This window comes from Malus domestica, chromosome 13, assembly GCF_042453785.1.
Source record: "Malus domestica chromosome 13, GDT2T_hap1".
NCBI lineage: Eukaryota > Viridiplantae > Streptophyta > Magnoliopsida > Rosales > Rosaceae > Malus > Malus domestica.
Window position 1 is genome coordinate 9203720 of NC_091673.1, and position 72089 is coordinate 9275808.

The window sequence follows — 72089 nt, forward strand, 5'->3', positions numbered from 1 at the left end:
GTTTTTCCGGTTTATGCATTGGGGATTTTAAAGAGAGGGGGATGGGGAAGAAATTACAGAGGGAAGAAGGAAGGTGGGGAAAGGTTGGGGAGACTGGTGGTGAAGGAAGGTTGGGGGGAGGGTGCGGGTTGCAGGGAAGAAGGAAGGGAGGGTTGGGGGAGGAAGAAAGGAAGAAGAAGAAGAAGAAGATAGAGGGCGCTCAGTCATTGTCTGAATGGGCGCCACATCATCATTTAACAGGAGACTTAACAATTTGACTAACGGATGTATGAGACTGTCCTAAAATTAACACTTTAGGTATGACTCTGGGACGAAAAAAACTTGATGTACCAAATGTTGAAAAACACGAAACATGAGATAGTAAACGGAGTTTAACCCAATTTTTTATGTGTATATTTCATATTGGAACCAGATACAACAGAAAACATATACAAGAGGAAGGATTAAGGAGAACAAGGTGCGTTTTTTTTTTCTTCCCCTTCTTAATTATTAGCTAAATTTTTGTTTAATTAGTCAGTACTTGGTTTCTCATTGTGATTTATTAAATGATTGAGCTTTGTTGTGCAGGCGGATAACGTACTGAAATTTGCTTCAGAACGAAACTCCGGCAAAGCTGTAGAAGCAGCATTAGCCGTCGACGCACAACTTACTCCTCGTCCAAGCGGGCAGCAGCAGAAGCAGCTTATGGATCCATGTTAGTCTCACTTTCCCTAAACAAGTTAGTATTGTTTGAGAACAATTCAGAAATAAACAATATAACAGAAATAAACAGAACTTGAAATTCACAATTTTATTTCACAAAAAGTACTTGTTATACAGAATGAAAAGTATACAATAAATACAGAAATTAATATAAGAATATTAATAGTACTAACTTGATTACAGAAGGTAGAGGCTAGCGTAAAAGCTATGTCCTTCGAACAGTAATTCCGTCCCACTCTTGTGCTTGTGGTTCTATAACGTCTGCTCGACCAGGATACAACTACCTAATCTTACAACCCGCACTGGATTATAGAATTCTAGCGAATTGCTTTGTGTGTTTACTCTCTCTAGAAAGTTTGTACAGAAGAAAAGGAAGAAGAAAAGATGAAAGATGATGAACTGAGGACTCCAGTTATATATGCTCTTTCATACCTCTTCAAATACCTTTTGGATGTATCTGAAGCTTTACAACTCTCTACAAAAGGTTGTATCTTTAATCAAAACGTTTTTAATTAATTTAATTAAAAACTTAATTCGAAATTAAAACTAATTGATCAGATTAATTTTAATTCTTGATTAATTAATATTAATTAATATTAATATTATGGTATAATCATCAAGCCCAATCCACAGAAATGGTGGCCCAAGCCTCAATTCCCATTCCAAGTGGTCAAACACATAACTAATATTATAGAAGACAAAACATATATAAAGGTACTTTGGAATCTTGTTTTCACTAATGTGGGACAAGAGTCTCAAAACTTCCAACAATACCCCACATTTTGAGACGACTATTAAGTCCTAGATAAACTAAGATACGAGAGTAAACAATAGATGTGACAAACATCAGGAGAGGTGTCTTTTGGACTTGAACCTACCTTAGTATATACTTATCAGATTTACTAGATGACGCAGTGAATATAAAATCTTGAACTGTTCATCTCCGCAGTAAACCAAGACAATAAGCAAAACATATGCCACACCAACACATCGCAAATTCATACGTTTGTGTTCATTTTGGTCCTGAACAAATCCTGGACTCATGAGAGCTTTAGAGAATGTAGCCATATAATTCTCATAAATGCGACCCCACATTTTCTCTCATATAGGTGATATTGATTAAGAATAGGCTGCTACTATTCCACTTGACTTACAAGTATCAATATCATTAAATTAATGTATCTTATACTCATCAACAGTCACCACACTTCTTCCATCATAGGAATGGGTATGTAAGTGTGTTTCTTCTTGAATCTAGCCAAACCAGTTTGCCTATTGAACCTAGACCATGGGATCTCCAATCAACTAGGTTAGGTTTCCATTTGGCAGTTTCATTTTACTCTATTGGCTTTAAACCCATTCCCCTCGATGTATGCTTAACTTGCTCTCTAGATAAGCCTTTAGTAAGCGGATCTGCAATATTATCTTTTGACTTGACATAGTCAATAGAAATTACACCACTAAAGAGCCATTGCTTTATTGTATTATGCCTTCGTCTAATTTGTCTAGACTTCCCATTGTATACACTATTTTTAGCTCGATATTGTGCAGCTAAACTATCACAGTGTATACATATTGCCGTTACAGGTTTAGGCCAGATGGGAACATCTTCCAAAAAATCTCTTAGCCACTCAGCTTCTCCTCCAGCCATATCAAGAGCTATAAATTCCGATTCCATAGTTGATCGGGCTATGCATGTTTGTTCGGAAGATTTCCAAGATATTGCTGCTCCTCCCAAAGTAAATACATATCCACTTGTGGATTTCGTATCAGTACTATCCGATATCCAATTCGCATCTGTAAATCCTTCAAGCACGGGAGGATACCTCGTATAATGCAATCCATAATTCATTGTATGCTTTAAGTATCTCAAAACTCGAATTAAAGCTTCCCAATGATCATGCCCAGGATTGCATGTATATCTACTCAGTCTACTCACGGAGTATGCTATATCAGGCCTTGTACAGTTCATAATGTACATAAGGCTTCCAATAACTTGTGAGTATTCACGTTGAGATATAGCATCACCTTTATTTTTCTTAAGTTTGCTATTGGCATCAAAAGGAGTAATTGCATCTTTACTTTCCAAATGACCATATTTCCTAAGTGTAGCTTCTATATAATGGGACTGAGTAAGAATATATCCTTCTTGGTTTCTTTTTATTTTTACACCAAGAATCACATCAGCTAGTCCAAGATCTTTCATATCGAAATTTGATTTCAATATCTTCTTCGTCCAATTTATTATCTCTTTGTTAGTTCCCATTATAAGCATATTATCTACATATAAACACAACATAACGCAAGCATTATTTTGAGTTTTTGTGTAGACACACTTATCACACTCATTTATCTTAAAACCGTGTGTGATCATAACATGGTCAAATTTTTCATGCCATTGCATAGGAGCTTGTTTAAGCCCATATAGCGATTTCACAAGTTTACACACTTTGTGTTCTTTACCTTTAACTACAAACCCCTCGGGTTGTTCCATATATATTTCCTCATCTAAGTCTCCATTTAAGAATGCAGTCTTTACATCCATTTGATGTATTTCCATGTTATGGAGTGCAGCTATAGCAATCAATAGTCTTATTGAGGTAATTCTCGTTACAGGTGAGTATGTATCAAAGAAATCCAAACCATGTTTTTGACGGTATCTTTAACTACCAAACGAGCCTTATATTTGTCAATTGTACCATATGGTTTTAATTTCTTCTTAAAGATCCATTTGTACCCAATTGGCTTATTGCCAGGGGGCAAATCGACTAATTCCCATGTATGATTTTGCATAATGGAATCTATCTCATTGTTAACTGCATCCTTCCAAAATGGAGCTTCAGGAGTAGACATGGCCTCCTTGAATGATTGAGGTTCTGTCTCGGTTAATAAGGTCACAAAATCAGGCCCAAAGTCCTTTCGATTTTTTGACCTTTTACTTCTTCTAGGTTCAAGTTCTTCTTCTTCTTGAACTCTAGACGAGGTTGAACCATCATCATGTTCTCTAGGTTCGTTTGTAACCTCAGATGCATCATCATGTAATCTCTTTTTCAATAAATTAGACTTGCCTATTTTGTATGGAAAAATATCCTAAAAAAATATTGCATTTATAGATTCTATAATAGTATTGACATGTATATCACTTACTTCGGAATGAAAAACTAAGAATCTATAAGCTGAACTATTAGATGCAAAACCAATAAAAACACAATCTATAGTTTTAGGCCCTAATTTTGTTCTCTTTGGCAATGGAACTTGTACTTTTGCAAGGCAACTCCACACTTTAAGCAATTTAAACGTTGGAGTTCTTCCTTTCCATAATTCATATGGTGACTCCTTTCTCGTTTTAGGTGGAATTCGATTCAAAATTTTATTTGCAGTAAGTAAAGCTTCGCCCCACATATTGTATGGAAGCCCATAGCTATTCAACATGGAATTGATCATGTCTTTAAAAGTCCTATTTTTCCGTTCGGCAACACCGTTTTGTTGTGGTGTATAGGGGGCTGTTGTTTGATGAATTATGCCATGTGTGGCACAAAATTCAGCAAAGGCATGAGACTCATATTCTCCTCCCCTATCGGACCTTAAGACTTTAATCTTCTTGTTAAGTTGATTTTCAACTTCTGCCTTATATGTCTTAAACATATTCAAGGTCTCATCTTTACTATGAAGTAAATAAACATAACAATACTTACTGAAATCATCTATAAATGTTACATAATAGTTCTTTCCACCACGAGTTGGATATGATCTAAAATCACACAAGTCACTATGAATTAAATCTAACAAATCATTGGATTTTTCATGCACTGATTTAAAGCTTTGACTTGCAAATTTCAATTCTGTACAAGTTTCACATTTAACATTATCTAGATAATCAATTTTGGGTAGCAAACCTAAATTATGCATTCTAAAAAGAGAACGGAAATTTACATGTCCTAATCTAGAATGCCATAAATTAGAAGAATCAACAATATAAGCAGAAGCATTATTTATTTCGTTCATAGCATTAGCAAGTACATTGAGTTTGAATAATCCATCAGCAAGGTAGCCCTTTCCCACAAACATTCCCCCTTTAGTTAATACAAACTTATTGGACTCAAATACTAGTTTGAATCCCTTATTACTAAGGATAGGACCAGAAACAAGATTCTTCCTTATATCGGGGACAAGCAGCACATCAAGAAGGGTTAATTCCTTTCCAGAAGTGAATTTCAGAACACACTTCCCTATTCCAGCCACAACAGATGCAGATGCATTTCCCATAAACAGCTGCTCGTTTCCCTCGATTTTCTGGTACGAAGAGAACATATTTCTGTCACCACATACATGGCGAGTTGCACCAGTATCTATCCACCAATCAGCGTGGTCAGATACAAGGTTAATTTCAAAAATCATTGCAGCCAGTGCATCCACATTGTTTTCAATCAGGTTTGCGCGGTTGTTGTTGCCTTGATTTCCAGGACCTTGATCCCTTCGATGGCGACATTCTTGAGCCCTATGGCCTTGCTTTCCACAAACCCAGCAACTTCCCTTGATTTTCTTGAAGTCTTTGCCTTTCGCACCAGGGATAAAGTGGCTTTCCTTCTTCTTAGTTTTCTGGAATTTTGGCCTTTGCTTTGATGAACTTCCTTCAACAACATTCGCCTTGGCTTCCATACTCAAAACCAGGCCCTTCTCATTCTTTCTGTTATCTTTCTCAATTCTCAACCTTACAATGAGATCCTTAAGGGTCATCTCCTTTCGTTTGTGCTTGAGATAACTCTTGAACTCTTTCCAATAAGGTGGTAGTTTTTCTATAATGGACGCCACTTGGAAAGACTCATTGATTACCATCCCTTCAACATGAATGTCATGGATGATTTTCTGGAGATCTTCAGTTTGAGAGACAACAGACTTGGAATCCACCATTTTGTAATCCAAAAATTTGCCCACGACAAATTTCTTTGAACCAGCATCCTCGGTTTTATATTTTTTCTCAAGTGATTCCCAAAGTTCCTTGGCTGTTTTGCACACCACGTAGACATCATACAATGAATCATCTAATGCATTAAGAATATAGTTTCTGCAGAGGAAATCATTATGTTTCCAGGCATCTATAGCCGTCAAAGTTTCTGCAGAAAAAATATTTTCTCCATCTGCAGTAAGTTCAGTCTTGCGCAGAACATTAGCCAAATTCAAGGTTGTAAGATAAAACAGAATTTTCTGCTGCCATTGTTTGAAGTCTTCGCCCTTAAATTTCTCAGGCTTCTCAGAAAGAGGTTTAGTTCTTGATTGTTCCATACTGTTTGAAGATTGTTTGAGAACAATTCAGAAATAAACAATATATTAGAAATAAACAGAACTTGAAATTCACAATTTTATTTCATAAAAAGTACTTGCTATACAGAATGAAAAGTATACAATAAATACAGAAATTAATATAAGAATATTAACAGTACTAACTTGATTACAGAAGGTAGAGGCTAGCGTAAAAGCTATGTCCTTCGAACAGTAATTCCGTCCCACTCTTGTGCTTGTGGTTCTATAACGTCTGCTCGACCAGGATACAACTACCTAATCCTACAACCCGCACTGGATTATAGAATTCTAGCGAATTGCTTTATGTGTTTACTCTCTTTGGAAAGTTTGTACGGAAGAAAAGGAAGAAGAAAAGATGAAAGATGATGAACTGAGGACTCCAGTTATATAGGTATAATCATCAAGCCCAATCATCAAGCCCTTGTCTTGATTAATTAATATTAATTAATATTAATATTATGGTATAATCATCAAGCCCAATCCACAGAAATGGTGGCCCAAGCCTCAATTCCCATTCCAAGTGGTCCAACACATAACTAATATTGTAGAAGACAAAACATATATAAATGTACTTTGGAATCTTGTTTTCACCAATGTAGGACAAGAGTCTCAAAACTTCCAACAAGTATTTTAAGCAAGTGTCCTTACGTATTTTATTTTTATGAATAGTGCAGATCTGCCAATTTCTCGTTCTCTTTCATTGAAAAGGTTTCTCGAGAAACGCAAAGAGAGGTAAATCCACACACGAATTTCTTGTTTTGTATGTTTTAAACAAGTATAAGCACTTAGTAAATCTGAAAATAATAATCCATCTTTGGTTTTGGATATGATTTACAGGTTGAAGTAGAAGAAGGAGAGGAGACTGTGTGTCTCGTATGCTTGCCAAATATTATTCAATCAATTATTATTTTTAATTTATTAGGATTCTTTTACTTTGAAGTTCGTAGCTTTTGATGATCATATGGCAAAGTGGTCGAGGACGAAGAGCTTGGCAAGAAAGTTCATCTCCAAGGCGAAGCAACGCTCTTCAGTTTCTGGTTGACGCTAATATCAGCCCTAATCAGTTTAGTTTTATTATTAGTGATTTGCTTTTGTGTTACAGAAAATTACTTCTTGGTATTTTCTGTTTTATTTTTAGTGTCACTTACAACTTTATAAAGAAAACCGTTATATATGAGATGAGATATGTTACACGCATCTTGGTGATTTCTAAACGTATGTAGGTGATTTTAAACCATTGATGCATGTGAGATTGGATACAATTCATCTATACTCAAATTTCACTCAAGCATGTGCCTAATGCTGGCAATATTGGATTAGTTTAAGATCCCATTACTATTGCTCTAATGAATTTTACACATCAATAGTCAATCATATAACAAATGGAAAGTTTAAAACACGAAAAAAAAATTACTTGGAGATGAAAAGGCAAATTCAATCTATACTAAAACTCAAAATCAACTGTGTTACTGTTCATAAGCACAGTGTGCTTCTCATTTTGCCCCGGCCAATTTTATGTTACCACTTCTCTTGCCACTGCCTCATAAAATATATATACGCTTTATATTTTTTTCTTCCTCCTTCTCTCTTCCCTCTCTCCATTCTCCCCATTCTCCCCGTCTTCGACTAGCCTTCGAACGAAAAACCCAACTTTCACATGTTTTCTAGTGGCGGCTGGCCCGCAACCACAACTATTTAGTTCAGGACAGTCCTAACAACATCATTCGAGCTTTGCATGCTCAAACCTACCCATTGATTGAAGAGTTCCATAAGCACAGCTTGCGGTGTTTTTTCCGAAGAGAATCCGATTTTATTTTGGCCAATTTCAGGCCTTTCCGACCTTTTATGGGTCCGGTGAAGGTAATTACTCTACACCCTCGAATTAGCTAAGGTTGTGAGTCTCTATTTTCCAGCAAATACCCCTTTTTCGCAATTCTTTTCTTCATTTTTGCATACCCCTTTCTCAATTGAACTTTTTTGTTTGTTTTTGATGATTTTTTTTTTGTCAATGTTGATTTTGAAATTTCGTTTGAAGTTCAATTTTTTTTTTCTAGGTAATGTTTCCAATTATTTTTGTAATCTTTATATTTTTCAGTGTATTTTTTATGACTAAATTTTTTATCTTTTCGTTTTGCAGTGGGCACTGAAGTTGGGTGGATGAAATCCTTTTCCTCCTCAGATCACCACCACCCCATGTTAGGTTTTTGTTATTACAGGTATGCTATTGTTTTACAAATAATATATACTGATCTTTCTTATTTATTTCTTTTCTTTCTTCTTTGTTCTCTCTCTTCACTCTCGCTCTTCTCTCCGTGACTCTGCTAGCGACGACAGCGAGCTATTGCCATCCGAACGCCTGTGAATTGGACCTCATCGTTACCGCCAATTGTCTCCCGTTCATCTCAGGAACAAGAAACAATTGTTGCATGCCTCAAATTGTTACTGTTTCGATGAGGGTTAACTTAACCCCAATTGTATTTCGATCTCTCTCTTTCTACATTTTCGATAGGTTACAATTTTTTATGTTCTATTGAAAGCACATTGATTTTGTGTTAATTTGAGTCTTTGCGTTATGAATTCTGATGTTTTGCGTTCAATTTGGGTTTTTGGAATTTCGAATTTGTACCCTTTGCTCTAATTAATTTTGATTTCGTCTGTTATTGTTGGGTTGGATTAAATTTCGAACCTTTCGTTTTTGTTCTCAAAGTTTTTCAGTTCTATCTATTAAATGTTTTCGTTCTCAAAATTTTTGAGTTCTATCTATTAAATATCTGTTAAAAGACCCGCATGCATTTACAAAATTCCAATACAGTTATTATGTATTTCATTCTAATTTTTGTTTGATTTTTAACAGTGTTATTTCAAATATGCTATTAGCCAGGACAACATGATGGGACTAACATATTTCCGCTTCATTGATGCAGAGAGAAAATAGTGGAATGACATTGATGTTCAACATCTTCGTTTGGAAAACAAGATTTTTCCCAATTTGATGTGGAATTAATGGGAGTTGGAGAAGGCGAGTGAAGGTCAAACTCTCTAAATTCTTCTCTTTGTTTCTAATTCTTATGAAGGACTTTGATATTCTGCATTTGGAACTTAGAATCAAGGTTCTAAGTGGTTACCATATTTAAGCAGCCACTTTGCTCCAGATCTTTCCGATTGAAATTCCTCTCCTTCACCCTTTGCATGTTGAATTTCACGTCATCATCATCTCCCTGGAGTTTGGTTCATACTAAATTTAGGTGGTTTCACTTCATGAAAGCTAACTGTTAATTTTAGACCTGGAATATAATTTCTTGGAGAATGTACATTGTTGATGATAATTTTTCGAACAATACTGCCCCAAAAATTCTCCTCATGTTACCCTCAAGGTAGGCATCGTATAACCATCATTCGAACTTCTCAACCATTTAAAGGGCTCATTCCAACTAGTGCCATTTGGTTGTAGAACAGCTTTGCAACTTCTTTTTGATCTCTTATATTCTGGTTACCTTCAAGGTAGGCATCGTATAACCATCATTCGAACTTCTCAACCATTTAAAGGGCTCATTCCAACTAGTGCCATTTGGTTGTAGAACAGCTTTGCAACTTCTTTTTGATCTCTTATATTCTGATTACCATTTTACTCTCTCTCTCTCTTTCTCTCTCTCTCTCTTTCTCTCTCCCCTTTTTTTATGCATATGAATTGTGTTGATGCACAAAACCGGAAGGTCTTGGAACAACGTAAATCTGACCGTGAATCTGCAAGAAAGTAAAGAACACAAGATGTATCGTGGTTCACCCCAATGTTTGGGCTACGTCCACACTGATGTTGATATATTTCTTTATAACTGTATGTATGGATTACAAGCTCAAGGGGAGTCCCCCTGAGGAAGAGAGTGTTGTTGTGTTTGTGAGGGTATTGCCCTCTGTTGGGTTCACCGAGTCCGATTTGTGAGGGGGGAGGAGTCCCATTTTTATAGAATAAGGGGCTCCTCCTTTTACATAATTATGGGCTGGGTAATGAGGCCCAATGTGTCAAGGTCTGAGGCCCAATATTTGTGGTATCAACAGTAGTCCCCTAAGTCTTCAGTCAAAAGAGTCTTTTGGCTGGAGACTTGAAATTCAGTCCGTGTGTGGGCCGAAATAACTAGATTTCATCTAGAACTGATACTCGATATAAGGTGGTGCTCAATGTGAAATGATGCTCAACTAGAAGTAGCACATGTTGCGAGGCTGCTCGGCTTGTGGCTTATGTTGCCTTGGTTGGCTTGGCTTGCGGTGTTGAAGGTGAGGGAGTCCCTTTTATAGAATAAGGGCTCGCTCCTCAATACATAAATGATAGGCTAGAGTTGATGCTCGTGGCGAGGCGGTTGCTCAGCAGGCGGCGATGCTCTCTAATGATGGTGAGGGAGTCCATTTTATAGAATAAGGGCTCGTTCCTCAATACATAAGTGATGGGCTAGAGTTGATGCTCGAGGCGAGATGGTTGCTCAGCAGGCGGCGATGCTTTTTAATGATGGTGAGGGAGTCCCTTTTATATAATAAGGGTTCGCTCCTCAATACATGAATAATGGGTGCTCTCTAATGAAAGTGAAGGAGTCCCTTTTATAGAATAAGGGCTCGCTCATCAATACATAAGTGATGGGCTAGAGTTGATGCTCGAGGCGAGGCGGTTGCTCAGCAGGTGGCGATGCTCTCTAATGATGGTGAGGGAGTCTCTTTTATAAAATAAGGGTTCGCTCCTCAGTACATAAATAATGGGCTAAGTCCCCCAAGTATTTTTCATGAGGCCCAGTTGCGGAAGCCCAATATATGGTACATAGTGTAGTCCCCCAAGTCTTCAGTCAATATGGTATGTTGGCTGGAGACGTCAAATTCAATCCATGTATGGGCCGAAGTGGCGGTTGTTCGGAGGCGATCTTTGTATACCATGCACTGAAGCTTTGTAGGTGAAGCTTTGCAAGTGAAGCTTTGAAGCTGGAGTTTTTGTAAATGAAGCTTTTGAAGCTGGAGCTCTGTAAATGAAGCTTTCGAAAGCTGATTGACATGAGTGATGCTTATGAATGTTTATGTTGATTGACGTGAGTGATGCTCATGGATGTTGACATGAGTGATGCTCATGAATGTTGATATGAGTGATACTTATGAATGTTGACATGAGTGATGCTCATGAATGTTTATGTATGATTGACATGAGTGATGCTCATGTATAATTTTGGAGTAGTGGACGTACTTTTGATCACCTAGTTGGTGATAATAACGGCAGGCTATCGAATAATTTTGGAGTACTGGACGTACTTTTGATCACCTGGTTGGTGATAATAGTGGCAGGCTGCCGAATAGTTTTGGAGTACTAGACATACTTTTGATCACCTGGTTGGTGATAATAGCGGCGAGCTGCCGAATAATTTTTGGAGTACTAGACGTACTTTTGATCACCTGGTTGGTGATAATAGCGGCAGGTTGCCGAATAATTTTTGGAGTACTTGACGTACTTTTGAACACCTGGTTGGTGATAATAGCGGCAGGCTGCCGAATAATTTTTGGAGTACTGGACGTACTTTTGATCACCTGGTTGGTGATAATAGTGGCAGGCTGCTGAATAATTTTGAAGTACTGGATGTACTTTTTTATTTTTTTTACACATCAGTATAACTATACAATAATTGCTCCAGTTTGCAGAAGACAACTTAATAAAATATTCATCAATAACAGTGGGTATGGGTGTGCCATGCTTCCTCGGCTTTTCTCCATCTCCAGACATCTTTTTCTTTTTCATTATTTTCCTCCCTTTATTCCTTACTTTTGCTTTTTGCTTTTTCTTTTCCACCGCACCTTTCTCTGTCTCTCCCCCTGGCAGACAAAAGGAATCATGATAGAATTAATAATAGGAAGCTTATCTTTTGCTTTTCTTGATCTCCCTGCTCATTCTCTATCCACCCATGTTGCTTTGCAAGGTCATCATTTGCTTTTCTTGATCTCCCTGCTCATTCTCTATCCACCCATGTTGCTTTGCAAGGTCATCATTTGCTTTTCTTGATCTCCCCGCTCATTCTCTGCCCACCCCGCTCATTCTTTGCCTACCCATGTTGCTTTGCAAGGCCTAGTTGTGTCAATCTTTTCATCAGATTCCACTGCAGTGGCTTCAAATCCATCAACACCACCTTGGTAACTTATAATAGGCTCTCCTTCAATCGTCACAATGTAAACATCAGCTTTGCCAATAATTAAAAGGGAAAACAGTACAACAGCTGCGCACCCAAACTCGACGGCCACCATTTTTACCATTCAAGCATCCAACTTCAGTACTCCACAAGATTTGTAGAGATCCAAAGGGGCGAATCAGCAAAGGAGAGTGAGGGGACTGATGATAGTGAAGGCGATGGGCCTCGTAATCTTCCATAGCTTCTTTCAGAGGAGTCAAAGACAATCGATCGATTAAGAAGGGGATCGACTATGAAAAACCATGGATCCCGAGAGGGAATCTAAGAGCAAGCAAGCTTAAAACTGGGAGAAGATGCAACTGATTTCGATCTTTTGCACACCGAAGTAAGGCGGAAGAAGGCAGATGTTGGTAGTCTCGACAGCACCCTTTCGAGAAGGTCTTCATTAAGCTCATCTATACCAAATGTGCTTGACATACAATCATCTTGCTCTAGGGATTTTCTCTTCAGATTCATCATAAAAACTGGGCAAATGTTGTGCTCCATGGACTAGAAATTAGAAAGAACACAACTTTTCCTGCTGCGGTTGCATCAACAGTGGCGCTGCCATAAGGTCTGAGTAGAGGAGGATAGTGAGAGTGATGAAGTGAGGCTAGTGGGTCTTTGTCTCTATCTTTAAATTGGGCAGTTTTTGGGAGAAAAAGATTAAAGGAAAGAAAGGAAGGGAGAAAAAGAGCTATGGAGGAAGGACACGGCAGCTTGGTTACTTCCCATCCTGATGACGATGAGAAGATTCGAGAGAAAGAAAAATGGGTTTTGGAGGGTTTTTAAACTGCACAGAGTCTGCAAAAGTTTTTTGGAAAATCCCCAAAGAGGGAGGTTCTGGGTTCTTGGGTTGTGAAGATTTTGCAGATCCACGGCGGAGGTGAAAAAATGAAAGAGAACCGACACAGCTTTTCATGTCGTTTCCCACAGACGGGGCCAAATGTTGATGCACAAAACCGGAGGGTCTTGGAACAACGTAAATCCGACCGTGAATCTGCAAGAAAGTAAAGAACACAAGATGTATCGTGGTTCACCCCAATGTTTGGGCTACGTCCATACTGATGTTGATATATTTCTCTATAACTGTATGTATGGATTACAAGCTCAAGGGGAGTCCCCCTGAGGAAGATAGTGTTGTTGTGTTTGTGAGGGTATTGCCCTCTGTTGGGTTCACCGAGTCCGATTTGTGAGGGGGGGAAGAGTCCCATTTTTATAGAATAAGGGGCTCCTCCTTTTACATAATTATGGGCTGGGTAATGAGGCCCAAATGTTGAGGCCTAATGTGTCAAGGTCTGAGGCCCAATATATGTGGTATCAACAAATTGTTTCTTAAATATTTTTTTTATTAATCACTACAGAGCACTTCTTTTTGACATTAGGTAATAAAACTACACAAGTTCTACCGTGAACATTACCATCCCAACAATTCACAATTTTGGCTATGTAATACATTGTACAAACAAGTATCTTTTGTTCCTTATTGAATATAAAGATGTAAATAGACTTTATTCTATCCGATACGTTGAACACAGTTTTAAGATCCCGCGGCGTCGCCCGGGGGGGCTCAGTAGTAAAGGAGAAAAGTTATATATTGTTCTTTGGACAAGAAGTATAAAGGAAAACAAAACATAAAGTTGCTACTGAGATGGTTACTTTACCTTATTCGTCTTAAATCATAGCCTAGCATTCACTTCTGCGTCTGAGATCTGTAGTTCGATTTCCCACTCTTCCAATATCGCTACAGAAATTAAATAAAATTCATAACCTTGCATTTAGGAGCTGCTGATTTATCAGAGGTTTGATGTATTCAGGATAGCCATCAGTTACAACTGAGTCATTGAGCGGATCTTTCCAAGCCTCATCATACAGTTTTGGATACACATTCCCATCGTAGCATCCAAGAATTGAGCCAAGAAAATGGTCAGTGTAATTAAATGCATCAACAAGGGCAATAACATTTGGACGAACCTCGACATACAGAGCTCTAAGTTGATCATTGGCAAGTGAAGCTTGCTTGGGATTCAAGCTACCCGTGGAAATAAAATCCCCTGAATATTTGTGAATCAGATGCAAAGCATATATGTAGCAGAGGGTCTCCAATTGTTGTTTTACTCCGTTTCCTTCAATTTTCTGCTGCAATTTCTCAATGAATTTGGAGACAACGATCAACTGGCAGTGAGCAATTGCAGCCTCTACTAAATCTGGTGAGAGTTCAGAAAACCCTTCTGATGGATCTGCAAACTTGGCAAGATTTTGAGCACAAGCAACACACATTCTAATGGCCCTTGCTTCGAATACCTTGAGTATTACATCGGCTTTCAACCAGTCCTCAGCTTTTTCAACACTACAGCAATATTTGATCAAATAATGATCCATCAGAACCATATAAGCTATTGTTCCAGAAAGCTTATGAGTTTGATCAGAATGAAGAAGCTGAGAAATAGTCTTCATGAGGAACCTTGCAACCTGCAAAAGAAGAACAGTGTTGTCCCCTTCATACGTACATGCAGGTGCGAAAACAGCATATAACTCGGGAAGCCCGCTGCTATTTAGGTATCCATGGCCACCACATAGTTTCCGGCATTCGTCAATCCCATGAACAGCTGAAGATGTAGTCAAGGACTTCAAACCCGCCGTGCATGCATGAGCTTCAGCTAATGTTGAAAAATCATTCGCTTCCAGTTTTCGTGTCAAATCGGTATATAGGCTTTTCAGCCACTCACCAATGAATCTGAAAGCATAGGCAGAAGCTAACAGAGAAAAAAGTCTACTTTGCTGAGTCTTGTACTCAATCACTGGGGTCTCAACCGCAATACCATTAATCTCACGATTTTGTGAACCAAATTGTCGACGAACACTGCTATATCGAGCAGCTATACACACTGCTCTTGATAAAGCAATTGAAGAATCAACTACAATAGTTTTCCTCACATAAACCATAGTTCCATAAAGCAGCTGCCTAGGAACATTGGACAGCACATATTTTCCTTCTCTTGTGACATGTGCCACCCTCATCAGCATTTGATTTCTTGGTATTCGCACGTGATCAAATCTTAGAACACCATTGTCCACGGAATTGAAAGCTCCGCTTCCAAATTTTGTTCCTATATCACCAACTGTTATGCCCGGAAGAGGCAAGTGATCATCCAAACTCCGAATTTGGACAATGAAGCCATTGACGCCATGATCTTGGCCGTCGTGAGTAATAACCCGGGCATAGACAACAGCGTGAGTTGCAATCTTCCCCAATCCGCCAGACCACCATTTGCTCGAGGTGAGTGTAGGACTATGGATGATGAACTCGTCAGTCGTTGGATCAAATGTCGCGGTGGTCTCAATCCCTCGAACATTCGAGCCATGTCCGAGCTCAGTTTGTGCATAAGTACCAATTATGCGCATCGTGGTTGCCAACGGCAACCACTTGTTTTGCTGCTCCTCCGTGCCTGACCCTTTGATAGCGGGCACAAACATTCCCCAATGAATGTAAGCGAATGTCAGTTCGTCCACATAAAACCATAGCCATGAAGCCTCTTCATCTGAAAGCCCAAGCTCATTGATCCTTTTCCAGGCATGAGCTGCTTTTCTCAGAGCCTTTGTGAACAACTCCTTCCTACTTAGCACAGCTCTATTCTCCCGTCGAAAGCTCGGATCACTAGCCACGAGGTGAGCCATTCGATCAGAGACTCGAAACTCGTGGGAAGAACCCGCCCAGACGATCTTCATTGCCTCCACGTCAAACTTAGCCTTGCTCCTCTCATGCGCCAAATGATCTGAACAAATCATTTCATACAAACACAAAGTTGAACAGAATGCAGTGTATCCATATTATATATGTTAGCATAGAAATCACAAACACAAAGACCAAAACATGAACTACAACTTAGAGAAAAATAACCAGTTTATGTATATGAGAAAACCAGCAAGAAGAGCATACCTGCACCAGTTGCAGAACTCGAAGCCATGGCAGCAAGCTTTTAGTGTGCCTTCTCTTCTCTTGCAGATTATCAAGAGCTCGACTTACAAATAGGTTTAAGTCCAAATATGAGCGTGTGTTCTGTGAGAAGAGAGACCACTATATATATACATATAAACTTTACCATAACAAATTAGGATTCCCTATTAAAATCCATATAGGAAACAAATGCTTGTTTCCTTGTTCTAATCTTAATGCTATGTTGGATAGTGGCCAAATTAGTGGCCAAGTGAACAACAAGCCAAATGCCTTTTGGCTAGTAAACAAAGAAAAGTTTGGTGGACATCATCATGAGTAAAGACACAATGATGATGTTTGTTGAAAAGAAAAAGGAAGGTCATGATGATGTTTGTAAAGGAATGATTATTCCTTTACTTTGGATTTTTTATTGTATGCTTTTGTTTGGATAAAGGTTGCAGCTGAATGTGGGAGAGGTGGGGGAGCGGCATCAGATGAGAGCCATACCAGGGAGAACGGCTCTCCCATTTGAAACAATGCTGCTCCTTCCCATTTGTTTGAAATCCTTTTTTGTTAGTAATCCCTCAATCAAAGATGTTGCTGCTACATGTTGTGTAGCTTTTGGGAGAGATGGTATTTGATGTGTGTCCATCTTCTCCAATTGTTCTTTGTGAGAGTGGGAGCTATTGGGTGTATGTGGGATTTGGGTTTGAAAGTTAAAACTCTATTTGTAATCTCTTTTTGATATTAGTGGAATTTCCTCGTCGTCTTGGTACTGGACGTAGGCTTACGCCGAACCAGTATAAATCCTTGTGTCATTTGGATTATTTGCCTTATCATATTTTGCCGTTGTAGTTTATTGGTTTCATATTTGACGCTTCTGCACAACAAGCTATACAAAATCCCTCTTTGACAAGGATTAGCATTCCTTTTACCAACAAGACTTTTCTATCAAATTGAACACCTATAGCCGGTCCTATAACTTCTCTATCTCATACTCATATTCTTATAATATAATAATTCTAAATTCAATTGAATACACCTTAAGACCATCTCCAAAAGAGATGTCAAATTATAAGAGTCAAATTACAATCACAAGTAGAAAAAAAAAAAAAAACTATTTGCACGACAGAATTTTACGCGACGAAGCAAAATTCGTCGCTATAGGTAGTATAGCATAACGAAAAAGAGACATCGTCACGCAAAATTATCGAACATTGCGCAACGACAATTTTCATCGCAAAAATGATCTTTGCAAGACGAAAAAACAACGTCGTCACACAAACTATGGGAAAAAAACGCAGGTAAGTCCTTTTTTGGTGGCAAAAACAATGCACACGGAACATTTCCCACTGAAGTTTTTTACTCTAGACGGTCAATTATTTGAGTAAGAGGATTCAATGCCATTAAGTGAACTTCATACGTTATTTTCATGAATGCGAAAGCATGACTGCAGTCCAATTAATTCTTGAATTGTCCCATTTTTTTGGATAGTTTAAGAATGCATAGTTATGGGTCATAGTTTGCGGTTCACGAATTAGATTTCGATAAGGAGAAATTTGGTAGTATGTTTGTGCGTTCTTCGAGTGTTGCGTATGTATTTAATATATACGTGCTGCAATTGAAGAACTGTAGTGATATGCTACCAAATTTTTTCGACATTGAAATCTAATCTGATAGAGCCGTAAAATACGACATGTAGCTATACATTCCTGAATGGGATAGGACCCTTACCGGAGGCATAAGGTGGCATGTTATAATTGAAGTGTTAGTAACCATTGTGATTTTGTTTTGTTTGCAGGCGATATGGACAGACAGTGGATACACAATCCTAACAGAATTGCAGAAAAATATCTGGATGGAATAAATTAGTTTATTGATTTCGCAATGGCACACAACTAGTGTTCACCTATAATTCGATGTCCGTGTAGGAACTGTAATAATTCAATGGTTGAGAATTATGAAAATGTTCGATACCATTTAGTAAGACATGGTATGATGGAGACGTATACCACTTGGAATCATCATGGGGAACGATTAGTACATGCTTCATCTTCACATGTGAACCCATTAGTTGAGGCAATTGAATCTTATGTTGATCCAAATGAACAAATTATGGATATCCTAGAAGATGCTTTTCCAAACTCCTCGACCAATTTTGACTAGGAAGGGGGAGATGAAGTCCCTCGAAGCATGGATAGTGAAGCATTTAAAAATTATGAAAAACTATTAAAAAGTGCCAAACAAGAATTATATCCCGGTTGTGAGGATTTTTCGGTACTGACGGCTATTGTGGAGTTGATGCATGGAAAAATAAAATTTTGTATGTCCAACCAGTGCTTTGATTATTTTTTGGGCTTTTTCAAGAGGATGCTTCCAAAGGACAATTGTTTGCCTAAAGATCACAAAAATGCGAAGAAGGTGTTGAATGGTCTGGGATTGGGCTATGAAAAAATTCATGTGTGCAAAAAAAATTGTGTATTGTTCTATAAGGAGAATGAAGCGCTAGATAAATGCCCTATATGCAAAGAGTCAAAGTTTAAAATGATAGCTCAAAACAAAATGACAAAGATTCCATAAAAAATTATGCGTTACTTTCCAATAACGAAGAATTCTACCAAGAATGCTTAAAAATAGATATCTATTAAAAACTATTAAGCAAACAGACCCTTAATACAAACAGAAATCCGATATTGGTGTGGAAGCCATACTTATCCTATAGAGCTTAAGTTGGAGATTACAAAAATATGTATGCTTTAACTAATGGAAACACGCATGCAGAATCTTTTGGTTTAGGTTGACAATTAGATTATGCTAATCATTAATTGATTAAGTGGGGTTGACAATTAGATATGAATGGCCATGATTGCACTCAATTAAGTGGGGTTGAAGGATCATGTGAGCTTCTTTGGCTAACCGAAGACTGAAAGGGACTAACAATCATAGAGAGATGGAATAGCTTAGGGCATCTGTATCTCTGCCGTTGAGGACAATATGACTGATATGTGTGGGGTTACATGGAGAAAGAGAGATGGGGACTTGATGATCAAATCACACAGAAAACAGCCTCCTCATCCCTTTTCTTCTCATCCCTAAAACCCTATTTCCCTCTCTTTTCATCTTTTAGACTGCTCTTAGGGTGTCTTGATTTATGTTCTTACCTATTAAGATGTTTTAAACGTGTTTAAAAATAAAGAAAATAATATGGAATGAACAGCTGATTCAATTACATTATTGCTAGCCTATTGTGAGGTACTAATTAAACAAAAAGTACAAAAAAATAATTATTAAAAAAACAATATTAAAATGATTAAAATACCCCTACATTATTTGATGCATTATTTTGGGATGCCTTTGAAATTTTTTGTCTTGGGAACATTTTAGTCCAAATATTTTTGTTCAAGCTTGATGACACCAAAAAGGGCCACAAATAAACATCAATAGACTTACTCGGATCCTTGGTTATCAACATAGTCATCATCATATATTTTTTCTTCATGCATTTCCAAGGTGGCAAATTGTACAGAATTGTAAAGATTAATCAAGTGCTGTGATTTTGGTTTAATACCGAACGGAGAAGGACAAGTCAATGCAAGCCATTGGTTGCTAGTACAAAGTACGTTCTCTCTCTTTCCTTCACTGAGTGATGCAAATAAAGAAAAAAGGAAAGGTCCAGAGAGAGAGGGAGACAGAAAGACGTGACGAGGGATGCTTGATAAGAGACATTGATAGTGGCATATCCACCGGATTTCCATACAAAAACAATCAAAATATCTTGACTAATTTGCGGTGAAATAAAATGACTAATTATTATGTTTTTTTAATCGACTTATTGCCTAGCAATTAGCATATATATACTAGCTAGAAGACATTTTTTGAATTACAACATGTTACACGCGATTTACCGTTTTAAATGTATTTATATGCGTAAACTGACAAAAGGAAAGTCAAATATTTGAAATAAATGAATAATCTTAGATCATGCTAAAAACACCACCTCATAAACTAATTAAAGTAATTCAATCCACATAATAAAATTAGTCTCTATAGAATTTATATTAAGAATAGAGAAAATAATATTTAATAAACAACTGATTGAATCACATTATTGCTAGCCCATTGTGAGGCTAAGTCCATCCTCATTCCCCTTAGTGTAGATAATATCGTTTGTTAAAAACAATTCATTTGACAACTAATTTAATCACATTATTATCTGTGTGCGAAATATCTTTTTTATAACCGACATTACACACCTCTTAAGATGTTTTGAACGTGTTTTAAAATAGAGAAAATAATATGGAATGAACAGCTGATTGAATCACATTATTGCTAAACTATTGTGAGGTACTAATTAGAAAAAAAAATGTACAAAAAAATAATTATTAAAAAAGCACTATTAAAATGATGAAAATACCCCTACATTATTTGATGCATTATTTTGGAATACCTTTGAAATTTTTTGTCTTGGGGACATTTTTGTCCAAATATTTTTGTTGAAACTTGATGACACCAAAAAGGTTCTACATTATTTGATGAATGTTGTGAACATTCCAAGTTTAAGTATGATTGTGTAAATCCTAGATTAAATTTGATTCTAGTTATCCTTTCCTATTACAACTTGTATTACTTGGAGAAGAAGGAATATCTTCTCTCCCTTTACTACTATAAATAAAGGCACAATGTAGGAGGGATAACAACACACATTCCCCTACAATTCTACAAACACACATCTCTCTTCCCTCTCTCCTGTGCCGCCGGCCCCTCTCCCTTTTGTCAGATAAAAATAGACCACAAAACGTTATCAGCACTCTCTTACCGCTGCGCTTAGGAATCTAACGTTGGAGAATTTTTTTTCTTCATCAAACCAGTTCATCCATATCATCACGCAATCAGATTCTTTCAAAACAACGGCTTTTAACTCAATATTTTGCAAAGCCCTGATAGCATGAACATTCACCATGATGCATGACCCAACTTTACGTTTAACGTATTTTAGATTCTACATAAATTGTGTATGCCTCATAACCAAAATTGCTGCAATTATGTGAATTTGATATTTGCCATGAATTGAATCTTACATATGTACATGCATTGAAACTATTATTTTTGCATATGCATCAAAGTAAATATGTGATTCATTGAATTATATATGCATCCAATTGAATTAATGAAAAAAAGAGAAATTTTTTGCGGTTAGGACCTGGGGTTCTTTCGAACCCGTGACCACCATCCTGCAGATGGGGTCTCCACACCAAACCGAGAGCCTGCAGCTCTCATCTTCTCCAGAAAACCCACGGAGCAGAAGCTTCAAAACCCCAAACCTAGAAATCTGACACCTTTCATGGTGTCCCCGACCATGGCATGGCCTGCAGCCACAACCCTGAACCTTTGGTTCATATTCCCGACGACCTGAAGTCGTCCTATGTCGGCAATTGAACCGATATTCACCGGAATCTCGTCGAAATTTTCTCGAAAATTCGATTTCAATTTTTAGGGTTTTATAGTTGTTGAAATGTTGAGATTCTCTTATCTCCGTGATTGTCCATGACAACCATGACTCACTCCGAGCCCCAACAACCCCGACACGACCACCTGCAGTGGCGCCGTCGATCAAAACCAGTGTTCTTCCCCAGTGATACACACCCAGCACATGCTGGGGTGTTTTTTGGTTCAGACCCGAGCCCATTAGGGCTTAGATGGACACGGTCACAAACACCAGCCCTCCGGGCTTTGGTGTTCTGCTTGAAGCCTTACCATCTGGGCTCCCAGATTGTAGCCCATCCATTTGGCCCATTTTCTTGTCGGCCTGATGAAAAAAAAAACAATTTTTTTGTTTTTTCCGGGCTCGCCTGCAGCGGTCTAACTCGAAAAAAAAAAGGAAATTTTTTTTTTCTTGGACCTACCTAAAACAACCCGTGTGTGAAAAAAAAAACACAGAAATTTTTTTGCTGCCTACAGCAGCCCATTTCTCTTACCATGTCTCCCCGTGAGTCTGCAGCTCACCCATGAGCCACCCATGGGCTTTGCCCATACTTTAGGCCCCCGAGATTTTATTATTTAATATCTTTAAATAATTTGGGTTTTTATATTTTTTTACCCACATTTTTAATTTGGCCCAAAGTCCAAATAATTAATTCAATTATAATTATGCACCTAAAAGTTATATTTCTTGCATATACTTGTTGCATATTTGTTTGCATATATATTTGCGTTTGCCTGTAGGAATATATGAACCTGAAGTTCATAATTACTTTGAAACCTGAAGTTTCTTGTAAACATGCCTTGCTTGAAAACCTGAAGTTTTCACTTAAACATATCACCCATGAAAACCCAAAGTTTTTCATGCAAAAATTAAACCAATACATGTCTAATAGAACCTGTATGTTCTACTCCTATGTGAATGGATTGATTTTTCTCCATTACACTAACCACATCTTGTCCATCTATTTTGTGATAGGAACATGTCGAATTTGAACAAACTCGACTTCACCGCTTTAGAGGTCTCTGGAATGAACTACCTCAAGTGGGTTCAAGATGTGAAGTTCCACCTCACTGTAAAGAACTTGCGTCCTGCTATTGAAGAAGCAACAGATGAACATGTTGGCGAAGCTAAAAAAGCCACTGTTATGATCTTCATCCGAAGACATATCCATGACGCTCTGCAAACTGAGTACCTTGTTGAGGAGGATCCACGTGCATTATGGGTCGCTTTGGCTAATCGTTTCGATCACCAAAAGGACATATTCTTGCCTGAAGCAAGACACGACTGGCAGCACTTGTGCTTCCAAGACTTTAAGTATGTGAATGAAGATAATTCTAAAGTTTGTCGAATCCGATCACTTCTCAAGTTTTGCAATGAAACTTTGACTGAAGAGGATCTTCTGGAAAAGACTTACTCGACCTTCTCTGCTTCTAATATTGTCCTGCAGCAACAATATAGAGCTTAGAAGTTCACCAAGTTCTCGGATTTGATCTCTGTTTTACTTCTTGTTGAAAAGCAGAACCAGCTGTTGATGAAAAATCATCAAGCTCGTCCTACTGGGGCTACTGCTGTGCCTAAAGCACATTATAGCACTAATTAGCACCCAACACGCTAAAAGAGGCATGGTAGGGGCGGCCAAAAGCCATCCCACAAAGGTCAATAGAGCCAAGGCCCATCCAAAGGAGGAAACAAAGCCCAGAAGCTCCCAAACCTCGCTCTCAAACCTCGCTCCCAAGGCCCCAAACTTCAAAAATAAGGGTAAAGCACCCAAAACCATGGATGACAATATGTGTTATCGCTGTGGTTCAAAGGACCATTGGTCTCGTGTTTGCCGAGCTCCCAAGAAGGTTATAGATGAATATCATTCTCGTCGTAAGAAGTTTGAATCAAACTTCATGCAAGTGGACGAACTGGAGACTACAAAGATAAAGGTTTCTGACTTTTAGGAGGATACCACTTCTATGGAAGATTAGAATCTTAGACATAGACTTATTTTTTAGTTAAAATAAGACCATTGGGGCCGAATTCCACCTAGTGGCCGAACCCCCCTTGTTTTTTGGTTGATTTTGAACAATTTTCCTTTATGTTTTGGATTATTAGTTGGCGATTTGTTTTGGATATTAAGTTTTAATCCTTGAATAAATGAAATTATTTTGAATTGATATTTGTTTTTATAAACTTTTATGCATGTGACCGATTCAAATTAATTTTTCATTCTAGGTATGACTAGTGGGAAAGTTAGTTGTCTAGCAGATAATGCAACCACACACATTGTTTTGTGTGAACGCATCTATTTCACTAACTTCATACCTAAGAATGCACCTCTGACAACCCTCTCAGGCCCATCCAACCTGATAGTAGGATACGGTAAAGCACGTATAATGTTGTCCAATGGTACAATCTTGATCATTGCTAAGACACTCTATTCTCCATGTTCCGGAAGAACGTTACTCAGTTTCAAGGACATTAGAGATAACAAATATCACGCTGAAACCCACGTAGAAAACGGAGTTGAATTTATATTCATAACTTCCTACGAATATAGCCAGAAGCGTATTCTCAAGAAGATGAAGCGTATCCCGAGTGGTTTGTATACTACGACCATACGCCCCATAGAATGCCACTATGTGGCCGGCCCTACCACAGGGACCGCGCACGAAATTACACATTGGCATGATCGTTTGGGACATCATGGACGAATAACAATGCGCCGTATCCTCAAATCTTCACACGGGCATCCACTAACCCGAAGCTTAGGTTCGATCCATGAAATCACATGTCAAACATGTTTTATGGGAAAGCTTATTACTAAGCCTTCTTATGACAATATTCGTTTGAATCCTCCCATTTTTCTACAACAGATTCAGGGGGACATTTGTGGACCGATTCAACCTCCTTGCGGACCATTTAGATATTTTATGGTTTTGGTTGACACTTCCACACGTTGGTCACACGTGTGCTTGTTGTCCACAAGGAACGCTGCATTCTCCAAACTGTTGGCTCAAGTTATCAAGCTCAGGGCTCACCACCCTGATTATCTGATCAAATCTATTCAATTGGATAATGCTGAGAATTCACATCTAAAACTTTTGATGATTATTGCATGTCTGTTGGGTTGAAGTTAAACATCATGTACCCCATGTTCACACCCAGAACGGCCTGGCTGAGGCTTTCATTAAGCGTTTACAAATGATCGCTGCTCAGTGCCATGCAATATTGCACGCAGCAAAGTTGGTCCACTTGAGGCCTGTTGCGACACAACCATTTAGTGCCCTTCAGTTGGTTACCGGATGCGAACCCGACATATGGCATATGTGCATCTTTGGTTGTACAGTATATGTGCCGATCTTGCCGCCCTTACATACAAAAATGGGGCATCAGCGAAGGATAGGAATATATGTCAGATATGATTCTCATTCGATTATTCGTTACTTAGAACCTTTGACAGGCGATATGTTTACCGCTCGTTTCGTGGTTGTCACTTCTATGAGACAGTCTTCCCGTCGTTAGGGGGAGATAAGAACGTCAACGTTCCTAATGAACGACGTGAATTATCGTGGATGACTCCCACTTTGTCTCATTTAGATCTCACACCGCTCAATCCGAAGCTGAAGTGCGGCGTATATTAGATCTCCAGAGCATAGCTCAGAGCATGCCAGATGCTTTCATTGATCTAGCGCACGTGACAAGATCACATATTTCAGCTGTGAATACACCCGCAAAGACGGATGTACCAAATGTACGACGGTCTGCCATTCTGAAAGCCTGGGACACCAATTCCAGTGATCCATATACATTAGCGGCTAGCCAATCATCTGCCCCTACACAAAAGCGTGGCAGACCCCTTGGTTCAAAGGATTCACACCCTCGGAAGAGGAAAACCACGGTACAAGGTCCTAAATAGCCTACCGTGAATCCGACTATCACTTACTCATTCTACCCAACTCATGAGGAAATTTTAAATTACAGAAGCGTCCTTGAAGAGACAAATCCTCCTCCCGATAATCGTGAGATTTCAGTCTATTATGCTAGCTTAGATGATGTGTGGCGTAGAAATGAGATGATTGTCGACAATGTATTAGCATTTGTAGTAGCTACTGAGATCATGTTGAGCGATGACATTGAACTGTGTTCTGTTGATGAATGTCAACGTAGAGCTAATTGGTCAAACTAGAAACAAGCAATCCAAGTCGAACTCGATTCACTTGCGAAACGTAAGGTATTTAGACCTATAGTTCCTACTCCTCCACATGTGAAGCCCGTTGGCTAGAAGTGGGTTTTCGTTCGGAAGCGTAATGAGAAGAACGAGATTATGCGTTACAAAGCTCGTCTTGTAGCATAAGGTTTCTCGCAACGCCCCAGGATTGACTATGACGAAACTTATTCACCCGTTATGGATGTGATTACTTTTCGCTACCTTATCAGTTTGGTAGTTTCTGAAAAACTGGATATGCAGCTGATGGACGTAGTAACCGCGTATCTCTATGGGGATCTTGATACGGAAATTTATATGAAAGTTCCCGAATGACTTACATTGACTGGTTCAAATATTTCCAAACCCCGGAACACGCTCTCAATTCGGTTGAGGCGTTCACTCTACGGTTTGAAACAATTCGGAAGAATGTGGTATAATTGTCTGAGTGAGTATTTGACTAGTCAAGGATATGTAAACAACAAACTATGCCCTTGTGTGTTCATTAAGAAGTCACATTCCGGATTTGGGATTGTTGCAGCATATGTCGATGACATGAATTTCATCAGAACTCCTGAAGAGCTCGCAAGCTTCACACCTGAAGTCGGAATTTGAGATGAAAAATCTAGGTAAGACTCGATACTGTCTCGGTCTCGAGATAGAGCATTGTTCGGATGGAATCCTAGTACATCAATCGAACTACACCCAGAAGGTGTTGCGCCGTTTTAATGCGGATAAAGCGAAGTCTTTGAGTACTCTTATGGTCATTCGTACACTAGATGCAAAACGAGATCCCTTCCATCCGAAGAAGGATGATGAAGAGATTTTGGAGCCTGAAGTTCCTTATCTAAGTGCGATAGGCGCTTTGTTGTACTTAGCTCAATGCACTAGACCCGACATCTCATTCGCTGTTAATCTTTTGGCAAGATACAGCAATGCACCAACACGTAGACATTGGACTGGCGTGAAAGACATATTCCGTTACCTTAAGGGTACTACGGATTTGGGCTTGTTCTATCCTTACGAATCCTCGAGTGATGCCGCACCCTATGCTCATCAGGTTGATTCTCTCCTTGTTGGTTATGCCGACGTTGGATACTTATCCGATCCGCACAAGGCGCATTCTCAAACGGGCTATGTCTTTACCGTTGGAGGCACCGTAATCTCTTGGAGGTCAACTAAACAGACCTTAGTTGCCCCTTCGTCTAACCATGCTGAAATTCTCGCCTTACATGAAGCAACTCAGGAATGTTTTTGGTTGAGAGCAGTAGTGGGCCATATTCGAAGCTCCTGCGATCTTCATTCCGCCGTTAATGCCCCGACGATGATTTTTTAGGACAACGCAGCTTGCATCAAACAGCTCAAGAAGGGTTACATCAGAGGAGTATCAGAAGAGCATCAGAAGATTGAAGTCACGCAAATCCGTTCACAAGACAATTTGGCCGTTCTCTTCACCAAATCACTGCCGAATGCGACATTTCAGAAGCTTGTTCATGGAATTGGTATGCGTAAACTTTTTTAGTTGTAACTTTGCTATTTCTCTTTGGAATTATGTCAAACTCAGGGGGAGTATCCTGTAGATACTTGCTTGATCTTAATGTACTCTTTTTCCCTACGATTAGGAGCATTTTTCCCAATGGGTTTTTGCTACCTAACTAGGTTTTAACGAGGCACCCAACTTGGGCTGGTCATATCCTTAATAACGTCCTGTAGATGTTTCTTTTGACTTTGCATTTCTCATACATTTTTCCTTAGACTATGGATTTTGTCCGTACTCGAGTTTTTGCCATAGCCTTAGGATTTTTTAGTGAGACTTACTACTTATGCAAGTTCCTACCTTATTGAGAATAAGCGTTGTTCCTTGGAATCCATGCCGACGAGTCGACTTCCTCAACTTCTGCATGATGTTGAATCTACCTTGAGTATTTACACACTCAAGGGGGAGTGTTGTGAACATTCCTAGTTTAAGTATGATTGTGTAAATCCTAGATTAGATTTGATTCTAGTTATCATTTCCTATTACAACTTGTATTACTTGGAGAAGAAGGAATATCTTCTCTCCTTTTACTACTATAAATAAAGGCACAATGTAGAATGGATAACAACACACATTCCCCTACAATTCTACAAACACACATCTTTCTTCCCTCTCTCTTGTGTCGATGGCCCCTCTCCCTTTTGTCAAATAAAAATAGACCACAACAATGAAAATATTTTTGTTTAAAATGATGAAAATAACCCTACATAATTTGACACCAAAAAGGGCCACAAATAAACATCAATAGACTTACTCGGATCCTTGGTTATCAACATATCATCACATATTTTTTCTTCATGCAATTCCAAGGTGGCAAATTGTTCGGAATTGTAAAGATTAATCAAGTGCTGTTATTTTGGTTTAATACCGAATAGAGAAGGACAAGTCAGTGCAAGCCATTGGCTGCTAGTACAAAGTACATTCTCTCTCTTTCCTTCACTGACTGATGCAAATAAAGAAAAAAGGAAAGGTCCAGACATTGATAGTGGCATATCCACCGGATTTCCATACAAAAACAATCAAAATATCTTGATTAATTTGCGGTGAAATAAAATGACTAATTATTATATTTTTTTAATCGACTTATTGCATGAGCATATATATACTAGCTAGAAGACATTTTTTGAATTACAACATGCTACGCGTGATTTACACGTTTTAAATGTATTTACATGCGTAAATTGACAAAAGGAAAGTCAAATATTGAAGTAAATGAATAATGTTAGGTCATGCTAAAAAAAACACCTCATAAACTAATTAAAGCATTTGAATGCACATAATAAAATCAATCTCTATAAAATTTATATTAAGAATTGAGAAAATAATATTTAATAAACAACTGATTGAATCACATTATTGCTAGCCCATTGTGAGACTAAGCCCACCCTCATTCCCCTTAGTGTAGATAATATCGTTTGTTAAAAAAATCATTTGACAACTAATTTAATTTCATTATTATCCTCGTGCGGAATACCTTTTTTATAACCTGCATTACAATCCTCTTAAGATGTTTTGAATGTGTTTTAAAATAGAGAAAATAATATGGAATGAACAACTGATTGAATCACATTATTGCTAGCCTATTGTGAGGTACTAGTTAGAAAAAAAGTAAACAAAAATAATTATTAAAAAACCACTATTAAAATGATGAAAATACCCCTACATTATTTGAAGCATTATTTTGGGATGCCTTTGAAATTTTTTGTCTTGGGGACATTTTTGTCCAAATATTTTTGTTGAAGCTTGATGACACCAAAAAGGGCCACAAATAAACATCAATAGACTTACTCGGATCCTCAGTTATCAACATAGTCATCATCATATATTTTTTCTTCATGCATTTCCAAGGTGGCAAATTGTACGGAATTGTAAAGATTAATCAAGTGCTATGATTTTGGTTTAATATCAAACAGAGAAGGACAAGTCAGTGCAAGCCATTGGCTGCTAGTACATTGTACGTTCTCTCTCTTTCCTTCACTGAATGATGCAAATAAAGAAAAAAGGAAAGGTCCAGAGAGAGAGGGAGACAGAAAGAAGTGACGAGGGACGCTTGATAAGAGACATTGAAAGTGGCATATCCACGGGATTTCCATACAAAAACAATCAAAATCTCTTGATTAATTTGCGGTGAAATAAAATGACTAATTATTATGTTTTTTTAATTGACTTATTGCCTAGCAATGAGCATCATATATATACTAGCTAGAAGACATTTTTTGAATTACAACATGCTACGCGTTATTTACACATTTTAAATGTATTTATATGCGTAAATTGATAAAAGGAAAGTCAAATATTTGAAATAAATAAATAATCTTAGATCATGCTAAAAAAAACACCTCATAAACTAATTAAAGCATCTGAATCCATAGAATAAAATCGGTCTCTATAGAATTTATATTAAGAATAGAGAAAATAATATTTAATAAACAACTGATTGAATCACATTATTGCTAGCCCATTGTGAGGCTAAGTCCACCTTCATTCCCCTAAGTGTAGATAATATCGTTTGTTAAAAAAAAAATTCATTTGACAACTAATTTAATCACATTATTATCCGTGTGCGAAATACCTTTTTTATAACCGACATTACACGCCTCTTAAGATGTTTTGAACGTGTTGTAAAATAGAGCAAATAATATGGAATGAACAGCTGATTGAATCACATTATTGCTAAACTATTGTGATGTACTAATTAGAAAGAAAAAACAAGTACAAAAAAATAATTATTAAAAAAGCACTATTAAAATGATGAAAATACCCCTACATTATTTGATGCATTATTTTGGGATGCCTTTAAAAAAATTTGTCTTGGGGACATTTTTGTCCAAATATTTTTGTTGAAACTTGATGACACCAAAAAGGTCCACAAATAAACATCAATAAACTTACTCAGATCCTCGATTATTAACATAGTCATCATCATATATTTTTTTCTTCATGCATTTCCAAGGTGGCAAATTGTACGGAATTGTAAAGATTAATCAAGTGCTGTGATTTTTTGGTTTAATATCGAATGGAGAAGGACAAGTCAATGCAAACCATTGGCTGCTAGTACAAATTACGTTCTCTTTCTTTCCTTCACTGACTGATGCAAATAGAGAAAAAATGAAAGGTCCAGAGAGAGAGAGGGAGACAGAATGATGTGACGAGGGACACTTGATAAGAGACATTGATAGTGGCATATCCACCGGATTTCCATACAAAAACAATCAAAATATCTTGATTAATTTGCGGTGAAATAAAATGACTAATTATTATGTTCTTTTTATCGACCTATTGCCTAGCAATGAGCATATATATACTAGTTAGAAGAAATTTTTTGAATTACAACATGCTACGCGTTATTTACACATTTTAAATGTATTTATATGCGTAAATTGACCAAAGGAAAATCTGATATTTGAAGTAAATGAATAATCTTATATCACACTAAAAAAACACCTCATAAACTAATTAAAGCATCTGAATCCACATAATAAAATCGGTCTCTATAGAATTTATATTAAGAGTAGAGAAAATAATATTTAATAAACAACTGATTGAATCACATTATTGCTAGCCCATTGTGAGGCTAAGCTCACCCTCTTTCCCCTTAATGTAGATAATATCGTTTGTTAAAAAAAAATTGACAACTGATTTAATCATATTATTATCCGCGTGCGAAATACCTTTTTTATAACTGGCATTACACGCTTCTTAAGATGTTTTGAACGTGTTTTAAAATAGAGAAAATAATATGGAATGAATAACTGATTGAATCACATTATTGCTAAACTATTGTGAGGTACTAATTAGAAAGAAAAAAAAGTACAAAAAAATAATTATTAAAAAAGCACTATTAAAATGATGAAAATACTCCTACATTATATGATGCATTATTTTGGGATGCCTTTGAAATTTTTTGTCTTGGGGACATTTTTGTCCAAATATTTTAGTTGAAGCTTAGTGACAGCAAAAATACTATTCACCTTTTATGTTGGCTTTATATATAAGATTATTATTAGGGGTGTGATATCCACACACCCCATTTTACTTCTCACACACCTTTTTAATTTTCAGTCGTCAGATCGAATGAATTGAAGAAGATCAACGGATATAAATTATCAAGGGTTGTGTGAGAAATAAAATAAGGTGTGTGGATAGCACACCCCTATTATTAACTCTCTCTCTCTCTCTCTCTCTCTCTCTCTCTGTGGCATGACACACACACATAGTAGTACGGCCATAGTGGAGTGAGATGCTCCTTGTTCTCTACTTTCATAAAGCAAAATATAAATAACATATTGCATATTCAGTACGTACTAGAGGAAAAAGATTTGGGAGGTCAGTCTAACTATCAGTTGGATTTTCAATTTCCATACATGTTCACAAAGAAACGGGCTCTATTATGCACTCATCCTTTGTGAGAGTATTCTGACTACTATATATTTTCTCGTGATATACATAGGCATTAGGGTTGAGAAAAAGTACCAGCAAACTGAAGGATCAAATCGAATTTCTAGTTCTGTTCATTTTTTTTTATACAATTTGATCTATTTGGAGCTGAATGGAACCAAGTTAACCGGTGAAGTTATAGTATGTGTATGTGCATAATTTTCGCAAATATAAGTTTAACAAACTAACAAAGAAAAGCATAATACATGACGTGTAAAACAGAAAAAGAAAACATGATACATATATTTTACAATGGTTACAAATGTTGATCGGTGCGTGCACATGCTTCTCTAATATCTAGTTAGGCTGCTAACTTTGTACTGTGGGAACATGGACCAACCAGAGCAGCTAAAATATGATACCACATCCTCTCAAATCCCAACAATCCCCCATTCAAGATTGTCCAAAGCTATGGCCCCGTTTCTTTGGATAATGCTGGGGTTGGTAACAGTCAATTCTCATTTTCTGACCGACCCATTGATAATATGATTTTTTAAATATATATATATATATAGTCAATATAAAAGATGAATAGTATTTTTTGTGTCACCAAGCTTCAACAAATATATTTGGACACCCAAGACAAAAAATTTCACAGGCATCCCAAAATAATGTTGACACACCCTGATCCGGAGGATCCAGGTGTGCTGGCCGTCACGTGGGCGTGACGTAACCATAAGCACGACACGGAAGCGTAACAACAACATAAATCAACAGAAATTCAAACCAAACTCAACATAACCACATACGGACATAACCGGACGAGTTACAAGTAAACACATAAGTTCAGAGCATAGGTTAACTGCAGTCAAGTAGGACTAAAATAAGAATACATCACCCTCAGGTGAGTCCTACATGTCCCAAATCTGTCAGAAAGCCGGAAAGGACCTCGTGAGCCAACCACCGCTAAACTAGAACCTGGAGGGGCGCAAAACAAAATGAGTGGGTCAGTAAAACAAATTAGTTTTGCAAAACATTTCATTAAAACAGTTATATCCCCTCGCCGTAAAAACCTGTATACTTTCCCAGAAATGTATAACCATATAAAATCTCAACATTTAAATCTCAAATCTTTAACATTTTCAAGAAAACATGCCATGCCATAAATCAAAATATAAATCAGGTGAAATAAGGAATCAATCGGAGACCCTGCAGTTGGTCCTATACGATTAATTCAATAGCTCAAAATCCCACTAAGCCGGAGTCACCACAGTGACCTGTACGGCCCTACTCTGCACATCACTCGGAACTACGTAAGGTAGTCTATACGATGATAGGTGTAAAAATACGCTCTAGTGCTTCTCTCATCATATCATCAGCGCGCATATCTAAGGTCACCCACCAGTCGGAACCCCTCTAATGGTCTGTACGACTGGCATGTCGGAACCCTCACATGGTCTGTACGACATCCACCTACTTGGATCCAAGGCGAGCGTGCGGTGTGGTGAATAAAATAAGCACTAACACCTAGGGTGCAGGTCATGAGCTCAAAACATCTCAACAACAATTCAATGAATAAATGAACTCACCTGACTTACCTGTGCCTCCACAGCACCATGCAACATGTATGCATTATATATCAATCATATAACTCATATGAAATTCACATTTTCCAAATAATTCTATGCATGGCATTTTCAAAACATAATTTCTCATAAAAGCATTTTTCTGGGAAAAACAATAGTATATAGGTAATACGAAAACAAAACTGCCCACTCACTGATAAGTCGACGGGTCGTAACCCCCGTGGCGTCCCTGGATGCGGTCGTCCTCGTGATACGTCTCACCTATATGCGAAACAACTATAAAAACGTTAATTTTAAACACATCACCAATAATTCGAAATAACTTCTCATACGATGCTCAATTTTGGTATATGAATATACCACATCGACCTACTCGACGTCACGAGCGTCGGGATATTTTTAGAAAAATTTTTGGAAGCCCCACGCGCCCCCACGCGCCACACGTGGCACGGGTCTACGCGCTGGCCACGCGCAGCACGTGCAGTGCACGTGTCATCTTCCTCGCAGGGCCTCGCCGGACTGGTTCTCCGGTGGCCGGACTCCGGCCGAACTCCGGCCGATTTTCAAACTCACTGTTCTCCTTCGTTTTTCACCCATTTTCTTCGTATTTTATACCAAATTGAAGCCCTAAGAGTGCACTATCACGTTGGACTAGTTTTAGGGCCTAAAAACTACGAAATCTCACCTTGCAAAAACCAAGGGTTCGGCCAAACTTGAAACCTACGATCCCGGCGTCCAAAATTCTCCAACGAACGTCCCCGAGCTTCCTTAGGACCTCCTAAAGCTCACCACAAGCTTGAAATCTCCTGAAACACAACATTTTACGTTCGCATGAACAGTACCTCAAAAATGGAGGTTCGGGATCTACGTGAAATCGAAGGTTTCACTTCCTAAAACTAGTACCAATGAACTCAGGACGTCAAAACGATGAAGATACATACCTTATTTGCCCCGATCCGTCAAGTTTTGAAGGGTTTTGGTGGTGGTCCGTACGATATGGGTGTGTGAGGGTGTGAGTTCGTGAGGGAGAGACAGAGACAGGGAAAGCACGGGGAAAGGAGAGGGAGAGAGGAAGGTCATGTGTGGTCCAAATTAATCCACACCCTCCATTTCATCCTAACCAATTATACCAAAAATCAATTTCCAATAAAATCCCATCCAACCAATGCTATTTTCAAAATAACGTTACGTACCTACGTACCTTAATGTCCAATAAGGGCAATTCTGTCATTTCACATTCCCGTCAAAAGTACCTCCGGGACGGGCTGTGACAATCTCCCCTCCTTATAGAATTTCGTCCCCGAAATTCCCATAACCAAATAAATCAATTAATACTCGTAAAATAACCTTGGGTACACCTCTCTCATCCGGTCTTCCGTCTCCCAAGTAGCTTCCTCTGCAGAATGGTTCCTCCACAACACCTTGACTAAACTCACCGTCTTGTTCCTTAGAACTTTATCCTTCCAATCCAATATAGTGACCGGTTCCTCATCATAAGTCAAATCCGGATTAATCTCTAACGGTTGAGGAGGAATCACATGAGAAGGATCAGAAACATAATGCCGAAGCATAGAGACATGGAACACATTATGGACCTTAGATAACTCCGGAGGCAGTTCCAACCGGTAGGCAACTTCACCAACTCTTTCAATGATCACATAATGTCCAATATATCTCGGACTTAGCTTTCCTCTTTTCCCAAATCGTACCACACCTCTCCAAGGCGACAATTTCAAGAATACCCAATCACCCACATCATACACTCGATCAGTAGTATGCCGATCCGCTAAACTCTTCTGTCGATCCTGGGCTGCTTTCAGGTTTGACTTAATTACCTGAACATTTTGAGTCGTCTCATCTACGATCTCAGGGCCTTCTAATATCCGTTCGCCAACCTCAGACCAACATAATGGCGTTCGACACGCCCTACCATAAAGTGCCTCGAATGGGGACATACCAATGCTCGAGTGAAAACTATTATTATAAGCAAACTCCATTAAGTCCAGACGATCATGCCAAGAATCACCAAATTGCAGTACTGAAGATCTCAACATATCCTCCAACGTCTGAATGGTCCTCTCTGATTGCCCATCAGTTTAAGGATGATAAGCTGTGCTATACAATAATTGAGTACCCAGAGCTTCCTGAAAAGCCACCCAAAATTTAGAAGTAAACCTCGGGTCTCGATCAGAGATAATATTTACTGGGACTCCATGATACTTTACAATCTTCGAGATAAACAACTTAGCCAATTTATTTAGAGGGTATTTCTCCCTCACCAGAATAAAATGCGCCGACTTGGTGAGTCGATCCACAATCACCCAAATACCATCAAATCCATTTCGCGTACGAGGAAGTTTATACACGAAATCCATTGTTATATTTTCCCATTTCCACTGGGGAACGGGAAGTGGTTGCATTCGCCCAAAGGGCTTCTTCCTTTCTGCTTTCACTTGTTGGCAAATAATACACCTACTCACATATTCTGCAATTTCTCTTTTCATAACCGGCCAATAATAAAATGGTCGAATGGTATGGTACATTTTTGTTCCTCCCGGATGCATCGCATAAGCTGAACAATGTGCTTCGTCCAGAATTTCCTTTTTCAATTCCTCATTATTCGGAACATACATTCTGTCTTCTTGCATGAGCATACCATCTGATTCCCGAATTCTGAGGTCTTTCTTTTTCCCTTCACTTCTTAACTGAACCAACTCCTGAATTTCTTCATCCACCATTTGAGATGCAAGTATACGCTCCACCAAAATTGGCCTGACTTGAAAACTAGCAAGAAATGCTCCACCTTGATTCTCCCACTCCAATCTTACTCCAGTTGCCCTCAGTTCAGCAAGAAGAGGAACACGACTAGCATATAGGGCATTAAGTCTACCTTGTGGTTTCCTACTCAGTGCATCCGCTACTACATTAGCACGACCTGGATGGTATTCAATAGAACAATCATAATCACTTAGCAATTCCATCCACCTTCGCTGACGAAGATTAAGATCATGCTGGGTGAATAAGTACTGAAGACTCTTATGATCAGTGAAGATCTTACACTTCTCACCATACAAATAATGTCTCCAAATTTTCAAAGCAAAAACAATTGCTGCCAATTCAAGATCGTGAGTAGGATAATTCATTTCATGATTTTTCAACTGCCTAGAAGCATAGGCAATCACCTTATTATGCTGCATCAAAACACATCCCAAACCATTTAGTGAAGCATCACTATAGATCTCGAAATTACCGCTATCATCAGGAAGTACCAACACCGGTGCATGAGTGAGGCAATACTTTAATTGCTGAAAACTCCGCTCACAATTCTCATCCCACTCAAATTTAACATCCTTCCTGGTCAACTTTGTCAACGGTAAAGCAATCATAGAGAAATCCTGAACGAACCGTCGATAATAACCTGCTAAGCCAAGAAAACTTCGTACCTCCGTGACGGTTCGAGGTTGCTCCCAATTCTCCACTGCTGCAATCTTTTGAGGATCAACTTGAATACCTTGAGCTGATACAACATGCCCCAAAAATGCCACTTCAGTCAACCAAAACTGACATTTACTGAACTTGGCATACAACTGATGCTCCCTTAATTTCCTTAACACCAAATTAAGGTGTCGGATATGATCTGCTTGGGACTTAGAGTATACCAGAATATCGTCAATAAAAACAATAACGAATTTATCAAGATATTTCTGGAATACCTCATTCATTAATCTCATAAAAGCTGCAGGTGCATTAGTCAACCCAAATGGCATAACCAAAAATTCATAATGCCCGTACCGAGTCCGGAAAGCCGTCTTGGGTACATCATCTTCCTTAATCTTCAATTGATAATACCCAGATCTCAAATCAATCTTAGAAAATACACACGCACCTTTCAGCTGATCAAACAAATCATCAATGCGAGGCAATGGATAACGGTTTTTAATCGTTACCCGGTTCAATTGTCTATAATCAATACACAATCGAAGAGTTCCATCCTTCTTCTTCACAAATAATACTGGGGCACCCCAAGGTGAAGAACTAGGTTGAATAAAACCTTTATCAAGTAATTCTTGCAACTGGATTTTTAATTCTCTCAACTCAGCAGGAGCCATTCTATAAGGAGTCAGAGATATAGGGTCCGTACCTGGAAGCAAATCAATAGAGAATTCCACCTCTCTGTCTGGCGGCAATCCCGGCAAATCATCAGGGAAAACATCCGGATAATGTCTGACCACACCAACTTCTTCTATACTAGTAGGAGCAACATCATTTAATACCACATGTGCCAAATATCCCTGACAACCCTTCGATAATAATTTCCTCGCCCTCATGGCAGAAATAACTCCATGTCTCACCCCACTTCTCTCGCCCACAAAAGTAACCTCGGGTAATCCAGGACGATAAAAAGTAACTGATTTACCATAACAATCAATATGGGCACGATTATGGTGTAACCAATCGGCCCCTAAAATTACATCAAAATCCACAATATCTAACGGAATAAGATCAGCGGACATAATCACGCCCTCAACCATCACTGGACACCCCAGATACACACTATCCACATAACATTTATCTCCTCTAGGCATGGCAAACTCTAAATCAAATCCTAGAGGTGAAGGGTGAGGTTGGGTTATTTGAGCAAACGTATGAGAAATCACAGAGTGCGTAGCACCACAATCAATCAAAACCTTAGCAAAATGACCAAGAACATTTAACGTACCCATTATCAAGTCTGGATGGTTCTGAGCCTCCTGCAGAGAAATATGATTAACTCGCCCCTGAGCTTGCTGACGTCCACCTCGGCCTCTATTGCCCTGATTACCTCGTCCCTGAGGATTACGTCCCTGGCCTGGCTGACTAGGCTGCCTGGATGATCCTGCACCACCAGTAGCAATTTCCCCCTGACGGGGCTGACCTCCCTGATGCCACTGCGATCCACCAGTTGGCATAGAGGAATAAGATGAATAACCTCCAAAATCCTGAGAATACCCAGCCTGAGAGTGAGGCTCCTGGGAATACTGATAAGGTCCGAGAGCATACGGAGCAGCATCCCCCTGATAGTGGTAAGCACCACCACGACTCGGCTGGCCATAACCACCCGATCCAAAATTCTGCTGAACTGGTGCTGGAGGTGGCATATTAGTCTGATGCGGTCTCTGCTGACCCTGGGGGCACTGAGAAGCCCGATGTCCCATCTGCCCACACGTAAAACAAGCACCAGAACCTCTCCTACACTCACCATGGTGACGGGAGTTACAACGGCGGCACCATGGAGCGCCAGATCCACCAGCATCCCTCTGACCCTGAAATCTGGGCCCACCAGAAAATCTTCCACCACCTCTCCTCGGGCCAGTAAAACTATATCCCCCACTAGAAGAACTCGAACTCGCTCCACTCTTCTTAAAACTCTGTGTCTGTCGAGGTCCCAGAATAGAAATACCCTTACCTTTGTCATTCTTCTTCTGACCCTCATTCTTGTCCTCGTCATCCTCACTGTCAGGAAGATTATCAGAGTCCTCCATCCTAACCAGAATCTCGAAATACTCATGATAATCAGCGCAGGGAAGTGCATTGGCAAAGGTACGCCACTTCTTCTTAGATCCCAACTTGAAACGTCGAAGCATCTCTCCCTGATTACCAGCTGTATCAGTGTCATAACGAGACAAATCAGTGAACTTTCTATAATATTCATGTGCCGACATATTTCTCTATTTCAACCTGGTGAATTCCTGCTTCTTACGGTCAATATACTCAGGAGGAACGAATCTCTTCATAAAATGCTCTTTGAATACTTTCCAGTCGGCTGCCGTCTCAGGTGACATGTACCTAGCCTGATTTATCCACCATGCTGCTGGTTCACGACCCAAAAACCAAGTGGTGGTCTCCACCCACCTATTAGCAGGGAGATTCCCCTGACTCTGCATCACCTGGAAGGTTTTCTCAATATGATCTAGCCATTTCTCTGCCCCCTCATGACTTTCATTACCCATAAACCGATCTAACTTCAAGTTGTACATGGTCTCCAGAGGTGTCCTCGGAGGAGGGGGAGGACGAATCACATTCTGTAAAGCCTGGGCCATCGCTTCCCCTAACTGAGTAATATCCGAGAAATTAGGTTCAGAAGTACGGCGGGACTCCCTACGCTCTCTACGAGGCGGCATGATTCTGACAGAAAACATCAAAAGATCGTTAAGACATTAACAATTTACAGGACTGCAACCCAAGCTCTGATACCAAACTGACACACCCTGATCCGGAGGATCCAGGTGTGCTGGCCGTCACGTGGGCGTGACGTAACCATAAGCACGACACGGAAGCGTAACAACAACATAAATCAACAGAAATTCAAACCAAACTCAACATAACCACATACGGACATAACCGGACGAGTTACAAGTAAACACATAAGTTCAGAGCATAGGTTAACTGCAGTCAAGTAGGACTAAAATAAGAATACATCACCCTCAGGTGAGTCCTACATGTCCCAAATCTGTCAGAAAGCCGGAAAGGACCTCGTGAGCCAACCACCGCTAAACTAGAACCTGGAGGGGCGCAAAACAAAATGAGTGGGTCAGTAAAACAAATTAGTTTTGTAAAACATTTCATTAAAACAGTTATATCCCCTCGCCGTAAAAACCTGTATACTTTCCCAGAAATGTATAACCATATAAAATCTCAACATTTAAATCTCAAATTTTTAACATTTTCAAGAAAACATGCCATGCCATAAATCAAAATATAAATCAGGTGAAATAAGGAATCAATCGGAGACCCTGCAGTTGGTCCTATACGATTAATTCAATAGCTCAAAATCCCACTAAGCCGGAGTCACCACAGTGACCTGTACGGCCCTACTCTGCACATCACTCGGAACTACGTAAGGTTGTCTATACGATGATAGGTGTAAAAATACGCTCTAGTGCTTCTCTCATCATATCATCAGCGCGCATATCTAAGGTCACCCACCAGTCGGAACCCCTCTAATGGTCTGTACGACTGGCATGTCGGAACCCTCACATGGTCTGTACGACATCCACCTACTTGGATCCAAGGCGAGCGTGCGGTGTGGTGAATAAAATAAGCACTAACACCTAGGGTGCAGGTCATGAGCTCAAAACATCTCAACAACAATTCAATGAATAAATGAACTCACCTGACTTACCTGTGCCTCCACAGCACCATGCAACATGTATGCATTATATATCAATCATATAACTCATATGAAATTCACATTTTCCAAATAATTCTATGCATGGCATTTTCAAAACATAATTTCTCATAAAAGCATTTTTCTGGGAAAAACAATAGTATATAGGTAATACGAAAACAAAACTGCCCACTCACTGATAAGTCGACGGGTCGTAACCCCCGTGGCGTCCCTGGATGCGGTCGTCCTCGTGATACGTCTCACCTATATGCGAAACAACTATAAAAACGTTAATTTTAAACACATCACCAATAATTCGAAATAACTTCTCATACGATGCTCAATTTTGGTATATGAATATACCACATCGACCTACTCGACGTCACGAGCGTCGGGATATTTTTAGAAAAATTTTTGGAAGCCCCACGCGCCCCCACGCGCCACACGTGGCACGGGTCTACGCGCTGGCCACGCGCAGCACGTGCAGTGCACGTGTCATCTTCCTCGCAGGGCCTCGCCGGACTGGTTCTCCGGTGGCCGGACTCCGGCCGAACTCCGGCCGATTTTCAAACTCACTGTTCTCCTTCGTTTTTCACCCATTTTCTTCGTATTTTATACCAAATTGAAGCCCTAAGAGTGCACTATCACGTTGGACTAGTTTTAGGGCCTAAAAACTACGAAATCTCACCTTGCAAAAACCAAGGGTTCGGCCAAACTTGAAACCTACGATCCCGGCGTCCAAAATTCTCCAACGAACGTCCCCGAGCTTCCTTAGGACCTCCTAAAGCTCACCACAAGCTTGAAATCTCCTGAAACACAACATTTTACGTTCGCATGAACAGTACCTCAAAAATGGAGGTTCGGGATCTACGTGAAATCGAAGGTTTCACTTCCTAAAACTAGTACCAATGAACTCAGGACGTCAAAACGATGAAGATACATACCTTATTTGCCCCGATCCGTCAAGTTTTGAAGGGTTTTGGTGGTGGTCCGTACGATATGGGTGTGTGAGGGTGTGAGTTCGTGAGGGAGAGACAGAGACAGGGAAAGCACGGGGAAAGGAGAGGGAGAGAGGAAGGTCATGTGTGGTCCAAATTAATCCACACCCTCCATTTCATCCTAACCAATTATACCAAAAATCAATTTCCAATAAAATCCCATCCAACCAATGCTATTTTCAAAATAACGTTACGTACCTACGTACCTTAATGTCCAATAAGGGCAATTCTGTCATTTCACATTCCCGTCAAAAGTACCTCCGGGACGGGCTGTGACAAATGTAGGGGTATTTTCATCATTTTAATAGTGCTTTTTTAATAATTATTTTTTTGTATTTTTTTTAATTAGTACCTCACAATAGGCTAGTAATAATGTGATTCAATCAGCTGGTCATTCCATATTATTTTCTCTATTTTTAAACACGTTCAAAGTATCTTAAGAAGCATGTAATGCTGGTTATAAAAAAGGTATTTCGCACGCGGATAATAATGAGATTAAATTAGTTGTTAAATGATTTTTTTTTTAACAAACGATATTATCTACATTAAGGGGAATGAGGGTGGGCTTAGCCTCACAATGGGCTAGCAATAATGTGATTCAATCAGTTGTTTATTAAATATTATTTTCTCTATTTTTAATATAAATTCTATAGAGACCGATTTTATTATGTGGATTCAGATGCTTTAATTAGTTTATGAGGTGTTTTTTTAATATGATCTAAGATTATTCATTTACTTCAAATATTTGACTTTCCTTTTGTCAATTTACGCATATAAATACATTTAAAACGTGTAAATCACGCGTAGCATGTTGTAATTCAAAAAAATGTCTTCTAACTAGTATATATATGCTCATTGCTAGGCAATAAGTCGATTAAAAAAACATAATAATTAGTCATTTTATTTCACCGCAAATTAATCACGATATTGTGATTGTTTTTGTATGGAAATCCAGTGGATATGCCACTATCAATGTTTGTTATCAAGGGTCCCTCGTCACGTTTTTCTGTCTCTCTCTTCTCTCTCTGTGGACCTTTCCTTTTTTCTTTATTTGCATCAGTCAGTGAAGGAAAGAGAGAGAACGTACTTTGTAATAGCAGCCAATGGCTTGCACTGACTTGTCCTTCTCCACTCGATATTAAACCAAAATCACAGCACTAGATTAATCTTTACAATTCCGTACAATTTGCCACCTTAGAAATGCATGAAGAAAAAAATATATGATGATGACTATGTTGATAACCGAGGATTCGAGGATCCGAGTAAGTCTATTGATGTTTATTTGTGGCCCTTTTTGGTGTCACCAAGCTTCAACAAAAATATTTGGACAAAAATGTCCCCAAGACAAAAAAAAATTCAAAAGCATCCCAAAATAATGCATCAAATAATGTAAAGGTATTTTCGTCATTTTAACAGTACTTTTTTTAATAATTCTTTTTTTTTACTTTTTTTTAATTAGTACCTCACAATAGGATGGCAATAATGCGATTCACTCAATTGTTCATTCCATATTATTTTCTCTATTTTTAAACACGTTCAAAACATCTTAAGAGAAGTGTAATGCTGATTATAAAAAAAATGTATTTCACACACGGATAATAATGTGATTAAATTAGTTATCAAATGATTTTTTTTAACAAACGATATTATCTACACTAAGGGAAAGCGGGTGGGCTTAGCCTCACAATGGGCTAGCAATAATGTGATTCAATCAGTTGTTTATTAAATATTATTTTCTCTAACTTAATGTAAACTCTATAGACCGATTTTATTATGTGGATTCAGCTACTTTAATTGGTTTATGAGGGATTTCTTTTAGCATGATCTAAGATTATTCATTTACTTCAAATATTTGACTTTCCTTTTGTCAATTTATGCATATAAATGCATTTAAAATGTGTAAATCATGCGTAGCACGCTGTGATTAAAATATATTTTCTGCACATGTGTGAGCATGTGCATTAATATATATGTATATATATATACGCTCATTGCTAGGCCATATCTCGATTAAAAACATAATAATTAGTCATTTTATTTCACCGCAAATTAATCAAATATTTTGATTGTTTTTGTATGGAAATCCGGTGGATATGCCACTTTCAAAGTCTCTTATCAATGGTCCCTCATCACTCTGTCTTTCTGTCTCTCTCTCTCTCTCTTTGGACCTTTCCTTTTTCTTTATTTGCATCAGTCAGTGAAGGAAAGAAAGAGAACGTACTTTGTACTAGCAGTGAATGGCTTGCACTGACTTGTCCTTCTTCATACGGGTATTAAACAAAAACCACAGCACTTGGTCAATATTTACAATTTCGTACAATTTGCCACCTTGGAAATGCATGAAGAAATAATATATGATGATGACTATGTTGATAACCAAGGATCCGGGTAAGTCTATTGATGTTTATTTGTGGCCCTTTTTGGTATCACCAAGCTTCAACAAAAATATTTGGACAAAAATGTCCTCAAGACAACAAATTTCAAAGGCGTCCCAAAATAATGCATCAAATAATGTAGGGGTATTTTCTTCATTTTAACATTACTTTTTTAATAATTGTTTTTGTACTTTTTTTTAATTAGTACCTCATAATATGATAGCAATAATGTGATTCAATCAATTGTTCATTCCATATTATTTTCTCTATTTTTAAACACGTTTAAAACATTTTAAGAAGAGTGTAATGCCGGTTATAAAAAAGGTATTTCGCACGCAGATAATAATGTAACTAAATTAGTTGTCAAATGATTTTTTTTTAACAAACAATATTATCTACACTAAAGGGAAGAGGGGTGGGCCTAACCTCACAATGGGCTAGCAATAATGTGATTCAATCAGTTCTTTATTAAATATTATTTTCTCTATTCTTAATGTAAATTCTATAAAGACCGATTTTATTATGTGGATTCAGCTACTTTAATTGGTTTATGAGGGTTTCTTTTAGCATGATCTAAGATTATTCATTTACTTCAAATATTTGACTTTCCTTTTGTCAATTTACGCATATAAATACATTTAAAATATGTAAATCACGCGTAGCACGCTGTGATTCAAAACTCATTGCTAGGCAATATGTCGATTAAAAAACATAATAATTAGTCATTTTATTTCACCGCAAATTAATCAAAATATTTTGATTGTTTTTGTATGGAAATCCAGTGGATATGCCACTATCATAGTCTCTTAGAGCAACTCTAGTGGGAGCTGGAGCCCGATGGACCGGCGACTTTGATGACCCAATAGCCCCAGCTATCTTCTCCAGCCCATGCGGGCAATTGGGCAGGGAGCCCGAGTGAGAAGCCTGGCTCGAATTGGTGGCCCAAGAGCATGAGGCCATATGATGTATGGTTGATGTCAGCCACATTATAAAATTAATTAAAAATTGTAAAAAAAAATTTAAACAATTAATAAAAAATCTAAAAAAAATATTAAAAAATTAAAAAAAGATTTAATTTTTCTATAAATATCTTATCATTATTTTCCGTCTTACACCACAATTTTTTATATTTTTTCAAATACTTTGAGTTGTAATTTCTTATTTAATGAAACATGGTACAACGAGACCGATTAAAATCATATCCGAAATTACAAATAAAATTATTTTGTATTATTTTATAAAATAAAAAATACTAATATTTTATTGCTTATTGCCATGGCTATTCAGTTTAGTGGTGAAGATGCAAAAGGCAGTTACTGTTCACTGGGGGGGATTCAATAGTGAGTTGCCCTAGAAGGCCTTTGCAACGTTGGAGTTGCTTTTATCAAGGGTCCCTCGTCACTCTGTCTTTCTGTCTCTCTCTCTCTTTCTCTGAACCTTTCCTTTTTTATTTATTTGCATCAGTCGGTGAAGGAAATAGAGAGAATTTACTTTGTACTAGCAGCCAATGGCTTGCACTGACTTGTCTTTTTCCGTTCGGGTATTAAACCAAAACCACAGCACTTGGTCAATCTTTACAATTCCGTACAATTTGCCACCTTGGAAATACATGAAGAAAGAATATATGATGATGACTATGTTGATAACCAAGGATCCGGGTAAGTCTATTGATGTTTATTTGTGGCTGTTGGTTTATAAGCTGAAAGATTTATGGGAAAACGGAGTTCCGACATACGATAAATCAACTGGGCAGATGTTCACCTTGCAAGCAATAGTGATGTGGACTATAAATGGTTTTTCAACATATGCTATGATGTCCGGGTTGAGTACTAAGGGTTATTTTGCATGCCCAGTTTGCAAGGAGGACACAACGTCTTCTTGGCATGCCGGGAAGTTTGTTACCTAGGGCAACGTAGATGGTTGTCGTGGGACCACGAGTGGCGTCAAAACAAGACAACACTCTTCCACGGAACAGAGATTCGGCCAAGACATCAAGAATGGTCCGGAGAAAATATTTTAATGCACTTGAATTGTAACATCCCACATCGACCAACAGGGAGGGGGTGATATGCCCTATATGTACATGCCTACCTCCTATAGCACGAGGCCTTTTGGAAACTCATTGGCTTCGGATTCCATCGAAACTCTAAAGTTAAGCGAGTTTGGACGAGAGCAATCCCAAGATGGGTGACCCAATGGGAAGTTACTCGTGAGTTCCCATAAACAAAACCGTAAGGGAATGGGAAGCCTAAAGCGAACAATACCGTGCTACGACGGAGCCGAGACTGGGATGTCACATGAATCGTTTGGATTTTGGTCTGTTTGGCAAATTGGTTAATAAGATCAGACCAAACACCTATCTAAACTAAACACACAAAAGTATGTTGTTTGAGTTGCCGTACTGGTTGAAATTGAAACTGCGTCACAATCTCGATGTTATGCATGTTGAGAAGAACATGTTTGATACACTGGTTGGAACTATATTAGACATCGAGAGAAAAACGAAAGACATGATCAAAGCTCGCATCGATTTGGAGCGAATGGGAATAAGGCCACGTTTATGGATGACGAGGGAGGGTGAGATAGCCAGAAATGACCTAGCATCTTTCTTTTAGTAAAACTAGAGAAGAGGAAAGAGTTTTTAAAGTTTATATCCTCCGTAAAATTTTAAGATGGGTATGCTTCAAATATTGGGTGATGCATAAATGTAGATAGGGGCAAATTTTTTGGGCTTAAGAGCCACGATTGTCATGTCATACTGCGACGCCTGCTCCCAGTTGGTATTCGACACCTCTTGCCAGAAAATGTGGTAAAGCCGATTCTATTGTTGGTGAGTTTTTTTCACAATTATCTACTAGGATGTTGCGAAAGTCTAATGTACAATAGTTACTCACTAACATTGTCGAAGTCCTATGCAAATTTAAACAAATATTTCCTTCTTCTTTCTTCACAAGCATGATACAAGTGATGATTCACTTGTCATATGAGGCATTACTTGCCGGACCCGTCAACTATCGATGGATGTATCCAATTGAAAAGTATGAAGTCCTTAATCATGTATTATTTCGTGAGCAATTGATGATTTAACTTATTTGAATCATAACAATTTTTATTTTGCAAACTACTGGTGAGTTAAAGAAAAGGGTAAGGAACAGGGCGAAGCCCGAATGATCAATTGTGGAGGTTTGGGTGGCGTTTGAGATGAATATGTTTTGTGCTATATACTTACAACATGTTGAGACAGCATCAATCAACCACAACGTAATAATGACGGTGGTGTGAGAAGGCAAAAACTATATGTGTTTGCCCAAATCACACGACCATTTGGCAAACCAGTACGAGGTGATTTGTTCACGGAAAGGGACATGCAGGTAGCTCATTGGTTCGTACTTAATAATTATGACAAGATAATTAAGTACCTGGATGAGCATGAAAAGTTGATGAAGCAAAAATAACCTTCGCATTTATATGCCATGAAGCACAGTGACTTGTTTCCTCATTGGTTTTGCGAGCAAGTAAGTTGTTTAGGTTTTTTTGGATGGTTATTTTCCTAAATTGCCTATTAGTTGTCTTAAATTTTGGTAAAACCAACATGTCAAATTTTTGGTTTAAATTAGGTGAAAATAATGAAGGAAACCAACTCCCCCGCGTATACTGAAAAATTATACAATTTGGCTATCGGACCTTTAAGCACGGAGCTGTACTCAAGATGTCATGTGAACAACATAAAATTCTTGGGAGCTGAGCATGATGACAAGCTTTGTACTCAAAATAACGGGGTACATGTCACAGAAGCATGAGATATTGCAAACACTGATTTCTATGGCAAACTAACAAGTGTGGTCCAATTGCTTTACAAAGACCGTTGCCAAGTCATCCTTTTTAAGTGTCGTTGGTTTGATACAGACCCTAGTAGGAATGGGAGTGTTAAATGGGATGATGGTTTACTGTCGGTGAACACTAATCGATGTTGGTACAATGAAGCTCCGTACATTTTGGCAACTATGGCTAAGCAAATTTTCTAGATCGATGACCCAAAGACCGGGAGGGGATGGAAAGTTGTTCAGAGGATTGATCACAGAGGGGTGTATTATATTATGAACCAAGATCCTGATGACAAAGACGATGACGACAACTTTGTTGACCAACTCCATGAAACTTCGACACAAATTGGTGCAAAAACACTTCGCGAGACTAATATTGTCCAAGAACCATTTCAGGTAGCTGAAGGTCCTCAAATCGAAATTCCTATAGACTCAATTCCAATTGATTTCAAAAGTCTCCCAAGATACAATCCATCTGAGGGTGTGGATGATGTTTTTGATGTACCAACGGATGAGGATGAATGAGAGACTGAAAGTGATCAAAGTGAAGATAGTGATATTTATTGTACCGAGGATGAGGATTATGGACTTTTGACTTATATGCAATGCAATTAAGTGTATTTAATATTTTGTATATAAACAAATTTTTATTTTTATTAAATTTGTAATTGGATAATGAATTAAAAAAAAATAAAGTTAATTTTACCTGACGAACAAAAGAAAGTCGTTGCACATAACGTAAACGCGTGACGAAAATAAGAACATTCGTTGTGCAAGGTAGAAAAATTTAATATGAAATTTAAATTGAGTTTCCAGGGTTACGCGACAAATGGTACGCATTCATCGCATAATAGATGTTTGTGCGATGAAATCAGATACTTTCGTCACGCAAGGCCTTCAAAATTTCCCAAAGTTAAATATGGGTGCCTTTTTTTAAATGTTCATTAAATATTGAGCGACGAATGAGGATAATTCGTCATGCAATCAGTATTGTGCGACAAAGGTGCTAAATTCGTACCTAAAGGTCCTTCAAAATTTCCCAAATTAAAATGTAGGCGCCTTTTTTAAAAAATGTTCATTAAATATTGTGCGATGAAATGTGCTAGATCTGTCGCGCTTTTTCCTTATGGGGGACGAATTAGTTTCTTTTTGTCGCACATTGTTCTCAAAATTAACCAAAAATTGGACAGGTTTTTTTTTAAATTCATTAAAAGTGCTTGATGATCCTTCGCATTATTAGTTCCAGAGAGCTTTTCTTTCTCTCATTTTTCAAAACTTCTCTCTCACTTGAACTCTCTCTCCCTCGAACTATCTTTCTCTCTACAACTCTTTCTCTCTCTCCCTCGAGCTCTCTCTCTCCCTCAAGCTCTCTCTCTCTCAACTCTTAGGTAAATTTCTTTTCTTTTTTTCTTCATTTGTTAATTATTTTAGTTGTATGATATTTGTGGATTGATTATGTATTAGGGTATTAGGCATTAGGGGTTAGGGATTTAGGGATTTTGTCAATTTGGGGATTTAGGGTTTATCTCAATTTGGGGATTTAGGGATTTCGAAATTGGGGATTTAGGAATTTTTGAAATAGGGAATTTAGGAATTTGGCAATTTGGGGATTAGGGCTCGGGGTGGGCGTTGAGATGGGCGGTGGGGAATGGGGGTTGGATTGGGGTGGAGGTGTCGTGAGGTGAGGGTTGGGTAGGGGTGGAGGTGGTGCAGGGTGAAGGTTGGGTAGGGGTGGAGGTGGTGCAAGGTGGGGGTTGGGTAGGGTTTAATTAGTTTGTTATTTTCTTAATTTTTTGCAAATTTCATTTAAATTGGATTTATTCAATTTGTTAATATGTTAACATATTAAATTAGTTAAATTGATTAAGTTGTTAACTTGATAATTTTTTGTTTGGGTTTTGTAAGTTTAGGGTTTATTTGCTAATGTTAGGGATTATTTTACATTGTTACAATTGTATAACATTAGGGTTCAGGGTTTTTTTTTGGGGGGGGGGGGATTAAGTATTACTTAGTACGATTTATTTGTTAAATTAGTTTACGATTTTCATTTGTTAACTTTAAAATCATAGGTTTAGGATTTTAGTTTAATTTTTTAATTTTAGGATTAAGATTTTAGTTATAGGTATAATATTATTTGGATGAAGTATTATTTGTTGGGATTAAATTGTTAAATTAGTTAATTTCTAAATCCTAGGTTTACAATTTTAATTTAATTTATAAATTTAGGATTAATATTTAGGTTACAAGTATAAATTTTAAATTTTTTGTATTACTTTTTTAATTTTAGGGTTGCTTTTACAATTTCATAAATTTTGTGTTAATTGTATAATTATGTGTTAATTGTGTTAATTGTATAATTATGGGGTCCAATTGGATTTTGTAGATGTCGCAATTGATTAAGCAGCGTAGGTCAGTGAGTAGGTCCCTACCAACACCTCCACCACCTACGCCTACAGTCGCCACTGCTCCACTATCACTAGCCCCGACGTCGAAGGCTATCCTACATCCACCCCAAGCCCCGATGTCTATAGTGATTGAGTCATCTACTTCTCCGATGACTCATCCATTATTGAGCGCCCAACGGACTCATCGACAGGCCGAATTACCGACGAGGTAGAGGAGTCTGCATCGGCTTCCACCACATGTGGAGAGGGAGCTAATACAGGTTGTGAAAATTTCTAATTTAATATAGTATTATTCAGTTCCTTTATGTGTGAATTGTTGGGTACTTGTGTTGGTTGTGTTGTATATTTGTTTATAGGTTTTGGGAAATGTTGTATTTTAGGGGAAGTTCTGTCGAACTTTTCGTAGATTATTTAATTTTCTTTTACACTAAGTTATTTCATTTTTGCAACTCGTAAAAACACTAGGGGCCCAAGTAGACTCATGGGCACCTCACAACTCACCCGCACCACCCAGGAGCTTATGAATATTACATGGGATGCTCGACATCGGGCGACATCAACAAAGGAGCAGCACAACCATTTGGTCCACGACATTGGCTCTGTTGTGCATCACCACTGCCCCATGCAGTGGGAGTTTTGGAGACTTGTCCCACAGGAGACCAAGGATGCTGTTCTTCATGAGCTATCGGTTAGCAAAGTTTATTTTTCCATTATTTTTTAAGTAAATTGTGAAAATTAATAACTGTTAACTTTGATTAATTTTTATCTTATTCGCATCATCATTATGAGCTTGAGGACCTTGATGCCAATCAAACCAAATACATCCAAGAACTTTTCACCGGCCGGTTCACTCAATGGAAGAGTGACCTCCACAAGTATTTCTAGAAATTCAACGATCCGGCTGTCGCTATAGCACATGGGTGCCCCTTAGAGTTGGTGAAGTGCTCTGAAAATTGGGCTTGGCTCTGCACCCATTTTCAAGACGAAAAATACTTGGTAAGTGAATTATCTAAATTATTTTAGATTAATAATATTTTATTAACACTTTAATTCTGTTTATTAATTTACTTGAATACTTTATAATGAATATCGGCACTAATACGGTTCGTTTCTTTTTAACAGAAAAGAGCCAAGGCCAACACAATAAATAGGTCGAAAAAGAAGCTTATCCACCACTCCGGCTTCCGACGCTTCTCATATAGGATGGAGGAGCGACGTCGGGTAACCACATTTAAAAAAAAATATTACTCTTACTCTAAATTACACAACTAATAACTCGTGCCTTTATTAATTTTTAAGGCTGACGGGGTCAAAGTTTCCTAAGATTGACACATTCAATGAGGTGTACGTGCGGCCTGGTGATGAGTTGACGAATGAGATCCATGTAAGTTTTTGTAATTTTTAAATTTATAATTCTTATTCATTTTAAATAAATGTTATATAAATATTAATTAACTTGCTTTTATAATTATAGGCTACTATGGTCGAGATGAATCAGGTTGTCCTCGAGGAAGTGGCTTCCCAGCTTCCCCCTGACACCACAATGGAGAAGTTACCCCCTTCCTCGAGGATGCGGGTTTTCGTATCATGACAGACACCATCAACCAGAAACTCTGTCTTATGCAGGGGAAGGTGTATCAAGGCATGGGAAATCCCGCCATCATGAGATGGGGGCATCATCTTCCACCTCCACCTCGGGACAGGTCACATTATTGACGGAGCAAGTAGTGGAACTCCAATAGCAGGTGGCGGCCCAAAATCAGTACATTATGATGCAAACTACCCTCATCGCCACCCAGCATGCTCATATTGCTGCCCAAGAGTCTAGGATGGCCCAAATCATCACCGCGTTTATGAGGGGAGGCTTCGACATCCCCGCCACTACACCTCATACTACTACGCCTTCGACTTCCCAAGCCCTCGACCCAGCACAGCCAACTGCCGAAGCTAACTCTGATGACTTTTTATTTTAGTTTTTTTTAATTAAACCTTCGTACTTTTACAAAATCTGGGCTTACGAATCTGTTGAGCCTTTTCGGGTATATTGGTTACTTCAGTTTTCCGAAAGTAACACCATAGGGCCCATGAAAGCGGTGTCTTATGTGTCGATTATTTTTTAGGAAAATTATTTTACCATCTATTATATAACATTATTATACCTATAAAGAGAAGGAAAACTTGTGCTTGAAAGCATGAAAGGGGAAAAATTGCATTCCGACCGCGACAGGATGTCATTTTCTTCTTGGCACAAACGTTCTAACTTGATGTTTGCTTTATGTGTGTGTGTATATATATATATATCTTATACTCCTATTTTTTAGTGTAGTATAGCAATGATTTTAAATTTCAGGGATGAAATTCTTTAAGGTGAATAGATTGTGACAACCCGTCCCTAATTTTACGATTTTATAAATCTTAAAATGTGAATTCACGAGAATACCCTAGAGACGAGGGTATTGATTTTCTTTGATCGCTAGTTCATGATGCGTATGAACTATCACCTTATTGTATTTCAAAAGTACATGACGGTGCGAATACGTAAACGCATGTAAAATTGAATTCGAAACTATGACAGAGGTGTTACGGAACTATAAATTTGAAAGTACGTTGGTCAGGGTTGTTATTTATTACTCTATTCATTTCTTATAGTTATTGTTATTTTTATTATTTGAGGTGGTTAGAAAAATAAAAGAGGAAGGCTGCTTGATAGCAATGAAGGGAGAGGGAGAGAAAGAAGATAGGCATGCCCAATCAGGAAAGAAGGAGGGTGAGAGTGACGAATGGGAGAGAAGAACCAAGAGGGAAAGGAGGGAGGTGTGGAGCACCCAACCCAACTAACCTGTACACCCATAGCAAAACCAGTTTTGACCCGGTTCTAATTTCGACTAGGTTCCACCACCTTTTCTGACGAAAGTCACCCATTCTTCACCTAGAAAGCATCCCTTGACCTCCTCTCTTCCATTTCCACCCAAATTTGGAAGGGATTTGGGTGTAAATCATTGAATAAATCACGGGGGTGTCGTGAGACCCTTGCTCGAGATCCATCAATTGTGAAACCATCTCATTCAATTATCACCATTAGAACACTCCTCTAAAACCCAGGAACAAAGCCCAGACAATGGTTGAGGCGTTGGAATGAGTATGGAGGTCGAATTGAAGCACACCATTTTCTAGGGTTCCGACGGGTTTGAGCAAAATTGGAACTTTTCCTGGCCAAATTAGACTTGGCTGCAAGTATAAAGTTTACTCTACTCATTGAGATCTTCATTCCTATAAATTTTTGTAATTTTTGGAAATAGTTGGATTTTCCGGCGAATCGGGGCAGTCGACCGCCACCCGCAGCGGCGCGTGGCCAGGGGACCGTCGATGTCATTTTTAGGCTAAATTAGATGCCTTTAGCTTAATTTTAACAATTATATGAGATGGGGCTTAAATCACTCTAAAATGTTTTTAGGGAGTGCTTTACGTAAATTACATGATCTATTTATAAAAATTCTGAGATGTAGTTGTGCTAGGAGATTGTAGCACAGACTCCAGGTGAGTGGATCTTTCCCTTCTTATCATATATATATGATTGACAATCCCACAAACGTTTGTAAATTGATTATTGCATATAACTACTGTGAATACTTTGAAGTGCTTAAGCGAACTACGAATGGCTTGATCCTTGTTTAGGGTACGTAGGCAGTCTAACGAGACGTTAGATGCAGCCATACAATAAATTAGATTAAATAATTGAGACAATGGCCTTGTTTAGGGAATTGAGTAACGTGAGGGACATTGGTGGAAAATGTGAGATTTAACTTTATGATTTGGTAGTTAAATGTTGGTCATAAATCATGTGTAAAGAATCAAAAATTTGAAGTAAGGAAACATAAGTAATGATAATTAATTAAACTAGTGTCTAATTGGGCTTATCACCTATAATTATTCCCGAAAATGAATAATTCGGGAATAGGGTGTTACAGCTTATGCATTTTTATGCCACATTATATATATATATATATATATATATATATATATATATATATATATATATTGGAAATGCTATAATGTGGTTGAGTATCAGATTTCATCATGATTTATCTATATGTATATTACCTGCACACAATTATTATGAACGCTTTGAAGTGCAAAGGTGAGCGCAGGACACCTAGGTAAGTTCAAGTGAGTTTATGGTATTAGTTGAAATGACGGGTTATGGTATGACTACATGTAAGTTTAGGCAACTCCGACCTTGTCGTATAGGTTGCAATGATAGGCAACTCTGACACTGTCGTACAAGTTGCCCATGAATCATATATGTTACAATAGATACAGTTAGAGCTCATAAAGCTGCACCCCAGTGTTAGTTCTCCCGCATGTGGCCAAGGCATAGTCCTTCACGTGATGTTCACCTCCCGCACCTTATGCTCACCTTGGATCCAAGGTAAGTGCACAGTCCTGTCGTACAGACCACTGTAGGTGGTTCCGACTCGTAGATGACCCGCGATTATTCGCACAATCTTCACGTGATTGTAGCACTTGAGCGTACTTATTTACACCTGGTCCTGTCATACAGACCACTTTAGGTGGTTCCGACTCGTGTGCAGGTATACTTATTGAGCTATGGATAAGTTGTACAGGTCACTAGAGGTGACTCCGACTGATGAGCTAGCATATGTGATAAAATATGTGATGAGCTAGCATATGTGATGAAATATATGATGAGCTAGCATATGTGACGAAATATGTGATGAGCTAGCATAAAGATTTGGCGAAGTTCTTCCAAAAGTATGGCAACAAACAGCACATGTCCACGCTAAAATATCCTTAAGGCAATAGGCGGGCTGAAACATCCAACAAGATGATCCTCGACTGCGTCAAGAAATATCTCACCAACAAGAAGGGAAAATGGCCAGACGAACTCCCCAGATGCATATAGGCATATCGCACCACCAAAAGACGAACAACCGGTGAGACTCATTTCTCTTTGGCATTTGGCTCAGAATCAATCATTCATTCCAATGTCATCAAGCCAAGTATCACTGATCTACTACCAAGCATTGAGCAGAACAGTAAGGAGATGGCCACAAGCTTAGATCTGGTATAGGAGAAGCTCAAGCAGACCATCACCCGCATCCTAGCCTATTAGCAGCAGCTTATCTCTAGCTACAACAAAAGGGCCAAGATCTGGCTGTTCCAGCCTGAATATCTAGTCCTAAGAAAAGCCTTCATCACTGCCCACAGAGAAGGTTTCAAAAAGATTAATCCCATCTGGAAAGATTCGTACAAGATCAGCAGAGTAGGCGGCAAGAGTAATTACACCCTCGTTACCATGAAACGACAAAAAAGATCGAAAAGCAGTGGAACGCCTACAAACTGAGGAAGTACAATGTGTGACCTCCTACTACATCAAAGCCTGAAAATTCAAAGTAGCTCAACGGGCACCACCTCACAAGTTGAGGACTATCCAGTTGTTATGTAGTTCCTACCTTACAACTAAGTTCTCGTTTTTCAATGAGCAATTCATAAGTAATCACAACTTAGCTCGATTGCATGCTTACAACAACTAATCACTCATGCACTTCAAAAGAAGATCGTGCCCTTCTTAAGGACTCATCACAGGAATTGCACCCCCCCCCGATAGACCAACCATGCTCTCTAGTGTGAGAGGGTAAACTAATTGCTCTCCAGTGCAAGAGGGTAAACCAATTCCTCGACACCCACATAGGTCAACTCTCCAAAACGGAAGGATAAACTCTACACTCCGAATATCCAGACGTGGATGAGCCTGGCTGCCCTAGTATAACTAGATGCACGATGGCTTACGCCAGGATTCCTAGAAGTAGCCACAATGGTCCTTTTCAAGGCTTAGCTAATTGAAGGATTTTAGGTCTCTTAGCCTAATCCTGTTGGAAGTATGCCCACAAAGCCACTCATTTGATGTAATAGCTTTTTGGAATACTTATTATGTTAAACTTTTATATGTTTAATGGAGGGCAAATCTTATTGTTAATCACTGTTTATTGTATCATGTGTTTAAGCAATAAGTGAATCCAAGGAATGTATTTGTTCTAAGAGATAAGTGATCTAAGTGAGTTAGATTATCGAGACCTTTCTCTTATGTTCATTCCTAAAACGTTCCTAGCCATAGGATTGCCAATTGGGCATTGACAATCCGCTAAGGTTAGTATGTGTTATGTTGACTCAAGCGTGAGTATGACTAGTCTCAAGTGATTTGGTGTTGGACACTAAAACAGACACATAGGTGCTCGAAAGAGTAATCGAGTACACTGAACTACGATCAAATCAGAGTTCGAACATACATGTCATGTAAGAACTCTAAGGTTGCAATATGCAAAGTAGTCCTTTGACCTGAGGCATCATAGATGTCTAATGGTTAGGTCCTTGATCTTTGATCCTGTCAAGGGCATTCCCTCGGAGTGTCCACGGCATTGTTGGGGTCAAGCTATCTAGTCATGTAGGCATATGAATGTACAACAAGGGATCTCTAACCTTCCATGGTGGAGGGAGAATACTCTAAGATATGATTCTAAAGTCTTTGGCCAAAGCAAATGAATATGACTAAAGGAAGGATGTTCCAAATCATATTCAAGGGAATCATATAAGAAAGTATCACATTGGATAGTAGACATGAAACAAACTATCACTTAAACAATGTGATTAAGAGTATTGTATTAGAGAATGACCGTATTGCATTGTAGTTGTAACTGGATAGGTTCTCCAACCAATTCTACTTAGCTTGGGTAACCATGACATGCTGCTAGGCGTCAACCATGGTTTGTGGAAGCCCTAATGGTTAGCAAATACTAATCAATAAAAGGGAGAATTGAAATGTGGTTTCAATTCACAATCGATAGTTAAGAGTAACATCGCCCACTGCCTCGCTAATTAGAACCTAATAGATCGTACACCGAGTAAGGATGTATGTGAAGAAATCAAATGAAATGGATAAGCAATTAAATGGTTTAATTGAAGAATGGTCAAGATTAATTAATTAGTTAATTAATTATACGAAAGGTTCGTATTGGGCTTATATGTTGGTTTTGGGTTTCGGGGCCCAAAAGCGTTTTGGTCCAAAAGGCCCATTATGTTTAAGTTGTATGACAACTAAAACAAAATGGGAAAATAGCCCAATAACACCAAGGAGGCCGGCCATTAGGGTTGGATGGGCAAAGTTTGCTTAATTGCAAGTTTGCCACTCACCAAAGAAATGAAGTATAAATTCAACTTTATAGCTTCAAGGGTTTTCTAGTTGAAATTGGGTGAAAACATGTTCTCCATTTTCTTCCAAGAGGCCGGCCATTAAAGGAAGAAACATCTAGCAATCTCTTCTTCTTTTAATCATCCATATCATCTTCACAAGATACAACCTTGGTGAAGAGACTTAGAGACATCAAGCTTTTGGTGTTTTGGAGAACAAATCCTTTTTTCTCAAATCATCAAAGGAGCACTAAAGGGAGGAAAACACAAGAAGGATTCAAGGAGCTTGGAGGTGACTTGAAGGCCCTCCACTTGGGTGAATCCCTTGTGTAAACAAGGATGAGCTTCAAGGGTAAAGAATCACTAAATTCTTCTTTCTCTTTAATGTTGTTAAAGAGTTTATTTTGGTTCACCATATACTAGGCTTTGAAAGTCATGGGTTTTATTGAATTGTTTTTGGATGCATGCCTATATTAATGAGTTAATAGTATGCATATGTATTCAAATGTTCATACTTGTTCTTAGCTAGGACAAAATTTTTCCTTCAAATCCGCGGGGAACCGGGCCCTAGAGACGAAGAGGGCACATTACGCAGTACATCCGATGGACGGCTGCCCTGGAACCTTAAAGCTGCTACCGAGTGCACTAAGGTAGCCTACGGTTTCAGGAAGACTACCTACGGCTTACCCTTCGAGCAGTAAAACCACGCTAGACTTATACAGCCGAACATTATTGTGAAAGGTTAAACAAGCTAGCGTGCATATACGAAGTTTTATCCACTGTCGACATGCTACGTGGTCGATAAACTTCACCTATACCAAACGCGGAACAACCTACACCAAGTCCTAAAGTGTTGTGATACTTGCTAGCAACCTACGGAATTGGAGAAAGCCAAGGTTAACAGCCTAGTGGTTATGGGGACTTGTCTGCTTCTATAAGTGAGGCATCTGGCTGCCAACCCTATGGCTAACAACTTTGTAAAGCTCTACACCAACAGCTACGGCTGCATAGGCTACGAGGGTCTGTCTGCTTATAGAAAAGTAGCACACCTACCACTGGTCTATAAAGTTTAAAGGTTAGGGCATGAACAAAAGAAGCGAAGATGAAGAAAAGCGAATGAAGCATGTTTATAAACAATTAGCAAAGGTCGAAGAAGTTCAAGCAAAACAAGAGCTACAAGGAAAAACAAAGAAAATCTTAAAGGCTACCTAGAATACTACACTTTAACATCTTGAACATCCCACAACTATTTGGTCACCGCACCTTCAACAGCCGCGACGCTCTTAGCAGTGGCATCATCCAGCTCTTCACCCCCGGCTGCCCCAGCCTGGGCACCAACTTCTCCAACTACTTCACCAATGGAAACCTCAAAAGTAAAAGTAAGCAAGTCTTCTGAAGAAATAGAGAAGGTCTTGAAACCTCGAGCCCATCCTTTTGACCTTTCAGCTGCTTATTCTCTTCAAGCAGACCAACACGGATGCGCTGCAGTTCATCCACTTCCTTCTTCAGACTTTCGTTAATCTTCAATACACTTTGAAGTTCCAACATTTGGGGTTCAAGCCTATCGACGATTCTCTTGAAGTGAATCACTTGATTATAAGCAGCAATCAACTCTTCATCCTTTGCATAAGCAGCGAAACGAAGCTCAGAAACTGCAAACTCAAGATCTTAAATCTGAGGTATGTAACATTCAATCTCCTTCTTTGCACTTTCATACTTAACTTGGATCGCGTCAAGCATAGTCTTCAAGTCAACGATCTCTTGACGAGTGGTCTCAAGCTGCAGAGAAGTGGGGGCAGAAATATTAGACCCCTTCAAAGCAACGGGCTCAGAATCCAACCTCTTAATCTCCTCAGCCAAAGAATAAGCTTCAGCTGCCATAATCTTCGCCACCTCCTTGGCAGCCTTGCTATATCTGCATCATAGCAAGCATAGCAGTCATTCTATATTGGGTCGTATGTTTCGCAAAGGAACTTGGGCAAACAACCTTTCTAACGTCATCAACAAACTTGGCATAAGTGTTCATGTCTAGTCTTAAAAGCACATGGATCTCAGCAACCTTGCCAGAAGCAAGCTTAGTGGATTTCTCACAGCTGCCCATGCGAGCAATCTCCTTTTTCCCAGCAGACGAGTCAATCTCTGCAGCAGACGTTTCGATCTTTTTGTCGTTTCATGATGACGATGGTGTAATTACTCTTGCCGCCTACTCTGTTAATCTTGTACGGATCTTCCCAGATGGGATCCATCTTTTTGAAACCTTTTCTGTGGGTAGTGATGAAGGTTTTTCTTAGGACTAGATCTTCAGGCTAGAACTGCCGGATCTTGGCCCTTTTGTTGTAGTTGGAGATAAGTTGTTGTTGGTAGGCTGCAATGCAAGTGATGGTCTGCTCACGCTTCTCCTCTACCAGATCTAAACTTGTGGCCATCTCCTTACTATTCTGCTCAATGCTTGGTAGTAAAACAGTGATACTTAGCTTTATGACATTGGAATGAATGAAAAAAGGAAGATCCAGCAGGCTTTACTAATCTCACAAGTCCAAGCAGTGGATACCCAACCTAGACCCATTATTGGTTTCACTGAGCTGGATGTAGAAGGGTTCGATTTCCCACACGACGATGCGCTAGTAGTATCTATCCAACTAGCCCATGATGGTTGACAATGGAAGTGCAGTCAACCTACTTCAACTCCCAGTTATTCAGAAGATGGGTCTGGAAAGCACAATCATACGCCGAGCAGAAGTACTTACTGAATTCAACAGACACATCTCAACGGCCATAGACCACATCACACTTGACGTGAAAACACCGCCAATCGTCTCAAAGAAAACGTTCATGATCGTAAGCGATCCATTTCCCTACAATAGGATTCTTGGAAGATCTTGGTTGATCAAACTGGATGCCGTCACTTCTGTCAAGTATCAAAAAATCTAACCAGGCCTCATCCCGAGAGGAGGATGAAGAGAGATCAAGTCTGACCAGGCCTCATCCCGACAATCCTCCATAGAGACTATCAAAGTCCAAAAGGACAAAGAGGTTACCAAATATCAATTACAGCAGGTGGATCGAGAAGATAGCGCCCAAGCAGACGAGATAGGATGGAAACCCCAAATAAGACATGGAAAACATCATTCTTGATCCCCAGCAGCAGGAAAAGACAGTTAGAATTGGCTCACAACTAAGCCCAGCCGAAAAGGAAGAACTCACGATTTTCCTTAGAGAAAACCGAGATGTCTTCACATAGTCACCATCCGACATGCCTGGCATTGACCCTGAGGTGGCCTTCCATAAGCTGCACATCGACCCCACTGCCAAACCAGTGATCCAAAAGAGAAGACGTTTCGTACTCGAATAAGTAGCAATCATTGAGGTAAAAATTGACAAGCTATTAGAGGCCGGATTCATAGAAGAGGTAGCACACTTAGCATGGCTTGCCAATGTCGTACTAGTCATGAAGAAAGAGAAGGGCAAATTGAGAGTTTGCGTAGACTACATCGACCTTAACAAAGCATGCCCAAAAGATCTTATTCATGTCTCTCCGATCGATCTATTAGTAGATTCAACTTCTGGGAACCAGCTGCTTAGCTTCTTAGACGCATATTCTGGCTACAACCAAATAGCCATGTACGAGCTCGGCAAAGGGAAAACCGCGTTCATGATCGAGCAGGGCACCTATTGCTACAAAGGCATGCCCTTTGGCCCCAATAACGCAGGAGCCACTTACCAAAGGTTTGTAAGTATGATGTTTAAGAAACAAATTGGGGTAATCATGGAGGTCTATGTTGACGATATCATGGTAAATGGCAAGCAGCGATCAGACCACATTCGCAACTTGGCAGAAACTTTCGACATCCTTAGAAAGTACAAGATGAAACTCAACCCTACCAAATGCACATTTGGAGTATCTTTGGGCTGATTCCTAGGGTACTTAGTAACCCAACAAGGAATTAAAGCACATCCCAAGCAGATTTGAGTGATCTTGGAGATGAATTCTCCAACTATTTTGAAGGAGATCCAAAGCTTAACTGGACGAGCAGCTACCCTTAACCGTTTCCTTTCGCGGTCCACCGATCGATGCAAGCATTTTTTCAAAGCTATCAAGAGGGCACAACAAGACAAATGGGATGAAGAATACGAAAAAGCCTTCCAAGACCTGAAGAAGTATCTCACATCACCTCCCTTACTATCCAAACCGGAAGCAGCGGAGGATTTATACATCTACCTGGCAATATCTAAAGCAGCAATAAGCTCTACCATCATACGAGAAAAATTGGGGGGGGGCCAACTACCTGTATTCCACAATTTAAAAGCTCTCATCGATGTTATCAGAAATTCAAAAGCTAACTTTGGCGATAGTTGTTGCAATCCGAAAGCTCAAGTTTTACTCTCAAACACACACAGTCATCTTCATGACGCACTATTCTGCCTAATCCAAACGCGCGACGGTAAAGGCGTAGACCCTGGCAGATGCAAAGTTTTCTGACAAACGCAACAACTCGGCCTAAAAGACACGCCAAAGGCAGACGAACACTGGAATGACACATTCAAAAGCAAGTTTTATCCTCATTGCCCTAAAAGATTTTACATAGGAGCAACATGTACCGGCAGTTGAGCACCACCTCTGGCTGCATGTTTCACGACCCTAACCGACCCTTGCTCCATAATTCAACTATAGAGCAGCTTGACATTGGCAGTTGAGTATCTCCTACTACATTTAACACTGCCCCAACTCCATGGCTCCCTACCTCGCCTTGACGTCTAGCATAAGCGACGCAACAAAGTGGCCCAACGACGCCTCGAAGATAGCCAAGCACGCCCTAGCCATACCTGCTCCACTTGATGGAGACTTCTAGCATTTACATGTCGACGATGCATCCAACTACAAAAGCTCGGAAGCAGGCGTGGTCCATGCCACCCCAGAGGGCTCAATGCTCGAGCAGGCGATCACTCTAGGCTTCAAAGCATCCAACAACAAAATAGAGTATGAAGCCCTACTAGCAGGCCTCCGAATGGTAAAAGACTTGGCGGTGAAGAAGCTTGCAATTCATTTCGATTCTCAGCTAATTACCAGCCAGATAAGGAATGCACGACAAAACATCTAAGGACGGCACAATACCTATAGAAGGTACACAAGAAACTTGAGGCATTTCAGATTTACACCCTTACTTATGTTTCACGGTAGACAACACCTATGTGGGCACACTAGCCGGCCTAAGCTATGCCGTCAAGCACCAACTCAAACGATTTATCCCTATGGAATATCTAGACAAGCCAAGTATAGAGGCGAAGCCAGCAGCCGAAGTGTCACAGGTTAGTATAACTCCCAAATGGCAAAGTTCTATTATAAACTACATGGTCAACGACACATTTCCCTTGGAAAGGTTGAAGTCTAGAAAGCTCCAAATCAAGGCAGCACGCAACTACTTGTGGAATGACATTCTCATCCGAAGATCTTACACCAGACCATATCTTCGTTGCCTAGCGCATCCCGATAACTTGAAGGTTCTAAGCTCAATCCACGAAGGTGTTTGAGGAAATTACTCCGGAGGCTGATCCTTAGCACAAAAAGCTCTTAATGTGGGCTACTATTAGCCTACCATGCACCAAGATGCTAAAGGAGTTAATACAAAAATGCAATCGCTGTCAATGCTACAAGCCGATACCAGCACTGTCTGTCAGCGAACTACACTTGCAGACGAGTTTATGGTCGTTCATGCAGTGGGTAATCGACTTGGTAGAACCTATACCGCATGTTACAGGGGGCAGAGGCATGATAATCGTGGCAACCGACTACTTCACCAAATGGGTAAAAGTAGAGCCCATGATGACCACGACTCAGACGGACATAGAGCGCTCTATATGGAATAACATCATTTGCTGATTTGACATCCTTCAATCCATCGTCACAGACAATGACCCGCAATTTGTGGGCAAAGATTTGGCGAACCTCTTCCAAAAATATGGCGTCAAGCAGCACATGTTCATGCCAAGATATCCTCAAGACAATAGGTGGGCCGAAGGATCCAACAAGATGGTCTTGGATTTCCTCAAGAAATCCCTCACCAACAAGAAAGGAAAATGGCCAGACGAACTCCCCGGATGTCTATGGGCATATCGCACCACCAAAAGACGAGCAACTGAACAGTAAGGAGATGGCCACAAGCTTAGATTTAGCAGATGAGAAACCCGGGCAGACCATCACCCGCATCGTAGCCTACCAGCAGCAGTTCCTCTCCAGCTATAACAAAAGGGCCAAGATCCGATAGTTCCAACCCGAAGATCTGGTCTTAAGAAAAACCTTCATCAATGCCCACAGAGAACTCTAAAAAGATGGATCCCATCTGGGAAGGTCCGTACAAGATCAGTAGAGTATGCGGTAAGAATAATTACACCCTCGCCACCAAGAAACGACAAAAAATTGAAAAACAGTGAAGTGCCTACAATCTAAGTAAGTACCATATGTGACCTCCCACTACATCAAAACTCGAATACTCAAGCAGCTCGATGGGCACCACCTCACAAGTCGAGGACTATCCAGTTGTTATACAGTTTCTACCTTACAGTTAAGTTTTCATTCATTTCACTCATTTTTCAATAAAGAATTCATAAGTAATCTTAACTTGGCTTGGCTACATGCTTATAACAATTGATCACTCCTGCACTTTAAAAGAAGACCGCACCCTTCTTAGATACTCATCGCAGGAATTGCGCCCCGCTCGAGGGACCAACCATGCTCTCCAGTACGAGAGGTTAAACCAATTCCCCGACACCCATATAGGTCAGCTTTCCAAGACGGGAAGATAAATTATACACTCCAAATATCCAGATGTGGATAAGCCTAGCTGCCCTAGTATAACTAGATGCACGATGGCTTACGTTGGAATTCCTAGAAGTAGCCACAATGGTCTTTTTCAAGGCTTAGCTAACTGAAGGATTTTGGGTCTCTTGGCTTAATCCGAGGGGAACCGGGCCCTAGAGACGGAGGGGGCACATTACGCAGTACGCTCTACAGACGGCTGCCATGTAACCTTAAAGCTGCCACCGAGTGCACTAAGGTAGCCTATAGTTTCCGAAAGACTGCCTACGGCTTGCCCTTCGAGCAGTAAAACCACACTCGACTTATACAACCGCACATTCTTATGAAAGGTTAAACAAGCTAGCGTGCATATACGAAGCTTTATCCACTGCCGACATGCTACGCAGTCGATAAGCTTCACCTCTGCCAAGCGCGGAACAACTTACACCAAGCTCTAAAGTGTTGTGATACTTGCTACGCAACCTACAGAATTGGAGAAAGTTAAGGTTAACAGCCAAATGGTTACACTGACTTTTCTACTTATGTAAGTAAGGCATTCGGCTGCCAACCCACCAATTTGTGGATGCAAATTTCTTCCTCCTTCTTGGACAAAATTGCACCTACAAAACAATTAACACCTTAGGGTCAAAGCCAAGAGCCTCACGTGCCCATGATGAATGGGGGGGCTTTGGCCGAAGAACCTCCGATGCCAAATTTAGAATTTAGAGAGAAAAGTGTTTAGAGAGTTTTTGGAATTTTGCAAGAGTGTGGACTTAGGTTTTTAGAGAAAAATGGGTAGTATTTATAGGGCATGGCCGATCCCCTTTGGAGAAAAGGTGGTCGACCTTTGGGATGCTTTTTGTGTGCATTTTGTGGTTTAATGTGTGAGTTATTTGGCAATCAATAGATTAATTAGTCAATTAACACATTTTTGGAATGAATATTTTGGAGGTTATGTAATGATAGCTAATTGATTAGCTAAAAGAGGGAAAAAGAGGTAAAAAATATATGGAATGAAATAGGTTTTGGGAGTTGCCTTGTAAGAGGGATTTGATGAGATGGTTTTTGAATTGTTACCTTTTTTGGGCATTTTTGACTTGGTTGAGGGATGACTACTCGATGCTCGCGCATAAGAATACCGTTGTACCTCAAGGGTACTTTTGTCCTTTTTTGTCTAGAAATCCACGTGTCGCCTTGTGATTATTTTTTGCTCCACAAATGCCCCCACACATGTTGGGCTGCTCGCAGAAAAGGGCAACAGGTGTAGAGATTTTCTTGCACTAGGAAACTTTAAATTGTGTCCTATTTTGATGTTGATTCTCTCTTTTAATAGGAAATTAGATCCTTCTAGAAAAGGGAAATAAATTTCTCTCAAAGCCTATTTAAGTCCACCTTAAGTGGGTTATTAAATCAACTTTGGAGAGCAATTTATTCTACCCTACAAGAGAGAGAGAGAGCTTAGAGGATATTTATTCCTCCTCCTCTAGCAATCTTTTACATCTTGCCCGTGCAAAGGATTGTTTTTCATTGCTTTCTTCGTCTTATGGGTTATTAAATCAACTTTGGAGAGAAATTTATTCTACCCTACAAGAGAGAGAGAGATAGAGCTTAGAGGATATTTGTTCCCCCCTCCTCTAGCAATCTTCTACATCTTGCCCATGCAAATGATCGTCTTTCGTTGCTTTCTTCGTCTTCTCCGTGCCGCACCTAGGTAAGAAAAAATTAATTTTCCTTGTCTTCTTCTTGGATAATGCTGCCACGGGGTAACCATCGGGATGGTACGGCATGTCGGTTGGCAAGGGCGAGGAGTCAATTCGGTATGTTCGGTATGGGCCGAAGAGGTGTTGTGGTAGGGGCAACTTCTTGGGCTGCTCGACTTGGCTAAAGCCAAGGGCAGCTTGCTCGGCTAGGGCCGTGGATTGAGGCGTTGGGGCGCAGTGATAGGCGAGCCGCATGGCTTATGTCCTTCGAGTTCTTGGACCTGACAGGCGCCAAGCTGGTGATTGAGAGAGATGTGGAGGCCGCGGGCCTTATAGGCTGCTGGAATGCTGGGTATGCAGGCCTTTCTGCCTTCTGGATCGAGAGAAAAATGAGGGAAATACCGGTATAGGTTGAGCTCCCCTGTTGAGTACTATGAATGACGTTGGAAAGAAAAGATCCTCTTTATCGCCTTGATCCTCTTTACCTCCTCTCTCAGAAGTTTCCTGAGATTGACACGTTCAATGAGGTGTACGTGCGGCCTGGTGATGAGTTGACGGAGGAGCTCCATGTAAGTTTTTGTAATTTTTAAATTTATAATTCTTATTCATTTTAAATAAATGTTATATAAATAGTAATTAACTTGCTTTTATAATTATAGGCTACTATGGTTTAGAGGAATCAAGTGTTCCTCGAGGAAGTGGCTTCCCAGCTTCCCCCTAACCCCACGATGGAGGAGTTGCCCCCTTCCCCGAGGATGCGGGTCTTCGTATCATGACAGACACCATCGACTAAAAACTCAGTCTTAGGTGGGGGAAAGTGTATTGGGGCATGGGAAATGTCTGCCATCATGAGATGGGGGCCTCATCTTCCACCTCCACCTCGGGATAGGTCGCATCATTGAAGGAGCAAGTAGTGGAACTTCAATAGCAGGTGGCGGCCCAAAATCAGCACATTGTGACGCAGACTGCCCACATCGCCACCCAGCATGCTCATATTGCTGCCCAAGAGTCTAGCATGGCCCAGATCATCGCCGTGCTTGTGAGGGGAGGCTTTGACATCCCTGCCACTACACCTCATACTACTACGCCTTTGACTTCCCAGGCCCCCGACCCAGCACAGCCAACTGCCGAAGCTAACTCTGATGACTTTTTATTGTAGTTGTTTTTAATTAAACACTCATACTTTTACAAAATTTCCCGGCTTGTACGTACATTTTCATATTTATTTTTAATTAATATTCTTCTTTATCAATTACTGTTCCTAATTCAATTTAACCAAACAAAATTATTTTGTTTAAAATTTAGTTTATAAATATTTAAAAAAATTAACAATGGTTTGACCGACGAAATAATTCGTTGTCCTATTAACAAACACAACAACAGAGTACAATATTGCGATAAGGAGAGTTTCGTCCCATAAAACTATAGGTGACGAAAGACACCTTCGTTAGTCTTTCTTGGGCCACGAACATCTTTATCCCTTTAAACTTCGTGCGACGAGTTTTATTTCATCACACCTATAGGTATGTGCGACGATTGGACTTTGTCTGTGACAACCCGTCCCTAATTTTACGATTTTATAAATCTTAAAATGGAATTCATGAGAATACCCTAGAGACGAGGGTATTGATTTTCGTTGATCGCTAGTTCATGATGCGTATGAACTATCACCTTACTGTATTTCAAAAGTACTTGGCGGTGCGAATACGTAGACGCATGAAAAATTGAATTCGAAACTATAAATTTGAAAGTACGTTGGTAAGGGTTGTTATTTATTACTCTATTCATTTCTTATAGTTATTGTTATTTTTATTATTTGAGGTGGTTAGAAAAATTAAGAAAAATAAAAGAGGAAAAAAAGATAAAGAAGAGAAGAAAAAAAATAAAAACAAAAAGGAAGGCTGCCGATGGCAGTGAAGGGAGAGTTAGAGAAAGAAGATGGGCACTGCCCAATCAGGAAAGAAAGAGGGTGAGAGTGACGAATGGGAGAGAAGAACCAGGAGGGAAATGAAGGAGGTGTGGAGCACCCAACCCAGCTAACCCGTACACCTATAGCAAAACCGATTTCGACCCGATTCTAATTCCGGCTAGGTTCCACCACCTTTTCCAACGAAAGTCACCCATTATTCACCTGGAAATCATCCCTTGACCTCCTCTCTTCCATTTCCACCCAAATTTGGAAGGGATTTGGGTGTAAATCATCGAATAAAGGGGAAACTTGATATAACTCCAATTTTTTTAGCCAATAGTAGGAATAGTCCAGTTTATTAGAATATGTCCAATTTTTTAAATTTAATTATTTTATTATCAATAATTATCTCTTAAATGAAAAAATTTATTGTAAAAATCAAATTTCTTCCTAATTATCTCTTTGATTATTTCTTTTTATTTATTTATTTGTTATTTCTTGTTCTTCCTCGTGCTTTAACCCATTTATAGATTTTATTTTAATTTTTATAATCAACCTATATCACAGGTTAATTGTATTTATCTACCTATATGATAGATTCTTTTTCATAGTCAACCTATCACATATTAATGTGTCTTGCTTGTAGGTATATTATGTTTTTTCTACCTTTTAGTTAGGTTTCATATCTCACTTATAGGTATAATATACATTCATATATTTGCTACTTGAGTTAGGGTAGAATGTTTTTCATATAGATTTATGTTAGTATATTAATTTTTTTGTTATAAGATATTAATTAGATATTTTGGAGTTGAAAAATGCATAATATTAAAAGATTTTAATTGATTTTTCATATTTTTAGAAAATATAAAATGAGTATAAAAGAAATAAAAACATATAATTAGATAACTGGACTCACTCCTAAAAACTCTCTAAGTTTTTGGACTTGGATCTAAAAGCCCCTTGAATAAATAATGGGGGTGCCGTGAGACCCTTGATCGAGATCCATCAATTGTGAAACCATCTCCTTCGATTACCACCATTAGAACACTCCTCTAGAACCCAGGAACAAAGCCCAGGCAATGGTCGAGGCGTCAAAGTGAGTATGGAAGTCGAATTGAAGCACACCATTTTCTAGGGTTCTGGCAGGTTTGAGAAAAATTAGAGCTTTTCCCACCCAAATTATACTTGGTCGCAAGTATAAAGTTTACTCTACTCATTGAGATCTTCATTCCTGTAAATTTTGGTAATTTTTTGGAATAGTTGGATTTTCCAGCGAATAGGGGCGGCCGACCGCCACCCATGGCGGCGCGTGGCTAGGGGACCGTCGATGTTATTTTAGGCTAAATTAGATGCCTTGAGCTCAATTTTAGTAATTATATGATGTAGGTTGATTGTCGGAACCTAAATTCTCTATGTTATGTTAATAGGTCATTATATGAATCGACGATCCGACCGTTGGATCGTCACCAAACTTTAATAGGTTATAGTACGTAATATTTGAGGACCATAGGAACTTACGGATTGGGAATCCGATATACGGACCTTTCCAAATTGGATTTGTAAGTTCATAAAATAAAATGTTGACCGCCGCTTGGTTTGACAATTGGCGGAGATTCGACCGTTAGATCATAATGAAATTTTAGGATGATGTTTTAGAAGCATAATGTGGATCTTTGGGAGTTACTGATCAAAAATCCGAGGAGCGGATCTTTCGGATTGAATTACGTAGGGTTGTAGACCCTATTGTCGATCATTGACCGACGATCGACTTTTGGTCAATGGGGCTTAAATCACTCTAAAACATTTTTAGGGATGTGTTTTACATAAATTACATGATCTATTGATAAGAATTCTGAGATGTGGTTTGATAATTGTCCTAGGCACCGATCGTTCGGGACGCCTCGATGGTTGTGCTAGGAAATTGTAGCACAGACTTCAGGTGAGTGGATTTTTCCCCTCTTATCATATATATATATATATATGATTGACAAATCCACAAACGTTTGTAAATTGATTATTGCATAAAACTACTATGAATACTTTGAAGTGCTTAAGCGAACTACGAATGGCTTAATTCCTGTTTAGGGTACGTAGGCAGTCTAACGAGATGTTAGATGCAGCCATACAATAAATGAGATTAAATAATTGAGACAATGGCCTTGTTTAGGGAATTGAGTAATGTGAGGAACATTGGTGGAAAATGTGAGATTTAACTTTATGATTTGGTAGTTAAATGTTGGTCATAAATCATGTGTAAAGAATCAAGAATTTGAAGTAAGGAAACGTAAGTAATGATAATTAATTAAACTAGTGTCTAATTGGGCTTGTCACCTATAATTATTCCCGAAAATGAATAATTCGGGAATAGGGCGTTACAGCTTATGCATTTTTATGCCACATTATATATATATATATATATATATATAATTGGAAATGCTATAATGTGGTTGAGTATAGGATTTCATCATGATTTATCTATATGTATATTACCTGCACACAATTATTATGAACGCTTTGAAGTGCAAAGGTGAGCGCAGGACACCTAGGTAAGTTCAAGTGAGTTTATGTTATTAGTTGAAATGACGGGTTATGGTATGACTACATGTATGTTTAGGCAACTCCGACCTTGTCGTATAGGTTGCAATGATAGGCAACTCTAACACTGTCGTACAGGTTGCCCATGAGTCATATATGTTACAATAGATACAGTTATAGCTCATAAACCTGCACCCCGGTGTTAGTGCTCCCGTCCATGGCCAAGGCACAGTCCTTCACGTGATGTTCACCTCCCGCACCTTACGCTCACCTTGGATCCAAGGTAGGTGCACAGTCCTGTTATACAGACCATTATAGGTGGTTCCAACTCGTAGGTGACCCGCGATTATTCGCACAGTCTTCACGTGATCGTAGCACTTGAGCGTATTTATTTACACCCAGTCCTATCGTACAGACCACTTTAGGTGGTTCCGACTCGTGTGCAGGTATACTTATTGAGCTATGGATAAGTCGTACAGGTCACTAGAGGTGACTCTGACTTATGAGCTAGCATATGTGATGAAACATGTGATGAGCTAGCATATGTGATGAGATATGGGTGTAGTCGTACAGGTCACCATAGGTAAATCCGACTTACGTGCTAGTATGGGTTATTAATCACATGATTATTGATATTGCTGATAAGATGATGTGTTGTGGTATATTTATGATTTTTTTGGAAACTATACAGGTGTTGTAACGAAGGGTTATAATGTTTTATATGATTTCTATTAAAATTTTATTTCCAGGGCCAATCACCCTTATTTTGTCTTCACCCTCCAGGTTTTATTAGCTGAGCTTTCTTATTGTTGAACATACGTGGTGATTCTTAGTATTGGAGATTATTTCGAGGGTATGATTCCTAATTCACTCTACTGTACTTGCTTATGCTCTAATGTCACGTGTAAAGTGGGTTCATTCCTGCTCACCAGCGCATTCTGGTATTTAGGCACTCTTTGGTTTAAATTTATTCACATTTTTCCACTTCGTCATACTTTATGGCTTCATCAGGTGTCGACCAGCATAGCTCGATTCGGAATCCTAGTGGACATCCTAGGTCGGGGTGTATCATCGTCCCTATACATTTTATGCGACGAACTCAGATTTCGTCGCGCACAAACAATTTTGCGAGACGTCGTTTTTTTATTCGTCGTGTAATACCTTTCTTTACGAGCCTTGTGCGACGAACACAGCTTGACAGAGTTTTCGTCATTTATTATTTTACGGGGTGAAATTCTGCTTTACGTGACGATTTCTATTTTGTCGCCAAAACTACTTTATGTAGTAGTGAATTGATGACCGATGTGGCAATCTGAAACCTTATGTCAAATTTTGTACTTCTTCAACCGAATTGTCAAATGTTATTTTATTATTTAAATAGAGCTTTAAATGGTTGTAATTATTAAAAAAATGTTGAAATAAAATTTTATTAGTTGAAATGTTAGTAGAATAGGTGACCCACCATTAAAATGAATTAAAAATAAATTTGACAATAATGTCAAATTTGACTCCAAATCACAAAACCTTCAAATCCAGTCAACAAATAATACTTTGGTTGGAAAGACTTTTGATGTCAAATATAGCTCCAGATCTGTTGTGCCCTTTTGTGTGTCTCCTTTGTATCTCATTGCTAATATTTTGACACACATCTTCTAGCTTAACTTAGTTTCTAACTCTATTAACTTCGTATTTAACATTTAAAAGTAAAAAAAAAAATCCAAAATAATATGACTGTTGGGTTATCGAGGTCTGCAAATCCAAAATAGAATTCTTTATGTGGCTGTTGGGTTACCAACGTGAGCAAACTTCTTCCCAATTTTTCTCCATCGTTGTACTGCTTCTTCACTTCTTTCCAAGCCAGCTCTGGTTGAACTTGGATTATGTCCAGTTGA

General features: G+C 39.0%; 1 protein-coding gene and 3 long non-coding RNA genes across 4 annotated transcripts; 1 reads left to right on the forward strand and 3 right to left on the reverse strand.

Moving 5' to 3' along the window:
* Positions 1-13648: 13648 nt before the first annotated feature.
* Positions 13649-16929, reverse strand: LOC103452467 (peroxisomal acyl-coenzyme A oxidase 1-like). The gene is made up of 2 exons (XM_070810526.1): positions 16132-16929; positions 13649-15967 (listed from the first exon to the last, which is right to left on the reverse strand). Exons 1-2 carry the CDS (start codon positions 16157-16159, stop codon positions 13956-13958), a joined length of 2040 nt encoding a protein of 679 aa, XP_070666627.1. The 5' UTR covers positions 16160-16929; the 3' UTR covers positions 13649-13955.
* A 15573-nt stretch (positions 16930-32502) lies between these two features.
* LOC139190585 (uncharacterized) lies at positions 32503-34110 on the reverse strand. Its single transcript, XR_011574904.1, has 3 exons — positions 33988-34110; positions 33497-33563; positions 32503-32694 (listed from the first exon to the last, which is right to left on the reverse strand). It is a non-coding gene; the product is annotated as an uncharacterized lncRNA (long non-coding RNA).
* Positions 34111-39652: 5542 nt separating this feature from the next.
* Positions 39653-41260, reverse strand: LOC139190600 (uncharacterized). Its single transcript, XR_011574922.1, has 3 exons — positions 41138-41260; positions 40647-40713; positions 39653-39844 (listed from the first exon to the last, which is right to left on the reverse strand). It is a non-coding gene; the product is annotated as an uncharacterized lncRNA (long non-coding RNA).
* A 7605-nt stretch (positions 41261-48865) lies between these two features.
* LOC103414492 (uncharacterized) lies at positions 48866-52249 on the forward strand. The gene is made up of 6 exons (XR_526076.4): positions 48866-49034; positions 50030-50311; positions 50517-51047; positions 51174-51272; positions 51351-51435; positions 51526-52249. It is a non-coding gene; the product is annotated as an uncharacterized lncRNA (long non-coding RNA).
* Positions 52250-72089: the final 19840 nt, after the last annotated feature.

What these genes read in the sequence shown, in the direction of transcription:
- LOC103452467 (XM_070810526.1), bottom strand. Translation starts at nt 16,159, where the DNA reads ATGGCTTCGAGTTCTGCAACTGGTGCAG. An exon ending in GAGTTCTGCAACTGGTGCAG is followed by an intron (nt 15,968 to 16,131) that starts GTATGCTCTTCT and finishes TGATTTGTTCAG; the next exon opens with ATCATTTGGCGCATGAGAGG.